At 41.6% G+C, this 72,089-nt stretch overlaps 2 protein-coding genes across 6 annotated transcripts in view; both read right to left on the bottom strand.

Annotated features, from left to right (window-relative positions):
* The window catches only part of nbeab (neurobeachin b), a 253,431-nt gene extending 233,823 nt beyond the window's left edge, over positions 1-19,608 (bottom strand). For both annotated transcript variants that reach the window (XM_030776247.1, XM_030776248.1), the window contains exon 1: positions 19,342-19,608. In XM_030776247.1, the coding sequence (XP_030632107.1) occupies positions 19,342-19,608 (267 nt within the window). The remainder of the gene's footprint in view (positions 1-19,341) is intronic.
* A 3,430-nt stretch (positions 19,609-23,038) lies between these two features.
* Positions 23,039-57,267, bottom strand: stard13b (StAR related lipid transfer domain containing 13b). 4 transcript variants are annotated; one of them, XM_030776283.1, is made up of 15 exons: positions 57,141-57,267; positions 37,425-37,496; positions 32,476-32,557; positions 30,440-30,503; positions 29,062-29,293; positions 27,927-28,992; positions 27,449-27,619; positions 26,942-27,101; positions 26,399-26,597; positions 26,010-26,225; positions 25,595-25,707; positions 25,155-25,376; positions 24,685-24,902; positions 24,421-24,597; positions 23,039-24,006 (listed from the first exon to the last, which is right to left on the bottom strand). In XM_030776283.1, exons 1-15 carry the CDS (start codon positions 57,253-57,255, stop codon positions 23,889-23,891), a joined length of 3,225 nt encoding a protein of 1,074 aa, XP_030632143.1. In that variant the 5' UTR covers positions 57,256-57,267; the 3' UTR covers positions 23,039-23,888. The 4 variants fall into 4 exon arrangements, with proteins under 4 accessions (XP_030632143.1, XP_030632141.1, XP_030632142.1 ...); XM_030776281.1 differs by having other exon boundaries at positions 25,595-25,709; positions 26,012-26,225; positions 27,927-29,293; positions 57,141-57,255; XM_030776282.1 differs by lacking the exon at positions 57,141-57,267 and adding an exon at positions 41,303-41,476 and having other exon boundaries at positions 25,595-25,709; positions 26,012-26,225; positions 27,927-29,293.
* Positions 57,268-72,089: the final 14,822 nt, after the last annotated feature.

The raw sequence follows: 72,089 nt of genomic DNA, 5'->3' as shown, positions 1-72,089 counted from the left end.
CACTTTGAATGAAACTGATGAAACCGACTCGTATTTATGGATCCTACTAAAAATACAGTCAGCCAGACAGGCATTCTGTCTCAGATACACACAAAGATCTCACAAAATTGTAACATTTCACACTGACCTTTGAAAAAAAGAAAAAAAAAAGTTTTTTTTATAATTCTGAGCTCATTCTCGGGTTATCTGAAAGGAAACGCTGCGATGGATCAGAAAGAGAGGGGGGCAGTTCTGAGAGCTGATCAGGCACCGATCAGGCCTCAGTCCATTCAGACTGTTTGAACACACAGACCGCTAACACAACACCTGACCACAACTCAAACATTCATCCCCACAGATATCTCACAAATCCCTCAACTGAAAAACACAAAAACACAACAGTTATCTTCAAACTGTCGGGGGAGGGGGTGAAAAATGCTGGAACAAAGCTAGACTAAACATGGCTAAACCTGTGTTTGAATAGAGATGGCAGGAGGATGGGAAACAGTACCTGGCAAAAAATGAAAAACAGTGAACGATATCTTAGAGCTGTCTCCTGGTACCACTGCCTCATAACGACACACACATCTCTACAGCTCAGTCAAACAGCCTCAGGGTCAATTTTACATCATAATATTATACGGTCATAATGACACACACATCTCTACAGCTCAGTCAAACAGCCTCCGGTGTCAGTTTTACATCATAATATTATACGGTCATAACGATACACACATCTCTACAGCTTGGTCAAACATCCTCAGGGTCAGTTTTACATCATAATATTATATGGTCATAACGATACACACATTTCTACAGCTCAGTCAAACAGCCTCAGGGTCAGTTTTACATCATAATATTATATGGTACAGACTGGATTATTGTCTTATCAAATGGAAATTACAAATAGAAAAAAGGGTTTGGTCTTCTCAAAGGGTCAGGTGATACCAGTTACTCTGACGCATAGTTTGGCCAATCTTTGAGAAGTATGCTAATAACCCTGGGTATCAGGACAGTCTGTTAGTGTGTTCAGCACTGTACTACATTCATGGTCAGGAGAAAAAAGATATGCGTTCCATATTAAGCCCATATTTTAGGCTGAAGCTCTTAAATATTGATCAAGGTTGTTCAGACTGAATTGAACTAGTTAAGAATTTGAGTAAGGCCGGTGAAAAATATCAAGGAATAACAAAATGTGAATTATATACAGTACTGATTAAACAGAGAACAATGCTTAAATAAGATGTGAAGTACACTGAACTCAGACTAAACTTTCTCATCCAAGTAAATATTTGAAGAGTGTTATTCATGTCAGCAGTTAAGATATCGGGTTACTTCAAGGGCGGATCACCAAATGTATCAGCGAAATGGGTTTCTTGGCCAAAAAAACATGTCCAAGTCAGAAATATGTTCTGGTCCCATTCCAGTTTAAAACAGTGACATAATCATGACCAGGTTTATTTTGCTAAATTGTTGACTGTCTGAGTGGTGGCCAGAGAATGTGAGTTTTACTGACAATTGGCCAGGCATGGACTTTTGAAGAGGGATGGCAACCACTCCCCTCTGGAGGCACTGCTCTCCAATCATGAAATAGTCTTAATTACAGCAAATCACTGACTGACCAGAGCTAGGTCCAAGCACCAGACAAACTAGTCAAACCAACTAAATGCTAGTTTCATAGAGGCATCTCCTAGGTTACACATTACTGAGATTGCATCCGTTTCCAGTTCCATAAAGATTAGAAATTCACAATCTCACAGAATCTGATTTCCTAACTGAAAAAACATTAGCATTACATCTGCAAATTAGACCAGTGCCTACTGTGTCTAAAAGTTAATGAACATTAGATCCTTTACTTGAAGGGCAACACTTGTAAACAAATCTATTACCAGTTTGACATTCATTGTGTTGTGCATGACAGAAACCTGGTTCCTTCCCTCATGCTTTAAATAACTCTCTGCCTTGTACTGTAATAAGCCAAACCTCACCCTGGTTTGGGTCGCTGAAGGGGTGCGGTGTTCCTTTCGTCTGTGGCTCTTCACTAAGAGTCACTCAGGCGTGACATGTTTAGCTCATCTGAAGCATTCATTTTCAGTGTCTGCTGACTTAGCTGCTGATAATGAATGACAGAGAGAATCTCCTCTCATTGCTGTTTATAGGTCTCCAGGGTCCTCACACTCCTCCACACAGGGGCTTCCAGTCTTTGATCACTACTCCTGATGAGGCCGTGATTGTTGGAGATTTTAAATGAAACTGACGCTCTGAGGCTTTTACATCTCTTTCTTGATTCAGTTGGTAGAACTCAGAATGTGGTAGAACCCACTGGCCCCAGTATTCACGCCTAAACCTAAGAGTATACTCTTACTATGGAGCAGAGGTTCTACCATGTGATTCTTTGTTCCTCTCAAAGAAACAAAGCCAAAGGGCTTCCCATCATAGCCAAAGGGCTGCTTTGGCACAATGTCCGTTGTATCAAATGAAACTAACTGAATTAAATTTAGTGAGTGGGTCTTAGAGACATCTTGGTGGATCACTTTTGTTAGCGATAGTTATATAAATGTCAAATCTCAGCAATGTGAAACACAGTGCCAGATCATAACACAGCACAAAATAATTTTACTTTATAAATAGTCGTTGAACTTTGACCGGTTTTATCCATTTTGATTTCTAATTAAGCTTTACTGCAGGTGGTTCCAAACTCTGCTTATCGCAAACACAAGATTTCAGCTCTTCAAAACCACAAAGGATGAAAGCAAGTCGTCCACACTGAAAGAGATAAACAGCTCAGCTGAATCCGCTCCTTTCCCATCACAGATGGATTTGGCAAAACATGAGAGAACCTCAGAGCAGTGGCATGCAGTAGCAGGCTTGATGCTCCAGCCTGAAGATCCTGCATGTCTTTAGAGCCTGTTGTCTTTCTTACATCACAAGACCCTGAATGAGGCTGTGAGAAAAGCTAGTAATGCTGTCCTTTTGCATGTGAGGGAAAAGACAGAAAACGCAGTCCGAAGTCTCCATCCGTTTGGCACCAGCCAAATGCCACATGTTAAAGTCCGTTCCAAAATGTTACTTTGAGGAGCTCTCACAACCAGATGTTTCTTTCAAGGCATTGACCATGCCTTGTAATAATGCCAGAATCTACAAACGCATCCCTCAGAGAGATGACTTCTGTAAAGAGATCAGACACATGGAGACATGCTACTGGATTCATGATGATGGTGAATGGTGAAATCATAACATTTTGACATTTTTGCAGAGAACTGACCAACAATGAAGATATTGGGACAACATAACCTTCAGATCCATTTTAGCACCAGTTTAACAACTTTGTTAGTGTTTCTCTAAATTCAAAACACAGCCATACATTTTAAAGCCAATTAACTACAACTGGCTTTACTGAGAAATCAACACAGACCATCCATATCCATCACACAAACAAACAAACAAAACAGAATATCTCTGTAACCACATTGACATGTGTCTCATATCTCACTGCTTGAACATTCAATTTAAACTAAACTGAATTAAATGTACAACTGTCCAAGGCATATTCACATTAAAATGTATAACAACAACGCCTCTTTATCAGACTGAATTGGAGATTAATTGGAATGAAAATAAATACTCCCCAGACATAGCTTAAATACACCAGAGAACACTTTGAAATAAACAAACACTAAAGCTAAACTGTGGATTTTTAACAGATGCAGTACACTGGTGAATGATTCATTCCAAACCATAATTCTTTCTCAGTCAGTCACATGGCATTTCCACATCATCGTGCAGGAAATATCAAAGCCTAAGTCATTACAGATCATATTTGTTTTCTTGTTTTGGAAGGAATCACTGAGGGATTGGTTGAACACAAAATTCTGTTTGAATTTCACCACAGGTGCCAAAACTCTAGAGTTGGCAACATAGAATCAAAGCGTTACAGGGCTGACTGAAAGGAAACATCCAGAAACAACTGAACTGCTCTCTCAGTGTGTATGAGATAGAGACATAAAGGCACATAAAGGCCAGCAAAAAGCTCCATCAAAACCCACCGCAATTAAACCCCACAGTCACACTGACATCCTTGACTCCTCTTTCAGCTCTGCTCTCACTCCACCATCCTGGGCATCCACTCAAAAACTGGAACATCCTGACAATGAATACTTCCATTTGAGAAAGGGATTACATTAACCTTTACTGAAACTGGGTGAATTTGCATTACAGCCTGCATATGGGAAAGTGAACTGGAGACAGGTAAAGTCATGGAAGAATCCTTCTCGGTTCAGCTGACAAACTGGTCACTCTTAATCACATCCAGGAAGACAGCACACAATCATCTCCACTGCTGTCTTTCTGCAGGCTCCGCATTGTGTTGAAGTCAAGGTTTCTCTCCCATAACAGTGAAGCTCAGGCAATTTAGACGAGAAAAAATATATACTCATAATCTCATATCTCATAGTGGGGCAAACAGTTCTAGCTGTAAAGTTTCTAAAAGTTTGTAAAAGTGTTAATGAAAAAAAGGGTACTTTTGTTTATGTTGATATAAAACAATATCCTTTGTCTGTCTGCTTTACAAGTTTCAGAACCTCTGGGTCCTGTACTGGAGCAGTGTTCAGGATGTGCCGACTGGCAGAGGTTAAAGGTTAACAGAATACCACATGTTTTAGCTCCTGCTATCACATTCCAGATTCTGAAACCTTAAGCTTTGACAGAGATTGCTCATCTCCATTATGTAAGCATTCCTGTCACTTTCAGAAATGTCCTAACCAATTACCTCTGAATCAATTCACAGAGAAAATGACCATCTGGGTCGTGTGACGGTATGCTCACCCCAATTACAAGATCTAACAGAGCAGAAAGTGCCAACACAAGCAGGTATAAGATACTGTCACATAGCCAAGTACAGAGACAAAATTATCAATCCACTAAATGTACTGTAACATCAACAGACCAACAGACTGAGCCAAACACTGTACTGTAACAGTAACAGACCAACAGACTGAGCCAAACACTGTACTGTAACATCAACAGACCAACAGATTGAGCCAAACACTGTACTGTAACAGTAATAGACCAATTGACTGAGCTAAACACTGTACTTCAACATCAACAGACCAACAGACTGAGCCAAACACTGTACTGTAACATCAACAGACCAACAGATTGAGCCAAACACTGTACTGTAACAGTAATAGACCAATTGACTGAGCCAAACACTGTACTGTAACAGAAGCAGACCAAAAGACTGAGCCAAACACTGTACTGTAACAGTAACAGACCAACAGACTGAGCCAAACACTGTACTGTAACATCAACAGACCAACAGACTGAGCCAAACACTGTACTGTAACATCAACAGACCAACAGACTGAGCCAAACACTGTACTGTGACAATAACAGACCAAAAGACTGAGCCAAACACTGTACTGTAACAGAAGCAGACCAAAAGACTGAGCCAAACACTGTACTGTAACATCAACAGACCAACAGACTGAGCCAAACACTGTACTGTAACAGAAGCAGACCAAAAGACTGAGCCAAACACTGTACTGTAACATCAACAGACCAACAGACTGAGCCAAACACTGTACTGTGACAATAACAGACCAAAAGACTGAGCCAAACAATTTATGCAACTGTAACAGAGGAGGCAGCTAGCCTAGACGCATTGATGTATAAGACCAGTATGTACAGTCCCAGAGTCTGAGAGAGAGACAAAAGTAAGCCATGATTGCTTTAGACATTTCAATAATGGTAAACACAGCACATCAAAGGACACACAGGTCTGTGTAGAACAGGAGAGATTGATATTGGACATGGCAAGCCTGTGTTCTGCTCGTGAAAACAGACTGAAATTCCACACAGGAATGCTGGCAAGACTCAGAGAAGTCCTGCTCAGCCTAAAACTCTCTTAAAAAGCACAGAGAAGTAGTGTTGCATAGTTCATAAAATTAGATCGAGTGACAACGAAATACTGCAAAATCTTCCTGACCTTAATGTTCACAATGGTGTAATAAAATCAGACCATTTACCAAATTTTATTTATCAGGGAGGAAAACACAGCTCATGATTTTGTGAAACAGAACAATCACACTTCCACAAGGTTTCCTGCACAATTAGGATCAGAGAGATTACAGTTCTATCAAGCGCATGATCTTTTCACAGAGCTCAATAAAACCATTTGCACTGTTGATTCACTCTTACAGGAACAGATTGTGTACCTCACTCATGTAGCCACTGTCAGGTGTATTTAATGAGTCTAAGCAGGCATGGGAGAAATATGGCTATTTTTGACAGATGAAGCTGTGCATCTCCATGGTAATGGACAGTCATCAGTGCTGAATCCAGTGCCCAATTATTTGGGGGGAGGTTGCTTTCTCCACCCACACCAGCAAAAACCCAAGCATTAGTGTCCAAACCCCCACCTGTCCTGTTCGGTAAACAAACACAGCATGTGGGGAATCAACAGTACCTCAGTCAGACAGGAAAACCAGACTGATCTCTGGGACAGACAGCCTGAATGTCCTTCACTGAACTGCTTTGACTGTGGACCACGCCTAAAAGTAGCATAAAGTAGAGAAGAGCATCTCTGGTAGCAGCAGCACTGTGTATGAGAGATTAACATGGCACTGCCGTGTCAGTTTGACTTTGAAAGGGCATTGTTCTTTCAGGCTTCTCTTTATTCTGAATGTGGCTCACTTTTGGCTGAACCCTTTTGGAGCTGAACAGACACAGACACACTGGACACTAAGGTCACTGACAGAGTCTTAATGACTCAAGTTCCCTCACAGTGTTTATCTTCTACCACAGTTTACTATCCATCCACATCAGGAGGAAAAACACAGACAGCTGAACCAGTACAGACTGTAGATAAACAAACCATCTTTTCATATGCTTTCAATTATGCCTAAACAAATTTTTGGACTTTGGTGTGATCTATTTACTTCATTGCTACAACTATTCTACATGTTCTCAGTACCAGATTAAGGTCTCACAGATCGCTTTAGCGATTTAAATCTCACATTGTACATTATTATTGAGTAAAGGATACCAGTCTAATCAATACCTGGCCTGTCTGACCAGCAGTGACTTCACTACTCTGTTTCTCTCACTGGTGCTGTGATATTTTGTGACTCAATGGTGTTGAGTTTCAGACACAAGAAGCCCTGTAAGAAATGCCATGTCTGTTTCAGTGAGGATGCTGGAGATGAATCCAGATTGAGTGTATAAAACACAAGCTGGTCCTTGGGTTATTGCAGTCTGAGAGCATCAAACGATGAGTCACATGCAACATTACTCATGAATGTAAATACACAGCAGAGCACAGAAGGATGTGTGTGAGTGTGTGTGTGAGTGTGTGTGCGTGTGTGTGTGTGTGTGTGTGTGTGTGTGTGTGTGTGTGTGTGTGTGTCTGTGTGTGTGTGTGTGTGTGTGTGTGTGTGTGTGTGTGTGTGTGTGTGTGTGTGTGTGCGTGTATGTGTTCTGCCCCAAAAGACCATATGTGGACCCTGGCTGAAGTATCCTACTGTAGGTAGAGCCTGGGCCAGGTGTATATGACTATGGGTGTGGCCAGAGCCAGTAGCTTGTACTTACAACTGTGGGCGGAGTCAGGGCATAGTGTTTACCACAGGGGCACAGCCAGGACACAGTGTGTATTGCCAGGCGCTGGTGTCAGAGTTCTCAGAGAGAGAGAGAGAGTGAGACTCAGAGAGAGAGATGCAACACCCTGTCTTAGAGCGGTCTTTCAAGGTCTGCTGTGAAGTATGTACAGTTCTTTTATGGGACATGAAGAGAGAGATTTGTGTGTCCTTCGAGATAAAGTCAAGAAGTATATGACAGGGGCCATGCTTCCTCTTCATCAGTCAAAATAGACCTATCACAGCAGAGTGGCACTTCACCTAATGTTTCCCACACTCACCAAATCATCGCTCTGTGGAATTAGCCTGAGTGATACAACTTCACTGAATGCCGGATTTACATGTTCATTTGTGCAATGTTATACAGGTGAGACTCGAGATTCTAACAATATCAATACATGACGTAACCATGGCAATAAGCATCATTTTCAAAAGCATGTATTCTGTTTGCTGTACAGGCAAAATAAATAATACAGAACCAGAACATATTGAATGCAGGGTGTTGCAGGGGAATGTAAGACTGCTTTCTGAAACATTTAACATAACATGTGCTTTATGTAGGGATAATCAGTCTCCATTTCCCCATTACTGGTTTAGCTTCATTGTTTTTGAACATTACAAGCCATTTGAGAGAAGTAAACATTCACTGACTGCTAACTGCATGGGCTCCTGTGCATCCATCATCTGAAAGAGCCTTTTTTTTTCAGGAGAAACTGACAGCATCAGGATCACAGTCAGCAGTGATGCTGAAGTTAGGCTTGTTTATACCAAAGTATTCACAGTGTAAATACTTTTTACAAATATTCTCTTGTCCTGATCTAAGAACTCAGCAATAAATTGTGTGTGTGTGTGTGTGTGTGTGTCTTCCTTCCAGTGTGGTCCTTGAGGAAAGATATGTTCAGATGAGGGAAACTTATCTGTAGCCTAGAGCACATTCACAGTGTCAACTCGCCTGCTCTGTACTAGTGGGATATTGTGATAACGTGTCGTTTTTCAACTGAATTTTATGTCAGTAGGCACAAAAAACTGGGCCAATGTAAATTTTAAACGACTCCAGCAAAGCTGTGTGCTCTGTACAAAACGAGTAAAATCTGCCCTCCAGCTATATGAGTATGAACCATTTACGTGTAAATAAACAGACTGATGTGGAGAGATTGTCTGCTACTGCAGTCTCTCTCTCTTTCTCTCTCCCCAAACTAAATGTAAACTAAGAGCTGGTACAAGACACCATTCCTGCTTGTTCCAAATATGTCAGCTTTTCATCACTGTGAAATCCTCTGTCAGCTCAAACGACAGCCTAAACAGAGAGATACATGCATGCTCTTTTTCTTTGTTCTCGTTCAGTTCTGCAGCATGTGTAAGGGAACAGTGTTCAGTATCTGCTCTTTCTGAGAGAATCTTAGTGCTGAAGTGCTGAACACATCATGGAGGAGGAGACGCGGGTAGACTTGAAGAACCTTGGCGTACAGTCAGTCTAGAGAAGCTCTGTTTTCAACCTGCAACAGTTGCATTCCTCTGTAAATATACACACACCAGGGCTTGTGAGCATTTTTAATGGGATAGGACATTTAAACTCTGTATGGACAAAGCATACAGCTGAGTCCAAAGCACTTGTTCTGAATGATTCAGTGGGCACCACACTTCAGCAATAGCTTATGTAAGTTAACATACAGTGTTGATCCAGGAACTGTATGTGAATGGTATGAAAACAACTTTTAAGACTCACTGGGAATGTAGAGCTAGGACAAGATCTTGGTGAGCGTTTCTCACCACTGTTTTAAAGAGGCACACTGTGCCTCTGAGGCACAGTGAAACTGTTTTACCCCTGTGTCTTTCTTCAAGGAAAAATCCAACTTTTGCCGGTCTCGTAAAATAACAATGCCACTACCTTGTCTGATGCTTTGGATATACTGACAGTTTTACTGGACTTGGAGAGAGCTCCTCCTAAAACCAAACTGCATATTAATCTCTGAGACAAAGCGTAAAAGATGCATTCAGAGTAGCTTGATTCCTCCCAAACTACCGACTGCTGATTTTCTGCACTGTGATAGCTTTAATGAGCTTGGTCTTGCATTCTTCAACCTCGTCAAAGGGTCTCGTGTCTTCATGGTCCACTGGTCCTGATCCATCACGGTCAATGGTGAGAACGAACAGATAACTCCCTAAACATCATCATGCATGAACGAGGACCAATTAAGGAAGGGTTAAAGTTAATCCAAGTCTGTTTAAGCATAGGAAATACACTGATGTCTGGATATCTGTCTGCCCGAGTCCAGTTGTAAATTAACAGACAAAACATGTTCCTAGAATGCAAGTCAAGTTTCATCAGTTTCTGTTTATCGGGGTAAATATTAACTCTTTCATTCTAGGAATCAAATTAATAAGTTGAGAAAACAAAAACGCCGCAGAGAGTAACAAGTTCATTCCAACTAAAGCTACCTGCACTCTGACACACACATAGCGTGAATGAGAAGAATGAAAAAAGCAGGACTGCATGAGTCCTTTCAAGTGTGTCTCAGTTCTCTCTTTTCAGTTCTCTTCTGTGATTGAATTTGGTTTGTTCGTAATGGTCATAGTTACTTGATGACTCCGAATTGGTTTGTATTGGTGGAAAACTAATTTGTGGTTTACAGGAGGTTCTGTTTGTCTTGACGTAATGGATTAAGAACAGTGGTTAACGGGACACGGCCATTTTGATAGGTTTATATGATTCAACATTTGGAGGTTTGTGTTAGAATCACCACTTGATAAATACTGCCCTTATTTATGTGCAAATTTGGTAATTTTCTAGTTGGAGTTAATCCTCTGTTATGAATAGCGGTGTGTTTCTTTTGAGACACATCAGTGTTTTTGTTTCGGTAGTGTTGCGGTGAACGTGAGTAGTAGCAGTTGTCATGGGAGCGCATCCATGAAGTCGTGGGTGTCACTGGCTTGATCAGTTGCGCTCTTGTTCCACTGGGATTCAGTGTGTAAATGCCCTTCATCATTAACTACATGAAGACCAGGGTTGAGGTTAGATGGGCCTAGTTGTGGTTAGGTAGCCTGGGCAGAGGGGACTCTCCAGCTTTGTCTGTACAGCAGGCTATTGTTGGTACTTTGTTGTATTTGTGTTTATTCAAAATGGATATTGATGAATTTGTCAATTCTCCTTCAGCGTGGAATTTGGTAGGGAGGGTAGGGACATGTCCCTACCAATATCCAGCAACTACTGAATTGTCCCTAGCAATAATTTTGATTGAAAAATTAAAATGTAACCACTGTTGATAGTCATTTTCTATTTAATCAATGTATTTGGCACACAAATGGTTAACAGATTTCGTTCTCTACCACAAGTCCTGCCTCCCTAACCCAGTATCGCTAATAGGATAGGCTTTGCCGTTTCTTGCTAATGTGTGAGAGGCTGTGGCTAAATCTGGTTATAAGAAGCACCAAGCTCTGTCTGGACCAATGGCTGTACACCTACGTCACAAGGTTCCTATTGCGCTGCGAAAGTACCTACCCTGAAGATTTAGTCCAAATGATTTAGTCCAAATGATTTAGTTTTTGGTCATCACGTAAAAGGGCTTTTGGCTGCGATGCGAGACAACGATCCACCAGAGCCTTCAAAGAACTTAGAAGAACTTATTATGTCCGGCCAGAGAATTGGCAAAGCTGAAACTCGAAAAAGCACAGCAGAAAATATGACTGCACCCTGGAGAGGCGCACTTTTGATCCAGGTGATCAGGTCCTTCTTCTCCGTCCTATAGGTGGACGGACAGACTGGATAGAACATGACCTAGAGGTGGGGCATACGAAACCAATTCAACAGCGTTACTATCTCATGTCGCCACAGAAAAGAAAGTTGCTTGACTCTGAAATAGAGTAAATGTTGGTGAACAACATTGCCGTATCCTCTGCATCCAATTGGCTGTTTCCGTGTATTTTATTTGAGAAGCCCGCTTCCCCGAGTGAAAGACCGCGTCAATCAGACTGTTTCTTCCACATTCGTAACAAAATTTGATTTATTGAAAAGGTTATTGGCAGGTGCCCTTAAGCCAGCACGTACAGGAGATCTCTTCATTGATCACTCCATCAGGCCTGTATTCTCTCAAGGTTATGAGTTTCGTTATGAAATGCAGCAACACCATTATGGCATCTTATGAACCAAGTAGTTTTGGGTCTTGATGGTTGTGCAGTTTACTTTGATGATCTTGTAGTCTGTAGCAATACCTGGGAGTCTCATCTTAAGCATATTAAGGCTGTCTTCACTTCTCTGTCCAAGGTGCATCTTACAGTAAACCTTGCAATGTGTAAGTTCGCTAAGGGTACTGTAACATGCCTCGGCTGGGCAGTGGGGAATGGTGTAGTTCCTCCAGTGCAGGCTAAGGTGTTAGCAATTCAACAGTATTCTCTGCCTGTGACAAAAAAGGATCTGAGGCAGTTTCATGGTTCAGTGGGAAATTACTGCTGCTTTTGTCAAAACTTTTCCAGAGTGGTAGTTGCTGTGATGGATCTTTTAAAAGATTCTGTGAAATTTGTTTGGACACCTGTCTGTCAATTAGCTTTCAAAAATATTAAGTCCCTTTTGTGTTCCAGTCCTGTTCTGGCTGTGCCGTGTTTTGACCATCCCTTTAAGTTACAGGTGGATAGCTAGCAATGTGGGCACTGGCACTGTTCTTATACAGTCGGATGGACATGGTGTTGATCAACAAGATAGCTTCTTCTCTAAGAAGTTTAGTTCTTGTCAGCGGAATTATTCCGTTGTTGGAAAACAAGCTTTAGCTCTTGTGTAGGCATTACAGCACTTCGCAGAGTACATATTTTCGAGCATGCCCTTAATAGTTTATACGGATCATAATCCAGGAAGACCATACCCAGAGATCAGGGTTCCATGGGGGTGACAACCCTAATGTCCATCATTTGTTTTCGTTTCTGTCTGGATAATGTCTATCCACCCTTTTAATTTGTTTACATTGATTAGCAGCTCACCTGAGTTGGACCGCCTGCGTGCCTATAAAAGGTTGCCTGGGATTATTTGTTTTTTGTTATTGTTGGTTTTTTTGGGGGGGGGGGGGGCTGGCTGGGGTTAGGGTTAGGTATTACCTTGCTTTGTTCTGTTGATTCCTTTTTTTTTCTTTGTGTACCACTACATACCCCATCTACACACACAGACTTACATTCCACCACTGACTTTACTGATTTTTTTTCCACAGTTATCCTGCGTTTTTTGTAATATGCATTGTGTTAAATAGATCCTTGAGCTTTTCTCTTAAATGGCATGTACTCTTCTTTTTTGTTGCGTCCCTTGAGCCAGGGCTGTAACAATAACACTTTATTTAAAAAGCCCAAAACACTGTCAAACAGTTGTCAGTTTAATTTTGTTAAGCATGGCTTTGGTAAAATGTCATATTTTAACTGTAAAAAAAAAGATTTAAAAAGCCAACACATGTGTAAAGTAACCAGTATTCTAGCCAGCACTGATGATATGCAGAGAATGACTGATGGAGACCAATTTGAATATTTTTCTTAGGTTTGAATCTTCTTTTAGCAATCTCTGGGGAAAAAAAAGAAAAACTGTCACCACTGTTCAAGTGAAATGCCTTGAGGTTCCGAAAGGGAACTATTTGAAATCCATTTGGCAGAATAAAAAGCATCTAACTAATAGAAAAACCTCAGTTCAACATAAAACTGCACTCTTCAGAAACCAAGCATATGACATGTTATAAGGGGTACTCTAAAGGGTACTCTAAAATGCTTCATATACCAAAAATTAACCATTAACCATTAACTTTAACAGAGAAAAACTGAAAAGGAAAAAAATGCTGACAGAGTTCCTCGCTTTCAGGTGCAGGACATTGAGTTGATTTACAAATTAATGGGAACGAACCGGCAATTCATTTACACATAGTCCAGTGAACTGAGGCCCAAAGTGTATGGAAAGTTATGGACTGATTGTTTTCTGGTTGGAGTCTGAACGCTGACCCCTAGTATTCTCTCCTTATTGTCAGCCAAGAGCCTGCTAATCTCCTAAAGCCCACAGCTCAGCAGGAGGTGCAGACTTACCTACTCCTCATTATAAAGTTTCCTGCAGTAAGAGACCTCCAAACACTTCCACCTCTGGCCATGCCTGCTCACCTTGCATGCCCTCCACTCTCCGGGCTCTATTTTTGTTTCTCTGAAGATGAGATGGCAACCTCACTCATGTTTATGTTAAAAAAAACACATGGCTCTCTTAAGATACTCATGTTGTTTTTGCATGTGCATCACAATTTAACACATATAATGGGATGCAGTACCGTTGCATCACAACCTGTCACATGTGAGGCAGTCGCTATGGTTACAGTAATGAACTCAAACGTGTATTGCAGTCCCAAATTCACAATCAGTACAGTGTTTCTCTTAAAATGGTTCACTTCAGGCCCACCTCTGCTTTAGCAGGGGTAACATAGGTAGATGTCTCTCCTGGCATTCTGGATTATTGTAACTGCTCTACAGACACACAACAGACAAAGGACTGTAGTCCACCAGAAAAAAGGATAAAAATCTCTTTCTCTCTCTTGTTCTTTTTGACATGTAAATCGAATGAAAAATACATTAAAATCTGGAAATGCCGTGTCTGTCTCCGTAACAGTACGAATTTGGGGCTTTTTACACCAGAAATTCACATCAAAGCCAGTATCCTTGTAACCTAAAAATTACTTGTAAGGTGTTCAATATTGCAAGTTCTGAGGGACAAAAACACATCACTTTTGAACAGTCAATAAGGCTATTTGAACTATGATTAAAGAAAAGCTGCACACTCAGATCATCCTTATTAAAGATGTGATTTTTTTTTTAACTATACGAAAGTCTCCTGGATGTGAATCTGTCCTGGCTTCATTTCTGTACCTTATCACTGTGGCTCAGAGTTCACCTCATCCTGACAGGCAGCGAGAGATTAATGTCCCACTTGCTTTTAATTAGCTAAGATACGACACGGTGACAAGGCTCAGTCATGTAGCACTGGCATGTGAACATGCATAAAATATTTTCCCCCATACAGGGGCTTCCACGGTCAGTTTCTCATTTAACACCCGTTAGTTACTGACGAGCTCTCTGCCTTCACTGACCATGAATCAATACAAATAGGCCTGCTCCAGTATGATTCTTCCTTCCCTGTACCACTTGTTTGAGTGAGGTCATTTAAACAATGATTTCCCCTAAGCAAACGCTTTTGAGGAAAAATTTAGGCTGAACAAATTAGCTGTGTCTCAGCCAAGATGCAATCTGAGCTGGGTATAACATGTAAAAGAGCAATGATAAATATTCTCCGAAAGAACATGAAGTGCAGGGAAATGTTATACCATGCCAATCCTCAAAGGTTGGCTTAATGAGCTCACACGAGCTTTCACCGGGCATGTTTCCGAGAACACTTCCCAAAAAACCTGCCTTTTCCAGAGGTGCAAACAGGCCAAGCCTCAGTGAGCACTGACCAGAGTCCAAATGGGTGCTGACTCTGAGACGTACAGGTTATAATGCAAACCCTCTGCTGAGAATGGGGCAAGACCATCTTTTTTAAATGATGTACAATATACTTGCAGAATGTCTAACAGAACACCCCAGACGAACGTGTAATGGTGTAATGGTGTCACGGTTCACTGAAATTACACATCAGCTCATGCGAAAAGATAATCATGGACAAGGAGTAACCAGCTCTGATCATAACAGCACTCAAACACCAATCAGTGGGGCTCAATACAGCACTCAAACGCCTAACTGCTCATCCTCTGATCAAAGTGGTATTGTTTTCATGTAAAACGCAGTGCAAATGATCACTGCAGTGATATGTACCACAACATCCTACCTGGTGTATGCATTCTCAGAGTGTGTGAGAAACACCCAGTTAAACATATGGTTGGGCACTTAATGAAAAGCTAATGGCAAATAAGATGGCACCAAAGGAAAGTGTGTTCCTCAAACACATCTAAACTAACACATCCCAGGTACTTAACCTTCCTCTGTTGAGGTGTGAAGGAGGCCATCTACGTCAAAGTAGAGCAACCATCCCTCAACAGAGGAGGAGGTCTACGACCCCACTTATCAACCACCTACAATACTGTCCTTTCATCCCTGCCCAGGAGATTTAACAACCACTCACACCTGTCCACAGGTGACTCCAACAACCCTTAACGACAGTCATTGAAACCACCAGAACTAACTACCAAGTCATATGATGGCCTTGACAACAACCCCACAGAGGTTAAATACCTGGGACTCCTCACCAGTCAGTCAGAACTGAAGAGGCCTCTTGGATGAGAGGCCTCTTCAAGAATCTACAACCAAGTTCAGTTGCCCCTGACTTAACCCTTCTTGGATAACTATGACCTGGATGACTGAGAATCCTCACAGACATTTTTCTTTCTGTTCTTTTCTTCCTTACATTTTCTCTTATCATCAGCACTCTAATCTCATGTGTGATTTAAGGCAAAATCCTGAGGCTCTTTGAAGGTGACCCTGGTTCATGTCCTTGTAAATTCTCTGTTGTTCTCCACTCGTCCCCATTGTTCCATTATCCATTTTCTTTTTTTTCCTCCTTTCATTCACACGCGTGACACAATTAGCAATGTAAAAATGTTCTTCCCATCTCTCCATCCGCTGACTGCTGAGTGAGCCTGACACTTTCATGTAATCTCAAGTGATGTGTGAAAGAATGCATCAAGTCCTTCTACTAAGCAGTGCTTATGTATCTTCATAATCTCACTGTCCCCTTCTTGACCTTCACATACAGCAGCCCTGCTGTCAGAGGCCAAACGTGCTCCAGTGCTCTGGTTTCTGTGTCATTTAAAAACATTTATGTTCTTTCAGATGTCTGTTTTTTAGGTCTTAACATAAGGAATTACCACCAGTGGCTGTGACTAATGCGAAGAGACTGGTTATGTCACTATTCTCTCTGAACATGCGTAAAAAAAAGAACATGACGAAGCACATGAATTCAGTACTGATAAATAATGTCAGGTGCAATCTCCTTTTAATAAGAGCCAAAATGATGGATGATGCACCATGCAGACGGAGACAAAACAGGCAGTGTGATAAAAGGCCACTCCATCCATCAAAAACCATGACACATGTGAAATCTAGAGAATTTCACATTTATCAGATGAAGTCATTAAACATGATTGATAGTCCTCCTACCTTCCTTTGTGAGAGTTGCACAATTTCCTAAAATTTAAGAATGGCAATGATAAATTTATTAATCATTGCAGTGTCCTTCTTTTCATTTTATAGTAGAGCTTGATTATAAAATGATTAGAGCTCATTTTGCAAACTGCACACTCCATACAAGCTATATGTTTCTCTAAGAGATAATTAGAGGCTTCTGTGAACTAATTCAGTTTGAAAGAGGGATTTACAGATTGTAGTTGGGGCTTTAGATTGCATTAGAATATTTCCTCAGATACATTGCAATGCACTCTTACACTTAACTACCAGACTACTACATGGATTCTACATAAGGACTGAAACCCAAACAAAACATTTGGGTCCACTGTGAAGGAGAAGATTATACGTATGTTTGGCTTGGGCTTCATGCAGGATGCAAAGGTCAACATGGCAGCTTTTGCACAGATATTCACTCAGATTTCTAACCATTCATCCCTCTCTTAAGTATAACTGACATTCCTTAACTGTCTTACCTATCAGTCACCTACAGCACATTAAACCACAGCCGCAGGGCTCCTGTCTTCACAAAGCCTCCCCCTGGGTCCGATATGTCATGGCTATTTTTACATCTGAGAGCAGGGCACTCTGAACTCTGACCTGAGACAATCTTGTGCTCTCACATGTTTCTGCCATATGAAGCAGTCTCAGTAATATGATGTGGCTGAATGACGTTTTAAGAGTTGTCCAAACAATGAAATTAGATCCAGAAGGATCTGTTTCAGTCAGCTTTGCCAGAACAATTGCTCTCAAGAGGCATCCCCATCGATTTTTCACCCTCTGAGTGGTGAAGACATCAAGGCTTCAAAAGAATGGGCAAGAGGTGGGGTTTTTTATTTCCTCAGATAGAATACATACACCCAAACACGATGCTCATAACAGACCTGGGTGATTACAGCCAAAGGAGGAAAAACACACCGAATTCTGAAGAAAACGTGATAAAATCAATATGTGAAAACAGCTCTACACTCTATGCTCTACACTGCACTCTCTCCTGTCCCTAAAACTGCTCTCTGAAAATTGTCTTTCTTCTTGGCGGAAAATGTTAACAACCATGGGACAACCAAGAAACAAATCCTTAATCTCACTCTTGTAATCGTTTCTTGGAAACTCAAATTTACCAGACGTTAGCATGTCAAACAGGTATTATTCCTAGGACAGGGTTTCTTTAGCAGTAGTCCTGCCAAGTTCACTGCTGCTTATACTTAGAAGAGCCCCAATTAATGTCACATGTTGCAATGAGTCCGATTGCTCTGCAACGAAGGAACTCAGTTCAAATAGCCTACTACACTAAATTTTTATGTCGGACTTCATTTTATCATTGAAAGGAAAAAAGCACACTTTTGTATCTCTCCATACTTTGCGCTTTTATCATTTCTCCTATGTATCACAAAAAGACCACAGTATAAAAGAACCAGCAACCCCCATGGACTCCGTAACTAAACCAGCCGTCTAATCGTCGCTTACACACATAGCATGCAAACTGGGATGACATGTGACAGACAGCTTCCCAAACAGATTCTTCTCTGATTTTTTTGTAGTAGTCAACATAAACTATTTTTTAAACAAACATAAAATAGATACCAAGCTTCACAAATTTAGTTTAGGACTTTCTCCATCTGAACATTAATTCATGTGTAATAGCCATTCAATCATTAACCGGAACGTTATGTGTTAAAGGAACTCCTATTGCTTCGACTGTATGTGTCTATGGAGAGTGAGTAGTTAAGTCACTTTGTTAATCTAATTACCTGTGATGTTTGGAAAATCACACAAATATTAAGAATATCAGTGCATGTTGCGCACAGATGATAGCTGCAAATCAGAACCACAAACTCTGCTACTGCAGGCTTCAACAAAAAAAGCAGGAATGATACGTTGATGCTCCCCAAGGATTTTACAAATGTTTACTTGAAGTGTCCTCAAATGTTCTGTTGCTGATTTGGCCACCACACAACTGATCAAACTTCAAGCAAAAACAAGCCCTCTAAACCTGAAGTGACTAGAATCACGACACACCACTCGTACATCAAATCAGTGGCACATACGACATGACGAGGCACATACGACATAAGCGACGCGAGGCGATTAAATCTCAAACGCCGGAAACGCGCCTGGCACGAGGTGGCTATCACTTGAGACAAAGATTCTTAAGCAAAGTTAAACCAATACTCTTTTTAGGCATTCGGTGAGGGCGGCTGAGAAACAATATTAAAAGTCCGGAAATCGGCGAAATGTTGTCAAGCAAGCAACCATTAATTTTGACCAAATTTGGACATATGGACTGCCAGTCAAAGTATTGTCGACTCTTGTGGTAGCGTTACATGGGCGGAAAAGACAATTAGGATGTAGAATGTAAAGTGTTTAATAGCTTTCAACAGCTATGAAAGCTTTCAATAGCTTTCGCGATCCCACAAAAGCAACTGCTAACAGACCAAGTGATATTTCATGACATGTTGCAGAGAAAGTGATATTTCATGATATGTTATTGGCATTCATTGATGGTTATGTATGTGTGAACAACTCTGTGGACAAGGACAGCAACAGCGTTTCTTACCAGATTCAAAACCGTCTCAACAATGTCTCTGTCGCTAACCTCCCCAGCTTGGATCAGTTCGGTGAGGACGGCGAATTTCATCTTGATATTCCGTAACGGAACCGACGGGTTCATAACCCCAGCCGGCAAAACCACTGAGCCCGAACCCGACGTGATCTTTTCGCCGGTATTAGAGCCGGTGCCAATTTGCTGCCCGTGGACCTGCGGAGGTTCTCGCTCCGAAAGTGACGCGGAACCGGGCATTGACACTGGCTTCTCGTTCGCCATTTCCAGTGGAACCGGTAACTGCGGCCGCGGTTTCACCTGTTTCTAATCACTGAGTAAGAGCATCAGTGATGAGAACAAATTCAAGGTAGAAGAAATGTCTGAAACACTCCGAAGAGAAAATCTCCTGAACACTGAGAAATCCTTTCTCTTTACAGTATATGGTGGGACCCTGTATGCGACCCTTTAACAGATGACGGATCCAGGTGAGTCGTAGCCTACGGAAATCTTATAGGACATCTCTGAGACAGCCACACAAGCGATGTTGTGTCTTGGCAATGAGCTCTGTCCGCTTGGTATGCGACGTCTCTCCTTCCAACGCGTTTACGCCCCCTATAAGTAGTGGTGTGTTCTACACGGTGTGTCTGCATACCTCTGTACACTCGTATGGAGTACTCGGAGTGCAAAATATGTAACTGACAGGGTCGATGAGAGAATAAAAAAGAAATCATTGCACACACACACACACACACACACTCAGACCCAAATACATGCTAATATATAGACATAAATTTATTGATTCATGAATGCGTTTATTCAATCATTCATGTATTTATATATATATATATATATATATATATATATATATATATATATATATATATATATATATATATGTATGGACTTCAAACAGGCAGTTGCACTTTGTATCCAGATATTCCATAGACCTATAATAAACATTTTACAAGCATTTCTGTGTAAAATCATCATTTCAGTGAACTTTCACTTCAGTAAATAAACAGGCTAGCTCAGTAAGCCAATATTACTAGGCACAGGTTTAACAAATTAAGAGATGTCCATTTAATCTTTACCCAGAATATCAACTTATTTGGCTCGCACAAACTGTTAAACAGATGACAGTGACATGGAATTTCTTATGAGCAATGGTGCCGAGATAACGTTTGACTTGTCCAGATCTGCCACAGTTTTATCATTTCTGAATTAAGGATCTTCACATGCAAGAGTCACACCTATTTAATCCAGAAATGAAGCCTCTCTTCATGTATGAGTGTAGCATTAACTTGATACAGTATTTTAACTGCATCTCTTCTCCTTCTGGTGCAGACCTACATGTCTAACATGCAAAAGAATCTACTTCTGGTTATTTCACTATTGATGCTTAATAATGTGTGGGGACTGATAATCTCCTCTTAATTACATCCAAGGACAATGGAAGATATTACTCCTTCTCTCTCTCCTTCTCTCTCTCTCTGTCTCTCTCTCTCTGTGTCTCCCTCTTTCTCTCTCTCTCTGAATGTGGGAGGTGTGTAAGTATCAGGCATCTGTGTTGTGGTCAGCCATGGGTGTAACAGTGAGGTGCTACACATGTAGAATCCATTCACAGTGTAGCAGTTTAGCACCAGAAACAGGCCAGTAATTAAGAAATGTAAGTTTTCTGAAATAGCAACAAATTGGACACAAAATATGCCTTGCCTCTACATGCAGTAGTAAAGGAAGAAAGAAAATACACAGGACAGATGGACTTTAAATCTTATCCCATTTATCCTGTATCATGTTCATTTTTTCATTAATATTGATGAGATTGTGTGTGTGTGAGGAAACTCAAGAGAGGAGTCTGTAGCCATCATATTGCATCTCTGTTTAACAGAATGTGTTTGCTGATGTGGGAGCTATGCAGTAGGTTCTGGTGGTGGTTGCTTTTGACTGCTAATCTCCAGACAAATTTTGGTTATCTTGTTTAAAAACTGAGTCTGGGGAAAATGATTCAATAGCAGCATCTTCTCCTCAGCTCTTCCCCGCAGACTGAATTATTTGTCCTTACTGTGACCCTGCTTCTTTTCTCGAGGCTGCTCCCTGGAGAAGGACATTCCCCAGGTAAGCCGTTTGGTTTTTATCACTGGAGGCTCATGTTTTGTTGACATGTGGATATAGTCTTCAATGATTTCCAAATACTCACGGTTGTAAACACATTAAATTAAACATTAGCTCAATGAGACAAAAAAACCAATCAAGAGAGACAGCGGGGAGAGCTTTGTGATTTGACTGTAAGTGGTGTGACATCATCTTGTTTGGCCGTCTGCAAACACATACTTATGGGGTTTGGTCCCATGGCTGGTTGCCATGACACTGGAAAGTGGTGGTGAAAATTGTGAAAAATAGTGCAATGAGTGTAGATCCAAACACCAAAATAGAATCTGACATTTGTATATCACAATAACACGTCGGTTTTAAGTTGTTTGTCCTGAACATTGTGTCTTTACTCATAAGTGTCATTTTCAGGCCATGTAAAAGCCATATATGAAACAGCTTACATTACAAATGGCTCCAGATCACATTTCCACAGACAAATACAGCCACCTAGTGGACAAGAGCTGAACCACTACTAATAATGACACAAGTCACCACTCAATTGCCAGTCTGTTTCAGTTTGTACTGAGAAATCTCGAAAGTTACCTTAACAACGATAAGGTTGCAGACTATATTGACTTATTAAATCATATTATCCATTACAAATAAAGAAGAAAAGTGTGTGGATGACTTTGTTTGTTCTGCTTGACAAACACATACTTATTGACGACAGTGTAGTGCAGTGTGCCTGCATCTCTGTCAAATCAAAATGATCTAATGGAAAGTCAACAATCCGTGAATAAATAACCTCTTCGTTATTCAGGAGACACAGAAGACATAAAAAAGAGGGCTTGTACAAATATTATGTAAAATAATACTCAGAAGAAATTAATTCCAGAACAAGACTTTGGCTTCAGTACACTGTCAATATATACACATATGCTCAGGACAGAAGATGCACCGAAAATGTTTTTCTGTGTCTCAGTTCCCTTTGGTTCACCACTGCTCAATCAGTGTCATCTGGTCTTTGCAGCAGTAACTGTTGTTTAACGTGTCATAGAAGACTAACGTCACTCCAGAGCTGATTCCTTCCCGGATCAAGTTGTTGCTAAATATATGATCACCAGATTGCCCCTTCAGCTTGAAGTCATGGCCATTTTGGGCCATTTAACTAATAAGCCCTGGTTCTGTGTGATTACCTGTGCTACATGACTCACGTACTATCCTGAAGCATAGTGTTCAGGACAGAAATAGAGCCCTGTTTGCAGAACATATGACTCAGACAGTATAATGTGAAGCCAAAGTCTACCTCAGGTATACACATCCACAGCACACACACACACACACACACACACACAGACACACAAACACAACCTCTTCACGTATCCTCTTCATGTTCATTCAGACATCAGGGCACGCATTCACATGTGTGAGTGATTACACTGACAATAAGGACAGAGGAGGACAGGAGAGTAAAGGAGTGAAAAAGAGAACAGAGCAGAGGACAAGACAGATCAACAAACAAATGAAAAAGCACAAGTAGATGCAATTGAACACACTCATTAGTACTGATTAATTTATACATATTTTAATAGTTTATTTAAAAAACCTTGTCTCTGATTCCTGTCCTCTATGTAATCCAGTACTATAAGAGCAGGTCTGAGAAAGTCAAACCCAAGTCATCTTCCCATTCTTAAAACATTATGGTTAAAAATAAAATAAAATTATACCCATCCTTAAACAAATATTGAGAAAACAGACAACAATAACAGAAAAAGCGAAAGTAAAACCAGCTTACAACTGAGATACGCTCTGTACCATATGATTCCAAACTCATATCAGTGCAAAAAAGAAATCAGTTTATATATTGGCAAATGCTAATTCTACACAAGCACTCTTCAAATGTACAAAGTATATACAGGTAGTGTGTATATACACAAACACACACACACACACACACACACAGATATAGACACACATGTATGTCCTCTACAAACATATCCAAACTGATAGAGCTTTGTCTTTAATATGAATTATATATTTATACCTATATAACTATATGCTTCCCAGAAGCATTAAGAGCTTCAATGTCCTATACATTGTATAAAATTATTCACAAGAACAAACACATTATCAGTACATGTATTATGAATAACAATACAAATTATAATAAGAATAATAATAATTAAACTCAATGTAATATTGAGAGACAGGAACTGAAAGTGAGGTGTTGGTGTAATGGCATGTCGGTATTGGCATTCCCCGTTGGGTCATAAAGATCCAGCACCAGACAGAGATCTCACTTTTTTGTGTATTTGTGCAAATTGAGAGAGCAAGAATTATAAACCAGGCTTCAGTGACTGGTCAGAGAGAGCAGAGCTGTCTGTTTCCTTGGTGCTGTGCTCTGTCCGTCCTCAAGACAGGCCAGTCAGGGTCACTGAGTTTTGTAGCTGTGAGAGAAACGTACCCAGGGCTCATATTTTGGTCTCCGGCCCCTCTGCTGTGATTGGCTGGAAAGAGTTGCGAATACGGGCAGCCTCTGCGGCACACAGATGTCCAAAGGCCTTATTGTACCACTCTGGGGTCCTCCCTCTGACACAGGGCACAGGAAAGATGAGGTCAGAGATTATGTTCCACATACACACACACACACACTCACACACTCACACACACACAAACACACACACACGCATGCATGCACACATACATACATACACACATACGCACACACACAACACGCAACCCACACACATAACAAAAATGAGCATTCCTTACGGTTATTGGTTAGTTGTTTTTGAAAATGTTTCCACCTCTACTGATGACTATTCTACTCTAACACACAAATACTAACCATGGTGCTATTCGCTAAATAAATTAAATAATGAGTAAATCTGATGACACTGTTTCGAATCTTTTGTTTTTCACTGTGTGTTGTAAGGCCAGAATTCACTATTTTCCACATGAATTTCCATGCGGTCTACCTGAACACAGGATGGCTGTACTCACTTGAGGTCCACTCTACAGATGTGGGTCAGCCTTGACTTGCCAGAACCACATGGCTCCAGCAAGTACCTTGACTCCAGAACCACAGCCCGCACGCCCCCTACTGGTGGATAGTCCTCGTGTTCTATAGACACTGAGATGAGAGAGCACGCGCCCCTTGGCAGGTCTGTTCTCCACGACCTGTACAAAGACCAAAAACAGGGATTAATGAAGTCAAACCCAATTTTACCACAGTCAAACAAAACTGACTCTGTAAACCAGACTCACCTGAGCACCACAAAGTCACGGCTGGGGTGGGGGGGCATTCTGTTCAGAACATACTGGAAAATCTCTGTCTGCTTATCCAGAGTCTCACACACCTTCCACTGCAGGAGATCCACATCCCACAGGTGGCGCTCTCGCAACACGCGATTCAGCACCACAGAGGGTGGAGCCTCCACCTCCACAGACACTCGCCAGAGTCGCAGCGGGTTCCCATCACCCACCTGTCGAAGAGCAAAGGCCATCACTCACAAACACTATAGCTTGTTCTGTTCTGATTGGTCAAAACCTATGTTAACACGAAGACTGTCTGTGATTGGTCAAACTGCGTTAAATGGCTGCGTTAATGGCTTTGTCGGCTCCTAATGACTGATTTGCTTCAAATACTTTCATATTATTTGTTTCTGATTAATATAATTAAGACTTGAATATTTATTATATTATCAGGTGGTATATATTTCAGGTGGATTCCTCACCTTCTTGTAGGAAAGTTCCGTGTTGTCTGCGCTAGGGCAGGACACCCAGCCCTTGGCCTTGTCTCGCGCCTCCTTAAGGAGACCCTGGAGTAAGAGCTCCATGTGTGTGTGGCAGGTTCCATCATCCTCCTCCAGGGTCTTACACAGCTCCTCTATGGTGGGGGCGTGGAGATCTGCCTCCACATAGGAGTTCCGTGACTGACTGACCATCTCGTGTGGAATCTGAGAGAGAGAGAAAGAGAGAGTGAGGGGGAATAGAAAAAATTCTTATAGCTAATATAGGTCATACAAGACACCACACAAACTCTGTTTGAAATTGAATAGTGTGTGTGTGTATTTGGGTTTGTGTGTGTGTGTGTGTGTGTGTGTGCGTGTGTGTGTATGTGTGTGAGAGAGAGAGAGAAAGAGCAAGAGAAAGAAGGAGAGTGTGTGCGTGTTACCTCAAAAAGGCGGTTGCACTCTGTGATCATGTGTGCCAAGCCCTGGGCTGCGGCCAGGTTCTCATTCAGGTCCTTTTGATCAGGGCGCCCTGTGGCATACTTCTTCTGCATGGCTCTACAGGAAACCACAGACACACTTACAATTACTAATCTTATCCACACAGTCAAATCCTATCTTTAGTTACACAACATAACTTATTCACCCATTAAAATCCTGTGGTTTTTCAGATATCTAGTTACACGTTATTTATTCATTTGACTTATTATTTATCATATATATCCTGTCTGTCTTTGTCTTGCTGAAATAAAATGTATTTTCATTAAGGTTTATTGCTGAAATACTTTATACAAACTCAATCTGTGATGAATCTAATTAATAAAAAACAAATGGAGTGAAATAAGGATGGAGTAAGACACCTGGGTGAGAGATTGTCCTTCTTCAGTATGTTGAGGTGAAAGAGAGAAGGTGCCAGACACACGGCAATATTCATGGGCGTCATCTGGTTCTCCTGTACAGAGGAAGTGACATCACTGAGAAAGCAGAGCAGCGTCTGCAGCACCTCCCTGTTCTCGTCGGACATCAGCATGATGGCAGCCTGCACCGCCTGCAAACGCTGCTCCTTAGGCACATCTGAGAGAGAAAGAGAGAGAGAAAGACAGAGAGATCAGTATGGTGTTAGTTATAATATAGTTACAGTGGGTTTGGAACTGCAACTCCACACTCTATATGTCTTTACAGTGCATCTACATGTCTGTACATGGGTGTGTGTGTGTGTGTGTGTGTGTGTGTGTTTGTGTGCTTACACTGGTAGATATGGAGAAAGGTTTCTCCCAGTTTGCTGGTGAGTAGAGGTTCTGGTAGATCCCTGAAGAACTGTTTGACCATATCAGCCACGTCATAAGCAGACTGCTCCTCATAGCTTACATCGTCTGGGGAATTCTCATTCATCTGTCTTAAGGCTTGGATACGAGACTTCACGCCCGACTTACGGAAGAGACCCACCTAAACATATACACGCAAGGCCTTAAAAAACTTCACCACATACTTTTACATAAACTTAGCTTCTATATCTTGAAAGCATTTTGCTGAATAAATCCAAAGTATATTGATAAATAAAATGAGAATAACAAAATACACGGGTGATATTTTAAGTCCCTCAGCCGGCTGCTGTGTTTTTCTAAATTGGGATGTAATCCCTCAAACTATCTGTGCTCTTCAGTCAGTTGCTGAAGTTTGGTAGCTGGTAGAAATAAAGGCCCTTCAGTCCGATGGAAGCAGAACTGTGTTCTGCTCTTTGTGTAGCTGCTCTGTAGTGTAGTGTAAGTGAAAGCGAAAGTGAAAGTAACCTGGTCGAGACACTGGCTCCTGAGGTAGCGCAGGGCCTGCTGCAGACCCAGAGGTAAAGGCTGACCAGTTCGCTGGACATGAACAATCAGAGGAACACCAAACACATTCTTATCCTTATAGTCCGGCACCTTCATTCTCTTCATGAACTTTGGCACTGACCTAAGAAACAAAAAAAGAACAAATTTAATTTCTTTTCAGGGCTCTAGCATGTTAACTGATGAATATTACAAACTTTAATCAGTTTGAACCCAAGTCTGTAATCATGTTTTAAAATGCTGTTATAGATAGACTTAACACTAACTGTTAAACTGTTACATTTGACCTGCGTCAAAGGTTACATAGTGCTTGTAACACCATAAAAGATACATACACTCAATGGGTAGTTCTGACATCTTCCATTTAACTAACGTGGTCCCAGTGAGGGCAAATGTGTGTGTGTGTGTGTGTCATAGTAAGATGCTTGAAACGTGTTGGTCTGTGTTTCAAGAGTACACCAGGTGACTCACCAGGTCCACCCGTGCTTGTTGGACATGGAATACTTCTCCATGATGGCGGTCAATCGCAGCAGAGAGAACTTCTGTAGCAGACTGAGCTGGCTTGCTGATTGGTTGGTGATTTGGAGAGATGCCACTGAGTGACTGAGGCGATTTGAGATCTGAAAACTAGGCCACCGTAACCTAAAGACAAAATATAAGGCCCCTACTATTAGACAGAATCAAGAGCCACAAGTACATCAGAAAACTGAGGTGTTGTAATATGTATGACCCTAAAGTTCCTGGTTTATATATGTTTACTTAATTGCAAAGTCTTTATTACTGAACAACATACAAAAAAACTGTTGGGAATACATGTGACAAAATTACTTCTGTAATACTATACAGGTGTGATAAAAGACTTATGGCAAAAGGTTAATGCTAAAACATGTAAAGAATGAATGAATTTCATAACAGCACACAAACATGCATTATAAACTCTAAATTGTACCGGTTTGGTCTGGTGAGAGAAGCCCCCACTCCTGAGTCCCTCCTCTCCCTCATACCAGACGACTCCGTCTCCACAAGTGATACCCCATCCCTGTCTCCGTCATTAGAGACGGTCTGCCCCTCCACCACTGAGTGGCCCTCAAAGTCCAGCGTGATCTGACTGGATGATTGCAGATCCTCCTGGACCCTTCCCTCCACTAATGTCTCTCCCTGCCCTGCCCCTTCCCCTGAGGGCAGCACGTTCTGGGACCAGTGGTCCACGATTTGCTGTAGTCCATTGACATGCTGGAGTATGTCATCCAGGTGTGGGAAAAGGTCTTCCTTCTCCAGGTCTATGAGGTCACCAGTGCTGGCGTAAAGGTGAGAGCCAGGGACGTTGTCGTAGACGCTTATGCGGCTGCCCCTGGAGCAGCACTGCGTGACGGGCCGATGTTCTTTGGCATGAGGTTGGCGATGGTGGACTGTCGTACCTGTGGGGTCCGTGTGCCAGTTGAGGGTGTGCGCCATGGTAGGGGATAGACTCTCGATGGACAGCGCCTTGGGGAAGGTTCCGGGCTTGTGGTCCTTGGGAATGTGCACCACCAGGTCCTCGTAAGAGCGGAACTCATTCCGGCGATTATGCTCGGCAACACGCTTACCCTGCACACTGCTGGAAAACACGTCCAGATCCTCCAGGTACATGCCACTGCGTTTGTTGTCATCGCGGTAAGCCTTCCTCTGCTCCTTCAGACTGGGTGTGCTGACTGCACTCCCGCTGGAGTGGCTGCTTCCCTCACTGCTGGACTGGGACACCAGGCTGAGGGCTGACTGGGGCTCCGGTAAAACCCCGTCACCGTTCACGATCCCCACACAGTGAAGACTTTTCACAGTCCGGGGCTCCTGCTGCAGGACGGGAGCACTGATGACCAGGGTCGTTTTACGACCTCGGGAACGAAGGGTCTCCATACGTCGCAGGAAGTCCTTGGCCCGTGCCCGGCCCCTTCGGCTGTGCTTAGCGGGGAGCGAGCCATAGCAGGGGTGTTCAGAGGTGAGGTGAGGCAGAGTTAGTGAGGTGGGGTCCGGCATGGCTGAGTCAGAGCAGGTGAGGTGTGAACAGTCTGAGTCCTCTGCACTGTGCACATGCAGCCCGCCACTGCCTCCACCGCTACTCTCGCTGTGTAAAGACGAAACCTCGGGCTCACTTAGGTCTGTCAGAACGCTCTCACTGCTTGGAGTGGTCCGCAGGGCTGAACACTCCCTGGGATCCTGACACTCAACCTGACCTAAGAGGCAGTCAATATCCTGAAGCCTGGACCAACGCCGACTGCTTGCCTCAAAGGTCCATTTGTCACTGATAGCAAAGAGATCGTCTTCATCCGAGTCCTCGCTCTGGAGAACACAAAAAAATACATCAATCACTCAATACTCTGGCTTTACCCTCATTTGCAAAAAATGCCAAATAAAATACTTAAAATGACAGAATACATAAATAAATAAAATGACAGAAAATTACTATAGGTTGAGTATCCCTTATCCGAAATGCTTGGAACCAGAAGTGTTTCAGATTTTGGATTTTTTTTTTTTTGGATTTTGGAATACTGTATTGGCATATACATGCTGAGCAGGTTTTCCGTTGGCAAAAAATACAGTGAGTAATGCACTGCAGGTTTGACGTTGACAATGGTTGGTAACAAATCGGCGCCAACAGAGCGTCAGAGCCCCACATGAGCAAGTGAGGTCAGGTGTGGAATTTTCTACTTGTGGGGTCACATTGGCACTCAAAAAGTTTCAGATTTTGGAGCAATCAGAATTTCAGATTTTCGGATTAGGGATGCTCAACGTGTAGCAGGTAGGCATTAGTCATGAGATAAGCTTTAATCAATGCAACAGCATAATAAATAGAAACACTGACTAACATCAATTTAAGATCACTGAAATGTGTTGACTTGTGAAACAGATATCAACCTGCTGCATCACAACACACCTCTCCATTCTGAGAAAGGACAGGATTAGCATGTTCTTCCTTTTGATCCTCACAAATCTGGAACCACCAGTGTATATAGCTGTACAGTTTCATTACAATATTTTTAAACAGAGTATATTCCTGCTTTGTAAGCAGGTGATATAACTGTGGTGATATAACATACGGTATCAAGTTCTGCTCACTCATGTATAGAGTCAATAGCTATGAAAGGACAGAACTGTGACATTAAATCTGTCACATTCAAAAGAAGAGTGCTTTTCTTCCAGAAAGAGGACGCTCTGTGTTATTGTCTAAGCAGAGCATAACAAACGTACACATCAGCCATAGTAAAAAAACAAGAACACTCAGCACACATTTTCTATAACAGGGCAGAATCTGTATCCTTTCACGTCTTGACCCTAACCACTGGTCCATTTTCAGGCTCAGGTCAGTCTCAATGAAATGAAGGCATTGAATGAACAGTCTATGATCTAAAAATAAACCATAAGCATCCCAAAGTAAAACAGATCAAAAAACCGTCTTTTTTTGTCAAGAGAGTGAGGTAAACTTACCTTCTTTTTAGGAAGGGTGACCTCTAGTTTCATAGAAGCACACTTGTTAAGCGTGTTGAGTCGTCTAAAAGGGAACAAATGCAAACAAAGAGATTAAATGGGCTCAAACCACTTCACATTGGTCATTTTAAAAGGTTTTCACCATTGCCTCCGTGAAGATGTTAACATGGCTGTGGGCGGAGCAGTCTCTAACCTAATCAAGAATCTCCTATCTACAGCGTTTCCTCTTATACAGCATCCAGCTCTGGCCACTGACTAATCCAGTTATGTACCATAATTGACCCATGTTCTGGTTTCTCTCTTGCTCTCTTGCTTCTAATTGGTTGTGAGCAGCAGTTGTCATGGTTTTCAATGAATCTCAAGAGCTGCTAATTTCCTGGCAACTACCAGCTGGTACATAGAGAATTGTTTTCTCCTAAGAGCCCAAAAGCAAGGAAGATCAGTTTGATGAGCCAACTTTAAGCACTACAGCTGACAGATCACACCTTCAGACATTCACATTATTCTCAAGGTTTTTTTTTGGAAGGTACATAAATGTATCATCAGGTGTCATGTTCTACATTTGCTGATGTTTTGCAAAGTGACAGCCTGGGTGTTTGATTCACAGAAACAGTTTCACTTTGGTGTCAATAATAGAACCAAACAAAGCTGTTCCAGTAACTCTGACATTCATTTTAACACTGATACAATGAAAAAAAGTTTAAAATAGAAGATGGTGTTGTCCTTGCTCAGAAACTTCTGAACTAGCATGATAATTGTCTCTATTTATGACCCAATTCATGTTTTTCATGGGCTGATGTGTTTCCATGGATGTCCTCCCTTATCAAAGGAAGTACAGACTTGAATATTTAAAGATCTGAGAGGAAAGTAAAAGGGCACTGACCAATCAAATGATTGTATCTCTTGGTAATACATGGTCACTCCAAAATATAACTTTGAGTAAGTTATATGTGTGTATATATATATATCAAGCAACATTATATGATTTGCTAGAAAAATATTGCCTTCAAAAATGTGTTGCAAGGACAACATAAAAGTAGTATTAGTTATTCATTTCATTTCCTTCTTGTTATTTGTAGGGCATCTGCATTTTGCATGCAAATGGACAGAATGATCTAGAATTTGTTTAGCCCCATTCCATGGAGGGCAGGGGGGAACACTGGCATGGTTTCCCCTATGGAAAAGAGCTGGGTTGGAATTTCAATGAGTTGCTTAAGGGTTGTTTAGAGTCACTGTATACTGAATTGTGTGAATAATGCACACCCCCACCCACCCAGCCCCCACCTCACCAGGACAGTCTCCATGACAACTTGGGTCACTAGAGAGCTGTTGTTTGAATTTGTGAACGTAAATCCAACCTCCAGCCAATGGACAGATAGACACACCTGACTTTAAAACAAAAGTAGAGCTGCAGAACAGGATCCTGCCTACATATATCACTGATACTTTTTACATCTTTCAAGTCAGACATTTATTTTTAGACATAGAAATTAAATATCTGATGTTTGTAGGTGGGGGACATTTCCTGTTCATGCATATATAAATTCTTTTTTAATGCAGGTTCCTTCATAATTCTATTGAAATAAGCTTATCCTGCATTGATGTTAAATGTCTGTCATTCTGTTGACTGTACTCCATTAGGCATTTAGTGTGTTCTGTGTGTCAGTCCTAGTAATTTACACTGACTGGCTGTTGTCAGGACATGTGCAACCTTCCCTTAGGGTCAAATATTAGGTTCTCTCTTACATCATCTGGAGCTGAATAACACATAACCAAGTAACTAAGACTTTTTTTTCCAAATATAATGCAACCAAATAAATGCAACACTTAGAAAAATAACTTGGTTACTAATAAAGGGTAGCTAAGTATAAAACATACTGGGTAATTAATACAAAAAAAAAAGATTGAAAAAGTATATCTGAAATATAATGATGCATGAGACTTAATGCTGCTTCTGTCACTGTTTACGTGGCATACATATGTTACAAAAGTACAATAGGTGTAAGGAAAACAAGAACAGGTAACGTGACTCTTACCTGCAAAGAGGTTCCACAAGATCTTTGTCCAAGAAGTCATGATCTTTCTTCACAGGAGATATGTCGATAGGAAACTGAGAATCTAAAATGAAAGACATCCACCGTCTAATCAGATTTCACTCATAGCTGCAATAATTTGCATGACAACAAGCTACGCACAAAGCACACCAATGTGACAAACAGACTCTGTTTGCCATCAACAACATGCTTTCTGGTTCACAAAATTTCAGCTGGCTATGTTAGGATCTTAATGATGTCATCTGGATTTTAAATAGGCCAAGCTCTGCATGTTCATAGCAGAATCAGAGCCATTTAGGAGCCCGGACTTTAGCAACACATACTTTCCAGAGAATTCGCCAAGCCCCAGAGAGCGCCTAACTTCTTTTAGATGCCCGTATGTTAATAAAGAGAGGGGGAATTCGCCCTCCAAAACCACACTTTGACTACCGTAGGATAACGCACTACTGTAAGTATGAAGCCCTTCTTATGTAACAGCAGCAGTGACTAAATCCAGACCTCCTGGAGCTAACATCCTATTCCACTAACTGTTCCTATTTTATTTTTATTTATTTATTTATTTATTTATTTTAATTTTGTTACAAGCTATTTTCATAACTACCTTTTAACTAAATGTTATGAAATGTGTTTGTTTCTTAGAACACAAACACATGTTATTGGAAGTATCTGTTTTTAAGTTTACCCACAGCAGTGAGAGAAAATTTCTCTTCAAAGACTATAAGCAAAGAGCTGTTAGAGAGGCTGATCTTTCACCTCTATACTTTAACATTTAACATCTTCCCTGTCCATAAAGCTGCTAGAAGCCCTGCAGTGTTCTCTACAAAGAGATCTGCTAGCAGCCCTGCAGTGTTCTCTACAGAGAACTGCTAGCAGCACTGCTGTGTTCTCTACAGAGAGATCTGCTAGCAGCCCTGCAGTGTTCTCTACAGAGAGATCTTCTGAAAGCCCTGCAGTGTTCTCTACAGAGAGATCTGCTGAAAGCCCTGCTGTGTTCTCTACAGAGATCTGCTGAAAGCCCTGCTGTGTTCTCTACAGAGATCTGCTGAAAGCCCTGCTGTGTTCTCTACAGAGATCTGCTGAAAGCCCTGCTGTGTTCTCTACAGAGATCTGCTAGCAGCCCTGCAGTGTTCTCTACAGAGATCTGCTGAAAGCCCTGCAGTGTTCTCTACAGAGATCTGCTGAAAGCCCTGCTGTGTTCTCTACAGAGATCTGCTGAAAGCCCTGCTGTGTTCTCTACAGAGATCTGCTAGAAGCCCTGCAGTGTTCTCTACAGAGATCTGCTGAAAGCCCTCCTGTGTTCTCTACAGAGATCTGCTGAAAGCCCTGCAGTGTTCCCTACAGAGAGATCTGCTGAAAGCCCTGCTGTGTTCTCTACAGAGATCTGCTGAAAGCCCTCCTGAGTTCTCTACAGAGATCTGCTAGAAGCCCTGCTGTGTTCTCTACAGAGATCTGCTAGAAGCCCTGCAGTGTTCTCTACAGAGAGATCTGTGCTCCCAGCCTGATCTTCTCTCATATGCAAATGTCTGCGGAACCATTAGATTTGGATAATATTTTTCTGAACAGAAAAATTTGAGACCAAAGCTTTGAATGTGTAACAGCATTAGCACAATCATATCCACTGCTGATTTAGTTTAATAAAAGTGATGTCTTTTAAGTCAGCTTTGTTAAGTTCTGCTGGTATTCAGGATTTGCTGATCCATATTTTAAATACCTCGAGTTCGGTTTTTGGATTTGAGATAATTGTAGGAATTCTGTATTCTCTAAACTCTCCGGTGCAATCTTTCCAGCAGGTTTGTTATTATTAGCTTACATTTCATTAACATGAAGTAGCAGAACTGACACATTACTTCCTTTGCCCAGAGCCTGATATGATCATTTATATGCAGACATATTCATAAAATATTCCTAAAATTCATACATAAAGTATTATTATATGTATTACGAAAGTTATTTTGTGAAACTGTTTTCAAAAACCTGTAAAACACGCATTAGAAAACAGTACATTTGCAAGTGTGCAGGAAAAAAAAAAAAAAACTTGTGCTGGTTTTGTCTGGGTTCAGAACCCTGACAGTGGGGTAGACAGTGCTAGAGTCATTGAGAGTCTTTGAAGCTGCTAATAACCCATTTCTCTCACACAGACCCCAAAGTGTGCATTTCCCTTATTCTAGCCATTCTAAACTTAATGACCACAATTTTTTCACTCGCAGATATAGAGGAACTTCAAAAGTTAAAATTTGTTTTTAACTTTAAAAGAAATTACTTTTTCTTCTGAATGCACAGGGATGTGGCAAACATTGAAGACAAAAATAATTTTTGTGTCGTAGAGAGCTTAGTGGGAAAAAACTGAAGGGAAAAGATGAATGACCAAGCTTTTAATATAATGACACAGTATGTGTTTGTCACAGGAAAGAGACTATTCTACCAGATGCTTTAGGCAAAAGGTTATGGCTTGCGTAATTAAATACCAATTTTATTCCCAAAATGACATAGTGTACAAGTAGTGTACACTCTTATTTTTCCCTTATTTCTCCAGGAAAAATTCAAAATTAGCCTTCAGTGGATCATTCAGAAATAGACACTGAAGTGTAGGAATGCAAAACCAAACTATGCAATAGCCTTTTCATGTAAAGTTGGTCACTTTTTTGGGCTTGGATAATTCATTGGAAAGTATGTGTTGTTGAAGAGTGTAGCCAAAGCCCATGCACTGAAATAGTTCTGTTGGAGCTGTTTGCATATTGAACTTGGCCTATTTAAAATCTTATTAGGGAAAGTAGGAAGATATGTTTTCATCAATACTGTATCAGAACTGTAACCTCTGTTTGTCCAAATAAAGATGTGTCCTGGCGGTTCAGATACGTTGTCCATGATTGACAGTATGTCTGAAACTGTAATTGCTGCAGCAGCAATAAATTTCAGAATGCCATCCGTATATACCATAAAATTGTTAGTATGTGGGTCAATCTGAAAACCAGGAAGCTCACGGCCACTGTTGCCGGTTCCAAAAGTAAAGCTTAACCGTTGGCATGACAGCAAGATTCTTCCTGTTTTCATTGCTTAGATACATCAAAATAAACTGAAATTAAGCCATATTTTATAACTAGTGCTTTAGCTTCATTATTCAGAAGAATGATTCTGTTTATAAAAACATAACCATACCCAAAGGCTTGTAAAGTGGAGATCAAAAATCGCCAAATTTTCATTCAACCCTATTAAGACCCAATAGTCATCCAGCACTAGTGTATCCATGGGTGAAATAAAAGTAATTGCTAACGTGACGATAATGGGTCGTTTTCTTATAATCATAATCATAATCTTAAAAACTGTGAACAAAGCCCAGGTGATTTGGCTAAGCCAGATAAATTCAAACTGCCAGTAGTGAAATGAGCACACTGAGTAAATTCAAACTGCCCCAGTACTGAAATGAACACATTGAGTAAATTCAAACTGCCAATACTGAAAAAAACTCACTGAGTAAATTCAAACTGCCAATACTGAAACAAACTCACTGAGTCTCTGCAAATACTAAAACTAACACACTGAACTTTTGCCAGTACTGAAGCAAACTCTCTGAGTAAATTCAAACTGCCAATACTGAAACAAACTCACTGAAGCTCTGTGCAGAAGTCTATCTCTCTGACAGAAGTCAATTCTGTGATATGGTGTTAGTGTTGATATGATCCACAGTGAGTCCCCAGAGGATTTTACAGATGGTATGATACTTGGGGCCTCACTCTGCTTTATGTATCTCGTTAATATTTCCTCTACAGTTTGCTTTTTCTGTGTGTCTAGAGCTGTACATCATTTCATGTTTAAGTGAGAAGACAGATTTTGGCTGAGATCATGCTGTTCTACCATTTAGATACCAGTGGAAATTCCAAAACTGGACACAAAAAAAGACCAAACATCATAAATTTAGCTCATGTCTATATACTGAAACCTTCATGTGGTTAAAAACAAACAGAAGAAAGGAATACAGCAATAGAAATGACATGACACCACTTTACAATAGCACTGCATTCAGTGATTCTTGCAAGTCTTTTGGAATTTTATGGGCCAATTGCGGCCCAGACAGTATTAAGGTTTAATTACTGAAGAATTACACAGTGGTAGTGTTTATAAATAAACACATGTAACCGTCACGTGCTAATATAATCCTACATTGTGCTAACATATGCTATAAAGCCCTTTCAGGAAAAGTATCATCTGCCTGCTTATGTCCATTTGCCTGTTTCAAGAGACAACTCTTAGAACCTTGTCTTCATGAGAGTGCACTACATCTTATATAACTGGTTCTTGGAGACAGTTCTTGCCCTTTTGAGATCCTAATGCAATCAAAATGATAAGGCTAATATCTGCGTTTCCTATACAATCACCAAACAAGCTCCGTGAGGGACTGTCCACATCCATCACCCCCCCCCCCCCCCCCCCCCCCCCCCCCCCCCACACACACACACACACACACACACACACACTACAGACAAGCTGGCCAAGAAGCTATCAGGTTGTGGAGGGGAGAAGAGACCATGTTCTCCGGCTATGATGAAGCAAGGACATTCCCATGACCTCTCTCAGTCTCTTTGAGGGAGTAGCAAACGATGATGTTTGGGTAGTAACTTTAGACTGGAGCAACTCTGCCTGTAGACTCTCCTCTCTATGTCTGCTCAAGATGAAAAATTAAGATAAAAGTTTGCCTGCCTTTTAAAGAGTGCAAAAGCGGCATGCTAGGGGTAATCCAGACAGAGCTGAAAAGATACAGGGAAGCCAATTAAAACTATTTTTTCCTGCTCTTTATGAGGTTCTGATGTAATGTAGATGTTTGAAGTTCTCAATGAGGTTAACAGCTACTTCACTGCAAATACATTTTAATACATAATAGCTTTAGCACAAGATGTGATAACAGTTATGTAATTTTTTGGGCGGATGGGTGTTACCTTCAAAGAGCTGAGCGTATTGGGGGAATCCTGCTGCCCGCAGCCAATCACAGGCCTCCTTTGCCTCAATCTCTGAAACACAAAAAGGTTGTTCTTGTAAGTATAATGCATTCCTCTGGTTTTAGATGTGGCAAAAATTTCCAACTCTGTCTGAAGTGCGATTGAAATGTTGGAGTTCTGGCCTGTTGAGATGAAATACTGGCAGTCCTTCTAGGTCAAATATTGTTTGACTAAGTGTTTGCCAAACTTTGAATTTCATCAAACAATTTAACCAAAAAGAAAACCATCAGTATGTAACCTGAGTGTGTTTCTTGGACATAAACTGAAAAGGAATTTAATTTACTCAAACCAACAGAGGCCTGTCAGGCTTTGAATACCAGTTCCTTTCTTATCTTTAGCAACTTGTTATAAGTACAATGTCTTTAGATTTCCTAAATCTTTCAGTAACCCCACAAGACTAAAATCGCAGAGGGGTGAAAAGGGCGGATGACGCAGGTACTTCAGGTACTTTAAAAGGTCTGTTACATATCTTAATTGTTATCTTATACACACAATCACACAGATCACTTCCATGGGAACATAACATAGAGTGACCTGCATTCCTGAACTGAAATTGGGCCCTATCTATCTATCTATCTATCTATCTATCTATCTATCTATCTATCTATCTATCTATCTATCTATCTATCTATCTATCTGTCTATCTATCTATCTGTCTGTCAATTTATCTATCTATCTATCTATCTATCTTGGTCATCAAATCCACTCACTCTGAGGACTGAAGATGGTGCAACTTGACTTATCAGGATGAGGGACACTCACTTAAGATATTAACATTCACTCACACAAACATTTCATCCAAAACCACTGTGGGAACAGCCACTTACAGTACATAGCACATGAAAAACTTAAGCACACATATACAAAATTGAATCTTATGCGACACTGTATTATGGAGTTATTATTTTTCAACTGACTGCCCAAGTTTCTCCTCTCATCACAGTGCCCATAAAATTTACATCAAAGCAAAATCTAATCAACACTACGTCAAGCAGCATCTAATCTCTACACATCCTGACACAGTCTACACACCGTTCAAACGTAAATGAGTTAATAGGTAAGATACACAACATTATTCTTTTACATACAGAGCAGGTGTGAATAAAATCATAAAATATAACCTGGAAACAAAAGATCATTTATAATTAACAGCAGTAACCCTAAGACCTTCAGACTCTACATTAGCTATTGGTATCTAAGAAATGCCTACATTCCTCTGATAAAACACTCATAACACATAAAAACAGGGAGTCTGAACACAAAAAAATAGGCCCATAAATGTTGGCATGGTAACTATGAGAGATCCTCACCTGACCCTGGAAAAACATCTAAGAGATGTCAGCGTCTCTCCGCTCAGCTCTTTACTCCCACAAACATCCAGCCTTTGAGACTTTTTTTCCCGCCACGGTTTCTGTACTGTACACAATGTACAGAGTGAAAGTGTGCGCGGCTCAAGTTTAAATATCACACAGGACAGACACAAAAGGCCGTCCTAGGCCCTCCCCTCAATCCCACACTTCCACTTACGACAATGCAACAGCGCTGGCACGCTAAACCAGGTTCCCATGGTGTCGTCAGGCAAAGAAGGGTAACAAAGCCATGAGGGTAACACAGGGTGAAACACATCAGAGCTTCCTCTGGACATTTCCTCCAGACCCCACCCTGCCCAAGACCCCATCCCCATGTTTTAGCCGTGTCAGGAGACAGGGACTGTGGATGGAACCAGACTATAGCGTGGGTCTGATATGAATTTAAATCGTTTAAATGAATCTACATTCCTGAATGTTACAAAGATGAACCAATTCTATCCAAATGTGTCCATCAGCTGCTTAGTTTTTCAGTATGATAAAAACGTTCAATACCTGAGCAATTTAAAAAACATTAAATCTGCAATTGTTGACCTCTACTTTAGTTAAAATGTGCAATGATTTTGAGCTGGATAAAAAGTTCCCATTTGACCCAAAAACTTCATTCAGGGAACTACATCACTCACAACCATATTTTCATATTAGACATACTTGGTCAAGTTTAAAGCCTCTGAAAGAAGCAAACTTCAGAAAAAAATGAATTATTAGGAGCAGTGGAAATACAAATGGTAAAAATGCTCAGTCAGCACAAAAGAGTTCATTAACAACAGTTTTTTTTTACCTGCTAGTGGTTAAAATTTAACAAGTTTGATGGAATGTGAAATTAATGTTTCCACGTTTCAAAAACAGACTCAGCTTATCTGTGGATCTCAAAACATGTTTGCCATTACAGACTAAGGTGAACAGACATCTGCTCACTGAACTTTGCACAAAAACACATAAGTAAACAACAAACACGTCCACCATCATCTTCATCGTTGTCCCTGTAGTCTAGTGATTAGACTGCATGCATCCTCACATGCAGGTCAAAAAACTTCTGTTGTTTTGACATTAAAGGAGAAAGCTAAAGTGTGTAACTCTGAAGCAGTGTAACAATGAAAATCTGAGGTGTTTTAGGGGCAGAAAAATAGACCTCGTTTTGTTTACTAAATTAAATCACGTTACAGAAAATCATGTAAGTCATGAAACATTTCAAGTGAAGAAATTCTGGTAACAGTATTCAGTCTTATCCAGTGCAGAGTTACATCCACATAGAATATAAAAGCAAGCATCTGAATTTGCTTTACCATGTACAAGTTACACTAACACAAAGTCTGTAATGTTTAATAAAAAGCAAACTCAAAGTTAATCCGAACAGAAAATATTAGTACTCAGTAAGACTACTAACCAAGTGCTGATGATAGGAAATCAATCTGCAAACTGAAAAGGGCTATTTCAAATTGTGTTTATTCAAAAACACAAAGGACTCGCTATTTTAAGTTGCATTTTCTGTTTGTTTTTTTTCACAGGCATCTCACCACGCTGTGTCTGTTAAGAGAATGGAACCAAAGCCAGTGTACATGTATAGCCCAGGTTCCAACCTGTTAACTGGTTAGGACATGAAAGTGGGCACATATTCTGTTGGATCACCAGGAGGTGAGGATCCTCCTGTCTGACCCAGCCCATTGTCCTGGGTGTTTTCTGGGCTGTTTGTTATGCTTGCTGTGCTGTACGATGAGAATAATGCCAGACGTTTTCTGTTGCACAGACACATGTGTGATGCCTAGACAACCAAAACACAAGCTGGGAATTCCTCTGAGCATCGCATTCCGTAACCCTATCCGAAGACATTCTGTACACCGGTTTTTGTCACTTCTCAGGGAAACTGGCAGCCTGCCAGCTAGGGAAACTCTCACTGCACACCGACAGCAGGTCAATACACCTCCAAAATTTCGTGCTTCGTGAACAAAAACAAAACTGGAGCGTAACAAAGACCACTATGGTAACACATAAAAGCAAAAAACAATGGTTTTTAAGAATGGCTACGTGGCACCGTGCTCTCAGTAGATCTGTACCTTTCTCACCTTTTCAGATAAGCTTATATAAAAGGAACTTTGTGTTATGCAATGTGAAGAGAATCCGGAGGTTAATGGAGCGGTCTGCCCTGAGGACGGCAGTGCTAGGCTAGGGCACTTGGCTAAGTTGACACAGGTCTTGCCAACAGCTTGACAGTCTTAAAGACCTCCCTTTCATTCTAACTGCTGGGATATGGCCAGTAGCCACACATTCCAACAAGGCATACCATGGAAACACATCAACGTGTTGGCTACTCATTTAGAAACATGTATCCTTTTTATGATGCTGGAACAGAATTAGTAGGAAGGTGAAAAAATCAAATAGCAAGGAACAATTTGGAAAAAGTCCAGAAAGAACAAATGAAGAATTATTAATAAATAAAACTGTCTTACTCACGAGTGATTTTCATCATGGAACCATTCCTATGTACACTGATATTCAGAAATAAGAGCGTCTATATATCCGAGCAGCCTCATTCACGCTCTCCCATCCTTACTCTGTGTGACCAAAGTGTCTGATTCTCTGTAACTTTTTCTTCTCACCTTCTTATCCTTCATCTGTTTCCTTCTCCTCTCTCTTCTTCTTCTTTGTCCCTCCCCCTTCGCCCTCCCACGTCTCTCTCTCTCTCTCTCTCTCTCTCTCTCTTTCTCTCTCTCTCTCTTCTGCTCACTCTTTTTCTCAGTTGCCCCCCCCCGCCTTCCTGTGCCCTAGTGTTCTATACTCCCCCTAACTCTTTCATTAACCTCACCCCCCACCCCTCTCCTCTTTTTGCATCATTCTGCCCTGTCCTTCCCTCTGACCTCTATCTGCGTTCTACCTCTTCCCTGAACAACTTTCCCAAAAAGCTCCAAGTGCGTTTATTGGAAATGCCCAGTCAGTCCAAACGACGGCAGGTCCTCCTTAATGTGGGACTTTCCTCTCCTCACATCTCACAGCACACTCAGATTCAGACCTCACAAAATTTTCCTGCTGTCCCATTAAGCCTGACAAGAGATGTCTCTCTGTCCTTCGTACATTTACAAGCAGGAAGGGTTTTGCTCACTCAGTGATTTTAGGAGCTCTTCTCTTCCCAAATCCCTCTAAAGCTCCCTAGATTGCGCTGTAAAAGTCGAACTAAAGAGTGTTTGCTGGTGAAGAGGGTGGGGAGGGGGAAGGGGTGTTGGAAAGCGAGATGAGGGCTCAGGCAAATCGCTGGGACGGAAAACCTTACGCGGCCGAAGAAGAGGAGGGAAAACATGACATCAAGCGTAGGCACGCACCAGAGAGTGATTCAGTCCATCAGACATGCCTTCCCAGGCAGAGTTTGGCCTCACCACAATGTTTGTGTTCAGCTCAGAGTCAGTCTGCCCACTCTGTCACACACACACACACACACACACACACACACTCTCACTGCATACACAGGGACTACACAGTCACATGAGACAACAAATACAGGCTGCAGTTCAAACAATAGATAAAGAGCAAAGTGCCATGTGAAATTCCATTCGATTCAGAGAACTTCTTTGTTTTCTGACTGTATGCTGATATGCTACAGTATTTTTTTGTTTTGTTAAGATACCATGTGCATACATAGCTCAGTTAGTGTTTAAATACATGCACCGAATACATAAGGAAGGCTTATTCAACTTTATAACTGAAAATTAAACCCACTGTAGAAAAAAACAGCACTTCAGATTCACTGAAAGGTCACAGGGTTGAAATTTTCCTGATATAGCCTACACAGAGACTCTAATGCAAACCTTCTTTCCCATGGAGATCCCTCACAATCTCCTGAGGTAAAGCTAGTGAGCTCACAGGGGCATTGTTATTAGAGCTGGATATCACAGAGGTTCAGTGACGCAGGTAAGGTTCATAAAACGCTCTACGTTATTTATAATTTAGGCTCATAATGGACTGAGTTTAAATAGTACACTCTGATGGGAGCATGTAAACCACAGTTTACAGGAAACGTCTGTGTGAGTCGTGTGAGACATTAGTGTGGTCGGGAACGCAGCAGGCAGAATGAATCAAGCAGACAATCCAGTGGAGTAGCTCGGGGAAAAACAGACTCCCATCTCGCAGACTGCCTCTGACTGTAAAACCCTGCTCTTGCTGATGGAAAACACCTGTGTGTTAAGGAATCATTTGCTGGTGTGAACATGACATTCCAGGGGTGGCTTTTTTGTTTCACGTGAGAGGGTATAATGTGACTGATGGCTTTTGGAAGAAGACAGTGCTTCGTTCTTTCTTTTGTTCTTCTGCATCATTCTTCTTTCCCTCTCATCTCTGACACCACTGCATGTGAAAACACAGACTCTAAAACTCAGTGAGAGCCAAAGAGCTCATTGTACGAGTAGCAGACAAACAAGACACATCTTACACTTCTCCTGTTACCACTGTGTTTGATGAGTCAGAACAAAGCCAGCGAAACAGCTGACCAGGTCCTGAGTGTATTTGATGGTAAGAAGAAAACAGATAGGGCTAGGGAGGAACTAAAGAATGAGAGAAAAAACCCACATTGTCTAAAGGCATCACAAATCAACAGTCACAAAATAACTTTGAGATGTACAGACAGAACTGGCTATGACAGCACACCCCCCCCCCCCCCCCTGCCCGGCTCCCCCACTACCACCACCCCCATGAGAAGCTATAACCTCCGTCTCCTTTATGCCCCCACATCATAATTATTTTTTATTTTTACCCACAGCCAATCAGTGGTGATTCATTAATATGAAAACCAGCAGGACTTTGGACCTCCAGGACCAGGTCTGAGAACGCTGGTGTCAGTGAACACTAGATAAGGAAGTAAATGTGCAGGTCTGAAGGTCAGATGCATTTTTCTGGGTAATGGGTGACTGTTTGAATGATGTGAGGGCGGTGTGTAAGCGTCTGTGCAGACAGATGTGTAATCTGATTCGTCTGGGTCTGGGGGCAGGCGTGATGTTCTTACATTCCATACCCCCTGTTTCTGAAACCACAGAATTCATTGTGACATGCTCAAAAAAAAAAGACTGACGTCTGCCTCTCTCTCCCCAGCAAATAAAAAGAGGAGAAGTAAGAAAGAGGAATAAGTAATGAACAAAGAAGTTTTTTCTGCTCTTAAATGTAGTTTTGCCATTTCCTGACCAACATCATCACTCTTAGTAGATATTCTGTGTGTGTGTGCGTGTGCGTGTGTGTGTGTGTGTGTGTGTGCACGCACGTAAGGTTCCATTAGGAAACATCACCATATTTCTAATGGTAGAAGACAAATTAATGGACCTGCTGCTCAAGTTTCTGGTATCACTGCAAAAATGGCAAGTCCCATGAATCAAACTTGAGTTACACTTCTGAAATTTTCAAAAACACATGCTGTTTCAGCTGAAATGAGTCATGTTGTTTGAGAGAAATGTGGAAGTGGAGATGGGATTAGACTAAATTAGGTCACACTGTCTGACATGAGACTCAGCTGGAGACCCAAAGCCCTGACAGACAGGGTCTTGGCTTCGTACAAAATCCATTCATGGAAACCGCAGGCAAAGCAAAACAGGCTCGGAGCTTCCACCAGTATGAATATTGAGATACTCAGGGGGTCGTCCCATTTGTGTTGTGTGAATGTAGCCCTATTACTTCTCAGCCTAGGATTTAATTAACACAACTTCTCTGGTGTTTTCCCGACAAGCTGCATCCTACTTCTCACTAGAATCAGTCAGAGGTTTTCTGGAGCTTATCGTCTGGCCATGCTACCTTGGTTTCCCTGCACAGCGTTCTGGGAAAGCAACATGTCAAGCCAGGCTCCAAGCCAAGGGAAATACCCAGGAGCCTCTCATGGAAAGAATAGGCTGAAGCAGCTCATCAGATATTACACAAAGCACTGCTCAGAAGTGAAAAAAAAGTTGAGGGGCAGACTTAAGTGATTTGTGTGCTACTGTTCGCATACTGGTCACGTCATTGATTTAAGGGAAACTGTTCTGATTACAAGAACTGCTCTCAGTTCTGGCTGAGTTAAGTTACGCAGGTGCTGGTGATAGAGCGACCAATAATGTGAGACAATGCCAGCATGCTTTGGGCCGGCACACAGGGTAAATGTCTAGAATTAAACAAACCAGGAGTTCAAGCGCACAGACCTTGTTTGGGTGCTGTGTTTACTGGCACGATGAGGAGTGGTAACCACTAAAAACACATCTTTATTATCAGACACAGAGAACAAGATGCTCTCTCTCTGTACTCCATTACACAAATGGCTCTTCCAGAGAACTAGAGCACTAAAAGTCTAAATAAGCACCCAACAGAAGTTTCGAAGTGAATCACGTCTTAAATCAATGTCAAAATTTTCAGATTTCTGTTCAAAATTACGTTTTCTGCTTTCTTTGTCCTTGTTTTCTTTTTGACCAAAACATTCTTAGTAGTGACTGACATTACTTAACCACTGTGTCATTTGAAGCTCATTTGGAACACTAATAAGGGCGAACACTGCTATAAAGATCTCAGAGAGCACAAGTACAGTAGAAATGAATAGTTGCATACAGAAGCAAGGGGAAAAAAAGAGGGCGGCCTGGATAAAAGAATTTTAGTGGGTGTCCAGAGTCTGTTTGATTGACCCCTTCATGCAAATAGAGTCCAACTCAAACTTCAAAGTCTCCCAGGCTGGGTTTATTGATTTAGAAAAAGTAAATGATATTCAACTCCGAGCTTTGAGCTGGAATTGTTGACCACCGATAAAGCCTGCAAGGTCAGGAGTCACTCCTCTCATTGCTTTCTCTTTTTTTCCCTCCCTTTTCCTAACTTTTCCCGTACTGAATTAAACCGAGAGTGGAGCAGCTGCAGCAACAGTCTTGTGTATCTATGAAGGACACACAGTGAATAATCACTTTCATCTCTGGGGTGACTGAACTCCTCAGGTTTCCACTACAGCCACTGAAACCAAGCTCTGCTCTCGTCTCCAGCAGTGCCGGCAACACGTTTTTAACATCACAGAAAGACATAGCCATAAATGTACGCATCAGTCAACACTGACGTATACTATTGTGTGCATGCCTGCAAACTACACATCTCACTCAGAAACACATTAATACTGAATCTACTCATGCACACTGACTGCTACAGCCTGGAGTCTCACATATTTGAAGGCCAACGCGACTTTAAAATATTCCAAAAACATCCTAAGAATTCATAACACACATTTACCTCAAACCACAGCCTAAGGTGAGAGCCCATGGGATAAGGGTCAGAGTTTGGGTGGTCATTCAGGTGCGTGTGTTTATTGGGGTAGAGTACTAGTGTAGAACAGTTGAACCCCTGGTCCACAAAGCCCACACATCCGCACATTCCATTAGGGCCTGACATACTACTAATAGTGAAACCTGAATGATCCCTCTGAGGAATTTAAAAATACATTAGCCACGGAACTTATGTAGTAAATATTTGGGCTTGGAAAACCACTTCACAAGTTGTTTTGACATCAGAGGTGGTGAATATTACTAAATGATAAACAACAGGGCATTTCAGAAAGTACTGCAATAATTGTGGTTTTACAGTGAGCTAAAACAGCTTAAAACAGAGTGGAATAAACAACCACGCTAAAACAAACAAAAAAAAGACAACAGTATCCTCTTCCTCACTTCCTCAGCATCATGAAAATGGAGTTTCTATGGAGGTACTCCCCCGAAATTTGTATCTCTGAGGAGACTGGGTGAGGATACACCCTGTGTTCTGGTTATAACTCCATGGCACCCTGTTCATAAACAAACTGTTTTTGAGGGATATGTTTTGACCTCCTGTCAAACAGGCACAGGAAAGAACTTCCCTTTCTAATTCCGAGTCCTGTAAGGATGTCAAAGGTCACGTTTTCAGAAAGGTGAACTGTTCTTCCTCAGTGCCCTCTGACCATTGACCTGTCTCCAAGTGTTTCCATCAGGGTCTTCTGAGACAGGGGTTAGAGGAGGACAAGGGTCTCCATCGTTAAACTGAACGGAAAACAAACACCATAACGCCCTTAAAATCACCATCCAGAGAGCAGAAACACTTCAGCCAGAGCACAAAGGCAATCAGCTGGACAGGTTTCCCTGCCAAACGCACATGGAGTGGCCTTTCTCGTCGGTTTCAGCACACGCTGCATAAACACTTCCAGACACCGGAGCCCCGCCACTTTCCCACATATGCCTCAGTGTTTTGACAAGCATCTCAGAGGCCTTGGAGAGCTTTTGTGTTTTCTGAGGGGGAGAGTCTGATTTGAGGAGATTTCCTGTGTTCAGTTCATCAGAATATGCTACCCATAAGTCCCCCTAGACAGCCCTGTGTCTGTGTGTGAAATGTCTCCTCAGTGAAATTGACAGAGAGAAGCTTTACTAGTCCTCTCAGCAAGTCTAAAAAACTACACAAACAACTAACCCTGATGAGTTTACAGAAACAGCAGGCGAGTCAAAACAGGGGGATGTTCAAGGCTAGAGACCAACTGATACAGGAAAAACAAGAGAAATACAAGTGATTAAAGTGTAAAAGCAGAGTGTGACAGATGATTGTACTGTCTACACCAATAATTTCAGAACGAATCAATAAAGATGTGTTTTCTACGTTATTATTACCTGTTATGAAAGGCTGTTGGGTGAGCTATGATTCCACTCCCTGTGTATGTGTGTGTGTGTGTTTGTGTGTGCATAAGAGAGGGAGGGAGGGAAGGAAGGAGGGAGGGGGGGGGGGAGAGAGACTTGTAATAAAAACTTGGACCACAGCGAAGCATTGTCTCTGTCTTTGGGAGCATCATTACTTATTTCCATCACTCTTTCTGACTTTTCCTCGTCTTCTCTTTCTGAGTCTGCATGTTTTTCCACTTCTCTATTCTTGCTTATCTTTCAAATTACACACACCACACAATGATCTCCACCTCTCATTCTCCTCACAAACCCTTCATGTGTGTGTGCTGGTCCGTGTGTTTGTGTGTGAGTGTGTGTGTGTGTCCTGTACATATGCTGTACGTGTGTGGAGACTATCTTACCCTGTCATAAAGCATAAATAACCTGCCTGTCTCTCTCTTGCTTAGGGCCCTGTACACGCAGTGATAGCCTGGGTACCGTGTTATAATGGAGATGCATGTTCTCTAATTGTGTGTGCGCTCTGTGATAAGACACACACTCACACACACACATACATACACACACACATACACATACACATAGGCTGTAACTACCTTTTCCTTGCTGTGTATAACAGCTGGGAGAAACATGCCTTTGCTTTAGCTGAAGATGCCATACCCTCTAACCAAGAAACTGCTCACATTTAAAAAAAGACATTTGAGTCTTTTGAGCCCAAGAAAGGGGAATTTCATTCATAAAAAGCTGTGAAATTTTGACCAACATTTGAAGAAAGGTAGAGCTGTAATTGGATAGCTTCACTCATTATTTAAAGCTTTCTAATGAAAAACAGAAAAAAAAAATAGATCAGCCATGACTTGTAACTAAGACACAAGCTGAAGGAGTGTAGCAGGGTTGTGGAGCATCTTTGTCCTTCTGCGTGATCAAAAAGATGGAATGAGAAAGTATTAGAGGGATGGAAAATAATATTAAGGATGGAGGGACAGATAAGAGGAGGCTGAGCGAGATGTGTCGTTGTGAGAAAATGTGGGTAAGCCACAGATAATAAAGACAGCATGCCCTCCTCCAGACACACCCCCCCCCCCGACCCTGCAATGCTAACGAAGCGTGTCCAATTATGGAGAGCCTCACAGCAATGCAACACTCATTCATCTAAGTAGCCCAGACACCAGCATCCTATCTGTGTGTGTGTGTTTGTGTGTGTGTGTGTGCAAAAAAAACAGAGAGGGTGAAGAAAACTGTATTTATTTCTCAACAGAGAAAGAGCTTGAACTGACAAAAGATTTTGAGCAAGAGCACAGCCAATAATGTCTTTATTGTGATACAGGCATATTGCAATATCACTAAATGGCCGCACTTTGACATCACTATTAGGGCCGTGTATAATGTGAGATCGGCTTCTGTGGGATTCTAGCTCGATCCAAACTGTTCGTTTACAGCACTCACGGCTGCTATATACAAACTGACAGCAGAGGGAGCTCAGGGGCTAAAAATGCAACCGTAGAAGGAGACAAGAACTGGATGTGCCAAATGAAATGTACAGTCTGAGCAACCAGCTTTCCGTGCTATTTTGCTCCATTATACAACAGATTTTGTCTGCATTTTCTGTGATAAATTAAACGCACTGTGTAATGTGAACCAATTTACAGTAAATTTCTGTAAAAATCTATTCTTCTTTTTCCACAGTCATGTAATCAGTTGCAAATTATCTTTTTTGCCACTTGTTCCTTCAAACAAAGAACTAATAGCAAATGATACGATATCTACATCCTTTGTTATCAGGAGAGTCTTTCTGATGGAGCACAATGTACTGAGAAACAAAGCGGCCTTCTGTAACCTGGGCTGCGTTTAATGTGTGACTGACCTTGTCCGTAGCCGTTAAAGCAAAGCCCACGTACGCGCTACTAATTCTGTCAATGATTAGCCAGGTGTTGCGGAGGTGTTAACTGACAGCTGTGTAAAAGTGGCATTATAACCTGTGATCATATAGTCAGATCTCAGCAGTCAAAAACAGGCAGTCCTCCCATGTCTTACTCATGCGGTCTTTAAAAGCCATCATAATAAAATCCTATCCTTCTCCAAACCTCCAAACTGGGCCACTTTCCATTTGATGACTCACATTATCATGATAAGTGTTTACTACTGGTCTTAGCTTGAGTTAAAAAAATAAATAAATAATAAAAGGCACTCAATACTATGCTTCCTGTCTGCCCCAAATGATTTTTATTTTGATGGAAATCTCTAGGTTGTGTTCTCAGGGAGTGAATGGAACATGCACAGTCACATTCAACAGAAATGCAAGTTTATGCTGATGACAGTGGGAAACAGCAGAGCTCAAAGCTGAGTCAGAATAACCTGAAGGAAATTTAATACTCAGGGCATAACCAAGTAGTCCTATGTAACAAATCTTTTGTCCGTGGAAAAAAAAAATCCTTATCTTGACTTATCACCTTTACGGCTGTTGCCACCTGTGCAGTAGTTTCCTTCTCACATGAACCTGCTGTGTTTCTGCCTCCTCTGTATAACTAACCCACAGCCCTGATAGCTAAACACAGCCACTGTAGAGAATCACTAACCCACAACCCTAACAGCCAAACACAGCCACTGTAGAGTATCACTAACCCACAGCCCTAACAGCCAAACACAGCCACTGTAGAGTGTCACTAACCCACAGCCCTAACAGCCAAACACAGCCACTGTAGAGTATCACTAACCCACAACCCTAACAGCCAAACACAGCCACTGTAGAGGACTACCAAAGCTTCCCTGTAGTGTAACCACACCGTTTTGTTTGAAGTATCTTCAGCTCATAGAGGTACCAGGGTACCAGCCAGTGCTGTTGTCTTGTGTGACCTTCCTGTTCACAGGCTTGTCATTCAGCAGTAATAAGCCTTAAACAACCTTATGGCTGATATAATGTGATTGGGTGGGATGATCACAGTCCTGTGTAGCTCTTAACCATAAGGGAAAGGTTCACCTCTCCTTTCACTGTCCTGTTCTTACCTTAACCCTGCACAGATGGGAGTGAACTGAGAATGCCTCTGTTAGTACATGCAAAGTCAGCTAATCAAAGTCAGACAAACATATTACACCCATATCTACAGAGCTGTTTTAAAGCCCTCAATGGAGAAACTAAATCTGAGGCACTGGTGAGTCATTCTCAAGGTTATTTTGGGGAGATGAGTCTCCACCTGTAGAGATCCCTTTTATTTATCAGCTGCTCTGGAAACATGACCCTGTAGTTAGGAAACATTTCTGCTGAAAGTGGATTTAGAGTAAAAGAATAACAAATAATCAGAAAATAAGAAAAAAATAACAAAGCTCATTCATTAGACCATCTATGACAGCTCTTCACTGTGTAGTGATAATAATGAACTGGGATATTCATTGTGAAAACTAATCCAAACTCAGTGTTCAAGCTCAGAAAATACAACATGAAGAAACACTATTTGGAGAAGAAATATTTGCATTTGCATTACTTGCATTTTATATATAAAATTGGTATTTTTTCATTATTATCATTAGATAAATTAACTGTGTTTGGGGATTGCATTATCCTATTCACACACACAAACACAAAAAGTAATTACGGTCAGCGTCCTATAAAATATTCTCTACGGTAAGATATGGTAAGGTTTGATAACCAGGGAAAAAGAGCCATTAGATATTAATATACCGTGTCTGATAAAACACTCTGCCTTGAGATTTAAGCACACAGCTGGAATACACATGCAGCAAAAGGTCAGGGGCTTGTGTGGTGTGTGGTCTGTGCCCTATAATGAAACCGTGTAACTCAGGAACGGTGGTGAAGGAGAGCCTCTCCATAAAGGTGAAACAGGGTTGCCAGGTTTTATCAGCTCTTGAGGAGGACAATCCTGTGCCCCTTTTCTACTGACGCGGTACTGGTGCCGGTGCCTAATCTAGCTCTGGGGCCGCGCTTCTCCACTGAAAAAATACTGGCATGGGACCACAGAATTGCTGGTCCTACAAGTTGGAACCACTGACGTCAGTGTCTATGCAAATAAGAACCACACGAGTTCAGTTCAGTTCAGCGTTTGATGTGTTTGGTACGTGACGTTCTCTAGAGAGGCGGGAGTAACAAAAAACATCGGATCAAGGAGGAGGTAAACAGTTAATCCATCACTGGTAAACAAAGGTGAAGAATGGCAGGGATGGGACTTTAAAAGGTGAAGAATGGCAGGGATGGGACTTCAAAAGGTGAAGAATGGCAGGGATTGGACTTTGTCCATGACTCCTCATTTACTCAGAGGAATCATGGGGTTTTGTTAATGTCTTCCAAGAACAACGGAATGTCAATATTAATATAATGAGAAAGACAGAAAGTTTAAACTCACATTGTCCCATCGCTGCGTGCATACCAAGGCAGACCAAAGACAGGGATGGCCTCGACCCTCCGTGCAGTTCCACATTTAAAAGTAACTGTTTTCTGGATTCTGTTATCCAAATACGTAACCTGTCCAACCCCACAATTACTACCTAAGGATTCTTTTTTTTTTTTTTTTAATTTTATTTAACTTGTTTTGTTTAAAGGGCTTTGCAGAACAACTTCAATCTTCAAAACCCCTAATGTTTAGTGTTTAGATTTGCGATGGCTGTGATTGTGTGTGTATTAGCTTTGCTTCAGTGAATAAGGACACAAAAAAGATGTTCACCATCACTCTCTTGACAGAAGATATGGCATAACCCGATCTGGTAATGACAGCAGGACTGGTATACAGCACGAAATCACCAGTTCTTCCTCCCTCTGTCACACACACGCATACACACAGTGCTATCAGCTCAAACAGTCAGAGTACCTCCGTCAAGTGTTTTTGAAGGATGTGGCTGAGACAGTACTGCACAAACAACAATACCTCATTTTAGGCATAGTTCTTCTTTTTTATGGTGAGCGTTTTAAATCGTTTTTAATGAGGGTTTGTTTGCAATACACACCAGAACACTTGAAAGGAAAGGCTTCTATATGGTGTTTTGATAATGAATGTTTTCTTGTAAAAAGTTAATCCTTTGGTGATGCCACAATTATGCCTACAATGCACTAAATGTAGGCCTAAAAGTCATAAAAATGACTCATTGATGTACAGTTTATTTAACTCTATTAGGCAACGTCATTCTTTTTGCTGCAACAATTCCCCCGAAGCAAATTTCTTCATAAACATTTAAAACTAAGATGATGTGAAAATCTCGAGTCAGATTTCATTCAGAATCACTAAAAAACAACAACAAAAACAAAAACAAACAAACAAAAAGTATGGTCGTCAAGCTAAGAACCTACACTCTGAGAGCCCTGCTGTTCACAATCCTCTTTGGAACAATGTTTCTCTTAGCGTTCAGTCTCTACCTCACGATCCCAAGAACTCTTAGAATAGCCTAGAATACTACAGTGTACCTCTACCAGTACTTCACTATGCTAAACTATGTGTAACAGTGAGGTATTAACTCCAGTAAATGGGCCACCATTGAGTTAAGGAGAAGGAAAACGAGCGGAGCACTAGACCCATAGCTCAAGTACGCGAGTCTCTGGCCCACTTCAGCTTTAAGAGACCAGTGGAGGAGTGGAAGAGGCTTGATCCTCTTGGACCAACCCCATCATTACATTCCACCAGCACATCACAGACCAAGGCTTTGATCTTAGCCAGAGACAGAGTGTAGCTGTGCTCTCACAAACCACAGAGACTATAGAACAATAGAGTATGGTTTTCCTACAGAAAGGAATTCAGCTTATTAAAATGACACCTCAGACTATACTGAACTGGAGAAAGAGTTTGGAAAGCACATTCAGTGTTGGTTTATCTAATCTTACAGCATGCTGCTACAAAAAAAGATTGTGGCCCATAGCATTTATATTGCTGGTAATGGAGGTGATAAAGTGTCAAATTTGAAGAATCAAGCAATCTAAATCAAAAAGCAATCAAATTATGTACTACCATCTTGAAGCTCTGGATCTTTCTGGAAAGTGGCAGCCACCTAATAATTCTCTTGATATCATTTCAAAGAGAGAGAGAGAGAGAGAGAGAGAGAAAGAGAGAAAGAGAGAGGACAATGACATTAAAGGGAGGCTAAAGCAGAAACAGATTAGCTCTGAGCTAAAACAAGAGATTCGACTGTGCTCATGAACCATAACTTTGGGAACCAAGCCAGCAGCTGAATTCCTGAAGCTAGAAGGCTAATGGCAGAGTCACTGAGAGGGTATGCCAGGCACGACGGTCACTTTATAAAGTCACCCGCTCCCAAACCCCATGACCCCTACACAGAGAGCTGATCCTCTGGACTCCACACACAGCTGCTAACTCACTTCTCTGTCAGGGCTGATGAGAGCTGACAGGCCACGGAGAGCTGCCCAGTGCGGTAATGATCTTTACAGGGCAGGAGGTATAACCAAGGTCACAGAGTCAATGAGAGGTGTTTGGTAAGGGTCAGGTAGGATGGTGTCTCTGTGGCTAAAACCCTACAACCATCACTGGGGAGTCACATGACAAACAGAGTTTGGGTGGAGGGACTGAGTTTCCAGTTAGGATTCACACCTGATTCACAGCCAAACACATAACAAGCCACTGGAAAACCTTAGATATCACTTACACACCTTAAAAGTGTCTCCTGGACTCAGATGCAATACTTTACCCTCCCACGCTCGATCATATTTATACTTGATTTACAATTCCATGCAGCTGGAATTAAAACTGAAATTAAAATAAATTTTAAACTTGTTTTGTTAACCATGTGAACTGATGATCATTCATGACTTGGACCCGAACATGCCTCCCCCATTGCACAGTTTATCAAGCCAAGTACCAGACCTCTCTGATGCTGAAATTCAGGCTTGTGCAATTCAAGCTGTATCCTGGAAATCAAAAGAATTCAGTGATAAGTAAATTTCAGTGTAATTTCTTTCTAATGTCTGGATTCCTTTCTGTGAGGCAATGTCAAATGAAAACTCATGAGTCAAAGGTGGAAGGAGCTGTGTGAACTCCATGCAGACGGACTGATTAGGAATTTGGGGGAGGGTGAGGAAAAAAAATGTGGCAGGAAATTTCCTGTGCATGAGGTCATGAATAGCTCGTTGATTCTGCTCTATGGGATAGTATGTCTGCTTCTCTCACTGTATATGTGTATGTGTGTGTGTCACAATGAACATTCGTAATGCCCTTGCCCATGTCTGAAATTGTGTGTCCGTGGTTGTGTATGTGTGAGAGTGTGTATGTATCGTTAGTGCGTACACAAGTAAATTCAAGGCCTCCCTTCTCATAGTATGCCTGATTAAGAGTAGCAGATGTGGAGTTCCCCCGTGTCTCCAGATGGGTTTATATGGAAGATTGTGGGGTGTGTGTGTGTGTGTGTGTGTGTGTGTGTGGGAGGGGGGGGGGGTGTTAATGCCACAGAAAAACCATTAGGGTTTTCAGTTTAATCAGCTCTTATCAAGGATAGAAATGTCCACCAAATCTCAGAGTTACTCATCAAAGCTGACTGCCCTGTTACCACGCAGGTCCTTTCTCAAAAAGTCATAGACATACTATATCAGACTATGCGCTCCCAACAAAAGTCTCTAGCCAGTCACAAAACTGCTCTATCGCCGTAGTTCAGTACATAAACGTAAGCAGTCACTCCTGAGATTCTCTCAAAGAATCTGTGTCATTGACAGGAAAACAACTGATAATCCATCTTAATTAGCTGATAAGCTACATTAGCTTTATCACTTTGATGGAAATTACAGTTTAGGTAGTTAGAAGCAACATGTTGGTTTAAAATGTAAAAAGTCCCATGGTGAAGTTGATCAAAAATTTAAATCTCCTGTAGCTCTCCCTAACCTACATATTCCCCAGTGTGAGGCTAGTTTTGGTTTGGCAGCAAAGGAGGTCTCCAAAACCGCTGGTGTTCTGCTGGTCTTCCAACAATGCCGTCCGCTGGGAGCCATGACTAACGCCAGGGGCAGCTGAAGGTGAGACAGCGCTGGTGAAATGCCCCCCACAGGACCCGGCCCCTCTCGGCCCCCTGTGTCAACACAGCACACAGCAGATGGAAAACAGACAAGCCTGATGGAGGTCAGGAGATCAACTAATAACTTTCACTGCTGATATGAGGTCATGCCAACTCCTCCAGCTTAAAGATGGTTTCACGTGTGCCAAAGCAAGCAGATCTGACCAGTAGGAATGGTTTTTGTATTTGGAGTGAGGGATCTGAGATATTTTGAATAATAGTAATTTAACAGTTAAATAAATAACATCATGAATTGATAACATGTATCAGCTAAAAACTGGTGATTAGAGTGTGGAGTCCTCACATCAGTGAGAGGAATGAGTTCTTTGTTAATCTGTCACTGCTGGTAGGTGTAGTTTTCCAAATAAACAGGTAGAGAGGATAGTTTTTGTTCTGTTTTCAGCATTTGTCTGGGGCGTCACTGTCGCTACAACAAAATCACAGTAAAACTATACTTCAGGAAGTTGAGTTGTCGGCACTAATAAATAACAAGCCACTACTATCCTCTTTAGCATCTCTCACAAGCCCACATTTTTCTCTGTCTCTCTCCTAGATGACCTAAATACCTGCCGAGATGACAAATTCAGACAACTTTGATCTTGCCCCCACTCACGACTAAATACATGATCCCACACGTCCTGTGTCGTCTGTCAAATCACCACCATCTACTGTAGGTTTCATTAAAAAAAAAACCTTTTTGGGGCCCCAATATAAAATCTGAGATAAATCTGCAGTCAAAGTCTTTGTGAAGCAAAGCACTGCCAGCCAGCGCTGTGGATAATCTCGCATTCCAAACCTTACGAAGACAATTCCAGAATATCTCTCACAATCTCACAGAACACATGGCAGGTAAACCGTGACTAAGTGCAAAAATATGGACAAAGGAGAGTGCAAATGGGAACTGCTGTTAGACAACAGCCAATGGAAAAGAATTCACTGGGCGCCTGTGAGATTTAGGTAGCTGCGCTTTTGGCAATTGGGTGTGGGGAGGCTACACCTGTAGGGGAAAAGGTGGAGGTCAGGTTGTTTGGAGAGCTTTCACCCCCCCCCCCCCCCCCCCTTCTGTTGTTATGCATTAATACCCGCCCCCCCCCCCCTCCCCAGGTCCCAAACTAACACAAAGAAGAAGGGAAAGATTGGCTTCTCACCAAGGTCATTCAACATTTTCCTGAGTTATATCTGAGGCAATAGCCTGTCCTTGGCCTAGTCCAGTTTAATTGAATTTAGCAGGAAGATCTTTGAAAACTCGTCATTTAGGTTCATGGTTTCTTCATAAAGGCACTCTGTAACTATGTCTGCACAGCCCTGACAGTTTGCATGCAACAATGAGGTCAAAGGTCAAGTTTGTTGCCGTTAGACATGAATGGGCAAAGGTGAAGTGCCTTGATAAAGACGTTCAATAAAGTTAGATTTGTAGTTACATTCTTTCATTTCTTACAACTGTCCATAACAGAAAATGGTTTTACACAGAATCACTTTCTTGCTTTTTGGTTTGTGCAAACACACAGGGTCAAACTGTCGCTCTCACTCACCAGTAGCCACACTCAGCTCAAACACACACGGATCCTGCTTCAGAAAGCAGTCACTTTGACATTGTAAACACACACTACGGAAACACACCCAGTCATCCCGAGGACTAGTTATACAGGCAGGTTGATAAAAACCAGTCTGGAATTTTCCACCTCTCATACCTGCTGTGATCCTGTTGAGGAGTTGCTGCCGGGCGATGATTCTGCCCAGCCTGTACCCAGAGCGTCTCCTGCCATGATCCAGCCTGAGGTAAATATCCTGTGTCTCAGGGGTCATGCTGCCCAGACACTCACTGCTGGAAACCGACGACTCAGGCAGCGGCCTGTGCATGCCTCTAAATTACACTCCCCACCACAAACAAACAACAGAAAAGCAATGCAGGTCCCTGTAGCCTTAGTCTCACTCATGCATGGGCAGCACAAAAAGTGAAGAGCGCAGCAAAGGACAACAGTGGCTGCTGAGGCGGAGTGTTGGGTTCTAACTCCACCTCTTCTACGGTCACATGACTAGGAAGGATCCAGTGGCATGCGAGCACCAGGAGCGCAGCCCTCTTTGGTGAGCCGAACCCCGTGTCTGTGTGAGTGCTCCTCGACTCAGGAGGGAAATACAAACAGCAGAGGAATGCTTGTGAAGAGAGCAAAGCAGCACAGAAGGGAGTGAGGGAGGGAGGGAGGGAGGGAGCAGAAGGTCAAAGGAGGGATAAAAAAAACAGTGTGTTGGAGACCCACCCTACCCACAGAACAAGCCAACTGCTGTGAAGCCCCACTCAGGTGCCAAGTTTACTCAAGGGGACTCTGTTAGCCAAGCAAAGAGGGACAGAGAGAGGGAGGCAGTAACGAACAGGGCAGTGGATGTGAGAATTTAGGGCTGCTGTAGTGTGCATGTCAAACATGATTATAAAAGCAATCACTTTTGAAGAGTTAGTTTGTCTTCATTCTTGCAGAAGAGCTGCACACACACACACACAAAAGAGAAAGAGAAAGAGGGAGGGAGTGAAAGAGCAATAGTGACAGAGAGAAAAAGAAGGAGAGAGAGAAAGAGGTGAAATGTTAATCTCCACCCCCACCCTCAGTGCCCAGTGGGGCGTCACAGGAAATGCTTCACCTTGTGAAACAGCTATTCATCCTTCAACTGCTGTTTTCACACATTGAAATGGACCATCAACAGTAAGACATTCAAATCCCTGACATGAGCCCCTGTAAATACTCCACACGCACACATAATGTAACATCTCACACTCCTTTTGGTTGTCAAACCCATTTACTGGTCATTTCTATGATAGATTATACCTGTAATCACGTGTCTAGTATTTCAATGTCGTGTTACTCAGACTTCAGGTTTGTGTTCTATGATTTGAATAGTAAGTGTAAGTCTCCCTAGGTCTGTGTGCTGGCATTGTGTTATGTGTGAAAAATCTGGATGTTTGGACATTGGTGAATGAGGCCTTGTAAACAGCCTGACTCACTGTAGATTAGAACAACAGTTTTCAGCTTTTAAACACATGCCACGTCTTAGCAAACAGTCCCAGTCACTGTTCACTAAGGTGAGTCCTGTGTGTGTGTGTGTGTGTGTGTGTGTGTATGTGTGCGCGCGCGCACACGCATGCGTGAGTGTGTGTAGTTCACTCTTTTACTTTCTTTCAACTTTGCTTGCATATGTATCTGGTCTAATTAAACTGAACTTAACAATGACACTTATGGCTCCTAAATGGCTACATGTTTGGTTTGTGTTCTGCCTGTCTTGGAAGCAGCTTTGGATAAAAGTGTCCGCAAAATGAATAAATGTAAATGTGTTCTCATGTGTGTGTTTGTGTGTGTGTGTGTGTGTGTATCATGTGAGTCATGTGAATAGATTACAAATGGGCAGTGACCCAAGTCAAATACAGTCTCTGTGTTAAAGCCTCACTCCCTGTCTTCCCACTGGAGAACTGTACCCTCCCGTACGATAAAGACGCACAAAGACAACAGTTCAGTCAGTCGTCTGGCCATCTTTCATAAACTGTTCCCCTCCTGTTCCAGCGCCTCCACCCTTCCACACACCTTGGGACCGGTTGTTTTATTTATTTATTTGGTTTTCTGTAACAGTTTTTATGTGTGAGGCCAGTTTATACAGGCATGAGGTGACTCTCAGACAGAATGTGTATGATCTCATCAGTTATTCCTTCATGCTGGGACATACAAACAAGCAAGGCATAGTTTTTATTCTGCCGTATGAATGTAAGCACTGTAGAGCTACTCACAGGTGTCATTTCCTGAGAGAGAGAGACAGAGAGAGACAAAGAGAGAGAGAGAGAGAGAGAGAGAAGCAGAGAGAGAGAGAGAGAGACAGAGAGAGAGAGAAAGAGAGAGAGAGAGAGAGAGACCGATCATTTTGATGGACAGCTCAGCTACTGCGGTCGCCCACTCACAGCTTCACCCATTCACTGTTCCTTCAGTGTTTTACACAAAGACCTTTCATACTTCACATTTAAATATCGTGATCCACTGTCCTTCCCTCTGTGCAAATAAACTGCTATGATTCAGGCATTTATGAAATATTGCGCTGTACATTGTGACTGTTTTTGCAGAAGGATAACTCTGTCCATGGGTCTGCTCTGGACTGGGTTCATTACCCTTACAGTGCTCTGCTGCTTGTTTTCCAGCACTGAGGATCTGTGTTGGATATTACATACTGGATCAGCACAAACGTTCCAACAGAACATGAGTCATATAATGTGTGAACCAAGCCTGAATTCTGTCAAACTCGGCAGGTCTGACACCCTATCAAATTGCAATGTTAACACACTGTTTTTTTTAGCAAACTATTTCTTAATACACTGTTTTTAAATACACTGACAAAATATATACTACACCACCGCCGCCTGTCTGTGGTGGAGTGAGCATGTCTGTACTTTTCATGGAACACGAATTATTGGTTAATGGATTATTTCCGCTTCCCATAAACTTCCAAATCATATCTATTGTCTCCCTCCTCAACACTAAATTAAAAGAAGAGAACAAAGAAAAAGAAATTAAACAACTGAATCTGCACAATGGAGTGATGAACTGATCAAAAGATGAGAGGATCAGTTCATTTGTAGTCTTTGTCAGTGAGAGTTTAGCCAGTGAGTGCAAACATTGCCTTAATATGGATTCTTTCATCTGTTGTTTACTCTGACTTGACTAACACCTGCCAAATCTCTCACCATTTATTCTTGGATTTTGGAAAGTGACTTTGAATATGGCTATGGGCCAGGTATAATGTGCATGTACTCTGTTTTTGTACTGCAAAGGCAAAAATACTCTTGCTCTCAGTCCTTTGAATTCCAAGTTTGAGAAATGTGTCTTTTCAGTGGTCAGATACCATCACCTCCTCACAAACACAAACCTTCAGCCTATTCATTCAAACCTGCCTGACACACTATTTTCAGGAATGGTTTAATTTGGAAAAAATCCACTGAACTCCATCATTTTCTCAAATGTTTCCTTATTTGGTGAAGGTTACTGCACCTGTTGGAAATCTTTTATAACAATGAACGAGTGTGTCCCTTTACATCTCTCTACGCTCCTGACATTCTAATAAGAAGGTTAAAATATTGTACTTGAGACAGTGGGTGAACTCAATAGATCCTCTGTGATTAAAAAAATAATATTAATGAATAAAAACTTTTAGGAGGGAGCAATCTGAGATTACAGTATCGCCAAGGAGATAATCAATCAAATTTCACGAGCTGAATCTGATCGAACCAGCGTACCCCTCCAAATAGTCAAATAAGTCTACATCTAAAACATTTTATTCCTGTGTACTACTGATAACTGTTCACCTGTTTCTCCCCTATCTCATAATGCACTACAATAATGAAACGAATCTATGGGCTGCTGTTTTCATGGGTATGGTAGGTACATAATACATATGTTAGGCAGGGTAGTGTGCGTGTAAGGTAGGTGAGTGTATGTGGTGTATGTGTGTGTGAGTGTGTGTATGTGTAAGGTAGGTGACTGTGTGTGTTAGATAAGTGTGTTAGATAAATGTGTATGTAAGGTCAGTGAATGTGTCTAAGGTAGATGAGTGTGTGTAATGTAATGTGAGTGTAAATAAACAACATTTATTTAAAGTCTACCCACAGTAATATTTTTTCTTAACCTCCATCACAGTGCTGTTCAGTCAGGTCATACAATAACACACAATAACAGCTATGTGAGCCTGAAAACGAGTTTGCACAATGACCTGTGAGTGCTTTATATGTTTCCCTGTACAGAGTGTCCAAATGCAGTTTGTAGGACAAGCATAAACACACCAGTAATCTCTCACTGGCATATCCCTGGCCAGTGATTCTCTTAACTAAGCTCCTGATTCAGTTCTGCATGCTGTATGCTTCTCGTCTGTGAAGCCCAGACAGCTGTATCCATTGCTATGCAAGGCTGTTCTCTGTTCTGTATGCATAAAAACAGCTGCATGGACACCGTCACAATGCATAGACATAACTGAACGGGCCACGCATGCCAACAACATGCCATATTACAGCTAAGCAAAGAGGTGTCTCAGTCAGCCTACAGCCGTTTGCAATTATTCCACTTATCTTTTTTGTTCTATCTGTATGTTTTCACATATATGGACAGATAAGTGTGAACAAAACCCTCATACAGTGGTCCTATTGCAGCAGAGGCTGGAAAGATAAGTACTATTCCCACATCATACTGGGGCTCAAAGATATATTTTCATTTAATCTGTTTCACAGCTGATAGAATGGAATGACAAATGAATGGTGCTATTGCAAAAAAAAAAAAAAAAAACCTGAAGGAAAAAAAAAAGAAACAAAAACTAACACGTGACAATCATCCAACTTCCCTCCAACTGTTGAACTTCAGCACGTGGTGAGGTGTGAAGTGTTTCCAGCGACTGAGGCAGTGACAATGACCCCTGGTGGTAGAACAATGTACCTTCCACAATGTGGCGTCCCAGTCATTAATAAAGATACAGTTAACCATGGTAAACGAGCAATTGTAATGAGCCAGCCAGAAAGTGTTTCAAATAAGTCTTCTCCACATAAACCTCACAAACTAAACACTTGAGAGGACAGCGTGAAATTAATGTAAACCATCATTTAACCGAAGACGTAATCAAAATCATGAAGTTAAACTACTGAAGAATCGACCAGCTCAGAGGGCGTCTACAAAAGTGTTACACGCCCAGAGAGTGTAAAGCAAGTGTCTACAAACAATGACTTTAAAATATAAACACACTTCAATGTATGTGATCCAGCTGACAACCCTTTAAAATACTATTTTTCTCCATATTTCTCCATGACTGCTGACAACAGTTAAAGAGGAGCTGGCACCTATCATAGCGCGCGCATGTATTTAAATCCTCATTTCACAGAAGTTGTGCAGACACGGCCTCTCACCATCATCTCCCCATCTGCTTTGCCATTTTAGGACCACTCGAATAACCACACGGAACTGCAGTTGCAAGGACCACTGACTAAAAGGTGGTATGGAAAATCATGGCATCCACTTAATTATGATTATATTAGAAATGCTAATAATAGCAGAGGTACTAGGAGGTGAAACTGTAAAACCACGGCAAAACACGTAGACTATATTAATTAATACAACACTTTGCAGAGAATTATGACCAGAATGTTTTTATTGACCTTTAATATCCACAGCGATTAAGTTGTGTGTGCTGGATATCCTGTGCAAACAGTTACGCTTATTCCATCCTGCTGCGCACGTCAGTCATTTGAATGATATCATATTCTAAATCTTGCTCACGGTAAAAATATTTCTTTGCATTTCTAAACCGACTAGCGCATAAACTCCCCATTTTGCGTAGAAACTGGATTCAGTGTTGCTGGGAAACGGGACACGTTGATACTTTTTAGAGACACTGACCTGCGAGTCGTCGCTCTCTGACATTTTTCCATAGTAAATCCCAAGCTTTGGATGTGGAGTCCCGGAGCTGCTCGCTAAAAGAACGTCTGAGTTTTAGTTTGAGAGATTTACGCTTCGCTGTCATTGTATATCTCTGGTCATAATCGCAAAAAATCCATGTCCACCAAGTCAAATATTAAGTAATTCCTCTCTCAGCAGAATATGCCTCCTCACCTGGTTTATAGGTCCAAGTAACCCTTCATAGCCAGCCAGCGCAAGTGCACAGCTCCCCGAAAAATAAATACATTTTGCCTTAATGCGATTTATCGATCCAGTTTCCAACGTTAGTAATTACGAATATGCATCGTTCTTGAGCGGAAACACAACGAACCCCGTTTTTCTCCTTTTTTAAACTTGGATCCAACTGACTCGTGGTCACGGTTTAGGACCAGATGTGAGAGTGTTTGAAGTTTCCACTTAAGCCCGTAACACAGACTGCACGGAGCGCTTTCCCTCCCTCTCGCGTTTCGCTCTCGTACTCCACTCACTCACTCACTCACTCACTCACTCCTCAGTCACTTTCACTTGATACATGAGTTTGGCGAAAACTTGACAACTCTGACAGATAATGAAATAACGACTTCAAACTGATACAATATCGCAGTGCATTAGCCAACCTAATGCACAAATATGTGGGCTTCAGAATGATTCCTTCCAGTATAACCTATATTTGTGTTAATAGTTTAAATAATACGGTGTAAGGCGTTTGCAAATTCTGTTTTTATTGTTGAATTACTGCTGTAAGAATGACCTAGTGTATTAACCGATATGTTTTGCTTTTTAAATGCGATCGTGCATCACCAACTCTATATCCATTTTCTCGTAATTACAAAATTACAATTTAACATTGCAAAACACATAATCAGACAATTTATCAGACCCCCGTCAATCTTAAGCAAGAGTAAAATGAATCAGTCAATCCTTGTTAAATAGAAATAACAACCTTTGGTGTATTTCGCCTACATTGTACATGCATAAAACCCAGTCGGTGAAATAACAGTTAAGCAATGGATTAGTTCTGACCAAAAACTTTCTTTTGGTTACCAATCAAATGCATTTAGTGCACAGTCCAAAGTTGGAAGGTTTAATATCCATCCCGCTGCACTCTCCATCCATAGCAGAAAATTAGGGCGATATATGAAACATAGCTCTCTTGTTAAGCTAAAGAAGACGGACAGCTGACTTTAATGAATGAACCTGTATCGACCTCTGTTTGCCCTCTCAGGACGGCTTATCTAGCATTACTTCATTAGCGCGAGGAGATTGCTTTGTGCAGTGAGGTTCACGGCAGTCAGTCACAAAGTCGGCATACGCTCAGAGATGTTGAAGATAACTCCAGTCAGTAACCTTAGAGAGAGAGGGACCGAGTCACTGCAGGCGTTTAGCGCACTTATGTTTAGCATCTATACCTAAAAAACATTTCCAAATCATCTCATTCACCTTTTTAAAATGTATTAAAAGTTTGTTGACAACTGAGGTTTTCAGAAGAAATATTTTTGTTGTTGTTGTTGTTGTTGTTATAAAATATATTCTTATAAAATATAAGATGAATTACAAGTCATGAACAATGATGTCCCAAAATCGTACAAAGACTTCAGCGTGTATGAGTCAGAGTCAGAGCAAGGCCAAGCGTATTCTAACGTAAAAACAAGCTCATGTTATTGGTCTGATGTGTGCAGTAGTGTTTTAAAGCACAAAGGATCGTGTAAAACAGGGCTGCGAGAAGACGTTTCATTCTGACAGGAAAAACACATGCCTGTCCGCTTTTCCCCAGCTTATGTGTCAAAGGTCAAAGGACACAGTCAAACATTTCATGTAGTACCTACAAAGAAACGGCTGAATTTCCACCTTATTGATCCCCTCACACATAGGGACAAGAATGGTTTGGTCAGTCTTGCCAAAATCCACAGGGTTTTCATGAAAAACATAGTAATAAAATGTACTATGCACCACACAATGAGCAAAGTAAAGAATATGCAGGACTAAACATTCAGACATCTCCCTGGCAGCAGTGGTCAATAGCTTGCTTTCCATTTTGAGTGGAGAGAATGGAAACCTCCTCCTCTCCAATGACCTCCAGGTTTCTATTTTCAGAGCCATTTGTCCAGTGTTCAGCCTGCTGGACAGTAAAGGCGCAAACTCAGGTCCCCAGTGCTCACAAAACCTGTCTCTTTCCGTCACCTTCCACCCGGCCTGCTCCAGTGTCACCATGAAGACCCCGTCTCCCCGTACTTTAAGCAGCTGAGCTGGTAAACCAGACAAGAATCATGAAAACCATCTTTTGCTTAGACAGTCGGCTTGAGGATTTGAATCTGCTTGAGGACAAACCAAAATAATCCAAATTGAGTGTATCCAGTGATCAGTTGGCCACTGCAAATTAATTGTCATGTTCAAAGAACTTGTTTTGAAATCTCTTCCAAACAAATCAGTGAATATGTTTGTTTGTGGCTCATTTCAGGAGAGAAAGCCAGCAGCTGATATTTTAACAATAGAGCAATGACATGGTGATCTCATTTCTCTGTGTGGGTTATAGACTGGACAGCAAGGTATTCACACCGAGATGGCACTGACGATGATTTTAGAAGATCGTATCATTTTGGTCAAGAGAGGGGATTAAAGATGACATTAAACAAGATCAAGACAATGTTTTCTAATGTTCTCCACAACTTCACATGCCTGAAGCACTGAAGAAACCCACGACCTGACCTCACTGCTCCAGTGTCTTTCGAGGTGGTAACCTTGTCTGCTGTTACTCTCTCATTTATAAGACCTTCTTACACTCACAGAATGTTGTGCCTCAGATGAGTTTACACACTTTTTTTTTTTTTTTGGTCTGAGCTTCCAGGGCTCCGTCCCCAAACTACAAGTGAGAACCATAGCCATATCTCAGATGAAAGACTGCTGAGGGAAGTTTGCAATGGCCTGTTTTCTTCCTCTACTGTGACAACAACTCACAATTCAATGCCAGCTTTCTTCTCTCAGCTTGTCTTTTCACTGCTTTACGTCCCAATGTGCCTCTAAGGCTGAGTATAGCCCTTATCCCAGATTACAGCGGCTAGACTATGACTCGTCCTCTGGCATAACCACAGAGGAAGCAATCGCTAATGGCATGAAAGAAAAACATCAGTTAACATGAAAATGAAATGCCTCTTTCACTGACTCACAGGGTCACTTGTTTTGGCCAAAATCCATTCAAACACATCATTTTCTTAGTAGTGATAAACGCTTTGGACAGCAAACATATCACTGCATCCTGTTTTGATGTAATATAGCCTTAACTCTTGTAGTGGTGTATTTTCCCATTGTAAACTATTCTTTCTGACTCTTTTTCTGATGAATGTCCATTCATCAAAGATTTGTCATGACCTTACATTACTTTAAATCAATCTATTACTGACACTGTATGCCATTTTATGTATGCTGAGTTATGAGAAAGACTGACCATTAAATCATAGTGGGGTGGGGTAGTACTGTATTCTGATTGGCTCCAAAGCCAGGCCCCATGATTCCTCCAAGGGGGATTACACTTCCCAGCCTAATGGATTCAAGGCGTGGAATTTCCCCCCATCTGCACCTCCCACCCTTCCCCTGTATGGGCCTGTGTCTTACACGGCCATCTGAGGTATGCACTGTAAATTTCCTCACTATATATTCCCCAATCCAACCTCCGTTTTTCGGCAGGAACCACACGTGTGGCATATATCTAGCTTTAGGCGAGGGGAGTGAGGGGTAGAGGGGGGGTTCTAAAACCACACTCCTTTACTAATTTGGATTCATATTGTGATTCAGGACTGCTCGTTGGTTTTAATATTAATCTTGTGTTGAGTTATGTGTTGTTGTTTATTCTGGAGAAGAGACTGAGATTACATCACAACACGAGCAGAGGAATTTTATTAGAACTCTAGGTTTAGGACAGCCTGTTACTGGAAAACTCTGAGTGAGTGAGTGAGTGAGTGAGTAAGTGAGTGAGTTAGTCAATGAGTGAGTGAGTGAGTGAGGGAGTGAGCGAGGGAGTGAGTGAGCAAGTGAAACTGACTATTGGTAATGATGTCATATTCATAGATCGGTCACTCAGAGTGAAGATGTGTAACCATTTGGCCAGTCTAGGTAAGTATCCCGTGCACAGAGTGGAGAACGGAGAGAACATGTAAGGCTAGAATACAGAGGGCAGAGCAGTTTGGCTAAGGGCCGTGGGAGTACACTAACACTCTGACTATTGTTGTCTTGCAAATGAGCAGTAGTACAAAGCATGTAATACTGTGCTGTCAAACTCCAATCTGTTATAGCTCAACAAACCACTGCAGTCCATGGGAAAACATTTACCGTCTCTGCACACCACCTGGCTTCTATTAGACAAGAGAGGGTCCAATCTCACACACACACCACATGCAGCCACAATACGCCTGCGCACACACGCACGCACACACGCACGCATGCACACACACACACATTCAATCACAAATTCACACGGCATTGAAAATGAGCGGATATGCTGAGGTTGACAACAAAACAAAAGTCTGTTAACCTAACATGTGATCTGCCATTGGCTATTTAAAAAAATGTAAAGAATTCTTCCACACAAACCACATAAATACAAATATTTATGTAAATTATTATATATATATATGTGTAGGCTTGTTTCCCTTACCAGTTAGCTACTTCAATTCATACAGACAAAAGCCAGTCTCTCAAAGGTTACACAGCATTTTCATCGTGTTAATATTCTTCATATTCCACTGACAATGTGAGTGTATTCATTAGATAGCATTGTCATAAAACAACACACAGGGTCAAACCAGGATGAGCTGTCATGGAGCCAGATGCCCCAAGGGCCAATATGTCTTTTTTTTTCCCTTTTTTTAATCTCTCTCCCATTGCTCTTTGATTGCCAGCCCAAAATATTTAATCAGTGCTTAACCACAAGAAAGCCGAGGCAGCACACGGCATCTCTACGGAAACCACAGTTCTTTAGAGTCTTAGCGCTTGCTAGCCTCAGGACTAAGTCTTTCAGAATGGGCTCAGGTGTTTGAGGAAAGATATTCAAATCTACAACTCTATATGCCTGTTAAGCCATGGTTTGCTGCCAGTCTCTTTACACACTCACAGCATTTTTAGAAATATTCCAGCGATGTCGGAAACAATATGCGTTACTGTTTCTCTGACAGATTAGAGTCAGCGCTGAGAGAAGCTGCTAGAAAGTCCTTTGAACACCATCAGAATATTAACAGATCTCAGAGCATCAGAAAGACATATTTAAACCATGTCTGTCTTTGTACAATTTCCAGAACATTCCTTGGCATTGGTAAACTTCTGTAAGCTGTTACAAATTCTCTGCTAGCATAATCAACAACACCTGACTGAATTCTCATAGTTGTGGGGATTCCCCCAGACTGCTGTGGGAAGGAATATTCTCACAGGACCGTGCTGTAAATCCGGACGTCTGTTATACATTGTGTAATGTGAGTGGATGCTAAACTCTCCTTTCCACACCATTCAAAATATGTTCTCACAGGACTAAAGTAAACACTGATTCACAAGCACCAACCAAAGGCTTTCAGGTGTGAAGAGTTGGGAGTTAAGCACGGATTTAGGTAAGTGACCGTCATGGAGTCTCAGCTTCCTGCATGGGATGTCACAAAAGGAAATCAGAGTTTGAAGGCATTTAGTGAACAAATCCTACACAGAAGTGCAATCTCCTCTTCACTTCACACTGCACTGAAAACATCTGAACCATCAACCACTGATAATTACTGTAAAAAATGCACAAAAGTAATTAAGAGATCATCATTTCTGATGCTCTCTTGTTATGCAATAAAAAAATAAGCAGGGGAGTCAAAGCGTGGTGTTCAGCAGCAACAGAAATGGAATGAGAAAACACACTGTTTCAGGGACAGTCACAGAGGTCCTCCAGCAGCTAGGGGGCAGTGCATGAAATTTAAATTCTGACTGTATGTGATTGCTTGTAGCAGAATTGTTGAAAGATTGTTTTCCCTTAAACAAAGAAGGCTTAAATGTCATGTTGGCACCATTTTCTACCGTGCGGAAACAAGAAGTACCTGACAACATCTGATTTGAAGGTTATGCTCTCTAAACACATACATTTGCGTGAAGACCAGTGTTAACATTACATTTTTAGACATGCCCCCTTCATTCTCATTCACTACCTTACAGAAGCATTATGGCTGTGTGTGTGGCTAAAATTCATTTTCTTCTGAAATGTGTGTGTGTGTGTGAGTTGTGGGGGGAGGAGGGGCACTAGACTGTCCTCATGTTACTTAGCTACTCTCTTATTGGACAGTTTCGAGTTTTAGCTCTGCTTATTTTGTTTTGTTGAACACCAACATAATGGGGGTCATTTAATAGCACTGAACCTTCACTTCGTTTGTAATTTGTTTTCATGTTAACCATTTTATTTGTGTGTTGTTGCATTTCCTTTGTTTTGTTGTGTTTTCTCAATATTTCCAGGTTTTTTTGTTTAAGCATGACATCACAGCACTATACCGTGTAATACTGAAACTTTCTTTGACAAATAATCCCTCACACACACACACACACACACATATACACACGGTGTTTTGGTGCGAGGAGCTTTGTGGTTTAGTCCGTCTACTGACAGGACTGCCCATACTTCCTTCTGTTCCACTTCAGTTGCAAAATCCAGAGCTAAAGCCCAGACAAAAAGACTGCTCCAGACTGACACCCTGATTGTCCTGAGTGCACTAATTCCTCCTGAAGTTTACAGAGCGTTTTGTGTAATTGGTAGGGACTGGAGAAGTGGCGGGTTGGTTACAATGGAGGCTGATTCAGATCAGCACTGGCTCAGGACGATGCAGCCATCTCCCACTGAGCAGAGATCAGAAGCTGCCTCAGGGGAATTAAGACATCAGCAAGGAAACGCTTTACAGTCGTGGTCTGGGAAACCTCAACTACAACAACGAGCAGTGAATGGAACTTTCTGGAATGAACAATATTTTGTCAGAGAAAGATCATTTTCACACCACCAAGATGAGATTCGCCAAAGCTCAAGCCAAAGAATTAGCTTCAATTTTACTTGACTTCATTTTCATTTGACTTATGCATCATCATAACCAAGTCGCAGAATCTTCTGGAGCTTTCCAGCGCTGCTGCAAATGAAATGACTCCCGCATGAATAATGGATACTTTCATGACTATAAATGTGACTTTTTTGGAACTAAGCCTTTTGAGGAATGTCAGAATTCCAAAACACCATTTTTCTCTTTCAGGACAACAGTGAAGGCTGGCTCTGAGCGCACAGGAAACCATAAGTCATTTTCCATCTTTCTGCATGTGGAATTTTCTGTTCCGTCGCTATGCCAGCAGCCAGCTTTACAGCTTACACTGGGTTCTGACCAGGACCACGTACTCACACACCTCACACATGACCTCATTCAGCTGGACCCGGTCGGATTTAATCACACAATAAGAGGGAGATTTCAAAAACCATTAATAACAAAGTATAGAGTTACCACTCTGTTTTTGTAATAATTTCAACATTTCTCAGAAGCAAATTTCAAAACCGTTCAGTAAACATCTGGACAACTAAAATATTTGAGGCAACCATTTCAGATTTATACGCTTAGGAAGAAAAAATTACTGCAGCTATATAAATGTTCTTAAACTTAAGAAAAACTATATGGATGAAATGTATGTGCAATGAGAACAGACGAAGATACTTAAGTGTTTCAGTGTGAGTTCAGTGGAGTTCAATGAAAAGTTACCCAAACATCCTTTAAGGGCTTTCCAGCCCAGTCACATACATTTTTCCTGCATACAATTTCAGAGTTCCAGAATGTTCTCTCTCTCTCTCTCTCTCTCACTCCCTCTCTCTATGTCTGTCTGTCTGTCTCCCACACTCTCTCGTTCACTCTTTAGTGATTCAGTATGTGTCCATGGTATCTGGCTATTTTCAGTCTTCACTGGCTCATCCAACATTCCTGCTGGTGCAGAGCAAACACAGCTCACTGACCAGTGTGTCAACCCTGTTACTTCTTCTGTATACATTTGCATTTTTAAACATGCTACAAATAAAGAGACTATGCTCCAAACACATCTACCTTGGTAAACTTCGACCAGACATTTGAGAAAGATGCAATGCTTTCTCCTAGACTAAGCCATAAGAAGCTTGCAAGGATCAGCTTTATCCTCGGTACTGAAACGTGCTGAGAGCAGTCAGTGGAGGTGTGCGTCAGCACCAAACTGTAGAGTCTTGAGGCCCTGAAGAATGCCCCAGGCTCTTGTGGGAGACGGTGAGAGAGAGAGAGGCCTGTCAGACAGATCGCCTGCTGAACGGGCCCAGCTGTCTTGGGGTCACTGGCAGTGCTCTCTAAGAGACAGTGACCCCGGACGGGAAAGCAGGAGAGCAGGGACCTTGGGGAGCAGCTGGCTAGTGTTGGGTGGTGACAAACTAGTGGTAATATATGATCAACCACAGTGGTTAAACAGCGTTGATGTGTCACAGGGAGAGAGACAGGATTGTGATTTAGTTAAGGGGGGGGGGGGGGGGGTCATACTGTAGAGTCTGAGTCCGGTAGGCTTTATGTGGCCCGGAGTCGTGCGTTAAGATGGATTCTGTCAGAGAGCAGGACTGGTGTTGTGCGGGTGATGGAGACAAACAGGAGGAGCAGGTTTCACCCTGCAGTGCTGGTTCTGATTAATGACCTCTCTCTGCAGCCTCCCCTTGGAGCATCATCTGTTTGGTATCAAGTGCATTAGCGAAATTAGCCTGAACAATACACAGTTCTGAGCAATATTACAATTTAACTCTGGCATAAAATTGATCGATGCTGTTAAAAGTCGAAGGGGTTGCCAAAATAAATATTAAACAAAACACACAGCATTATTCAGCATGGGGAACATCTATGAGGCTCTGAGATTTCACACGTAAAAATGAAAACTGAACATTTTGTACCGACTTTAACTTTCCCCTGAAATGAAACTGAATGGCCACGTTTTGGGTTTTTTTTTTAAGTAAGAGAACTCACATGGTTCTGAAAAGAGTTAATGGCCGGAAAATGTTTTGCATACTGAAAATATTTGTAAAAAAAAACATTCTGGAAAACACATTTCGAGCAGTTAGACTGAGCCTGTAGGCTGGCCATGGTTCTCATTTCATTTCAGAGGATAAACAGTAATAGCTGGATTGCTCATTGTTTCATACAGTATTACAATTACGCATGG

Source organism: Chanos chanos, chromosome 6, assembly GCF_902362185.1.
Source record: "Chanos chanos chromosome 6, fChaCha1.1, whole genome shotgun sequence".
Classification (NCBI taxonomy): domain Eukaryota; kingdom Metazoa; phylum Chordata; class Actinopteri; order Gonorynchiformes; family Chanidae; genus Chanos; species Chanos chanos.
The sequence above is the reverse complement of the archived record's forward strand: the minus strand, read 5'-3'. Positions and strand labels throughout refer to the sequence as shown.

What these genes read in the sequence shown, in the direction of transcription:
- stard13b (XM_030776281.1), bottom strand. Translation starts at nt 57,255, where the DNA reads ATGACCCCTGAGACACAGGATATTTACCTCAGGCTGGATCATGGCAGG. An exon ending in CCTCAACAGGATCACAGCAG is followed by an intron (nt 37,497 to 57,140) that starts GTATGAGAGGTG and finishes TTTGTGTTTCAG; the next exon opens with AGATTGAGGCAAAGGAGGCC. An exon ending in AGTGCAACCGCCTTTTTGAG is followed by an intron (nt 25,377 to 25,594) that starts GTAACACGCACA and finishes TCTCTCTCTCAG; the next exon opens with ATTCCACACGAGATGGTCAG.